The 70,100-nt window shown below is 39.0% G+C and overlaps 7 protein-coding genes across 9 annotated transcripts; 4 read left to right on the top strand and 3 right to left on the bottom strand.

The window, feature by feature from the left end:
- The first annotated feature begins 10,681 nt into the window (after positions 1-10,681).
- On the top strand, positions 10,682-11,948 carry LOC103721392 (phospholipase A2 homolog 3-like). Of its 2 annotated transcripts, XM_008811586.4 has the most exons (4): positions 10,690-11,011; positions 11,129-11,177; positions 11,290-11,415; positions 11,521-11,948. In XM_008811586.4, exons 1-4 carry the CDS (start codon positions 10,874-10,876, stop codon positions 11,694-11,696), a joined length of 489 nt encoding a protein of 162 aa, XP_008809808.2. In that variant the 5' UTR covers positions 10,690-10,873; the 3' UTR covers positions 11,697-11,948. The 2 variants fall into 2 exon arrangements, with proteins under 2 accessions (XP_038984743.1, XP_008809808.2); XM_039128815.1 differs by having other exon boundaries at positions 10,682-11,177.
- Positions 11,949-17,444: 5,496 nt separating this feature from the next.
- Positions 17,445-29,547, top strand: LOC103721393 (putative metallophosphoesterase At3g03305). Its single transcript, XM_008811588.4, has 4 exons — positions 17,445-17,821; positions 23,680-23,921; positions 27,416-28,966; positions 29,048-29,547. Exons 1-4 carry the CDS (start codon positions 17,542-17,544, stop codon positions 29,171-29,173), a joined length of 2,199 nt encoding a protein of 732 aa, XP_008809810.2. The 5' UTR covers positions 17,445-17,541; the 3' UTR covers positions 29,174-29,547.
- A 990-nt stretch (positions 29,548-30,537) lies between these two features.
- Positions 30,538-39,793, top strand: LOC103721394 (phytanoyl-CoA dioxygenase). The gene is made up of 9 exons (XM_008811589.4): positions 30,538-30,768; positions 30,873-30,994; positions 31,069-31,129; positions 33,898-33,966; positions 34,115-34,233; positions 36,216-36,363; positions 36,481-36,625; positions 36,719-36,805; positions 39,431-39,793. Exons 1-9 carry the CDS (start codon positions 30,714-30,716, stop codon positions 39,471-39,473), a joined length of 849 nt encoding a protein of 282 aa, XP_008809811.1. The 5' UTR covers positions 30,538-30,713; the 3' UTR covers positions 39,474-39,793.
- A 1,902-nt stretch (positions 39,794-41,695) lies between these two features.
- Positions 41,696-47,719, bottom strand: LOC103721395. Of its 2 annotated transcripts, none has more exons than XM_039128813.1 (9): positions 47,463-47,719; positions 47,315-47,384; positions 46,221-46,288; positions 44,968-45,029; positions 43,515-43,599; positions 43,188-43,421; positions 42,412-42,540; positions 42,255-42,316; positions 41,696-42,151 (listed from the first exon to the last, which is right to left on the bottom strand). In XM_039128813.1, exons 1-9 carry the CDS (start codon positions 47,511-47,513, stop codon positions 42,031-42,033), a joined length of 882 nt encoding a protein of 293 aa, XP_038984741.1. In that variant the 5' UTR covers positions 47,514-47,719; the 3' UTR covers positions 41,696-42,030. The 2 variants fall into 2 exon arrangements, with proteins under 2 accessions (XP_038984741.1, XP_026665949.1); XM_026810148.2 differs by having other exon boundaries at positions 43,515-43,596; positions 47,463-47,713.
- Positions 47,720-49,915: 2,196 nt separating this feature from the next.
- Positions 49,916-51,095, bottom strand: LOC103721396 (peptidyl-prolyl cis-trans isomerase FKBP17-2, chloroplastic). Its single transcript, XM_008811592.4, has 3 exons — positions 50,697-51,095; positions 50,571-50,615; positions 49,916-50,483 (listed from the first exon to the last, which is right to left on the bottom strand). The coding sequence occupies exons 1-3, from the start codon at positions 51,029-51,031 to the stop codon at positions 50,129-50,131; spliced, it is 735 nt and encodes a 244-aa protein (XP_008809814.2). The 5' UTR covers positions 51,032-51,095; the 3' UTR covers positions 49,916-50,128.
- Positions 51,096-51,371: 276 nt separating this feature from the next.
- LOC103721397 (pentatricopeptide repeat-containing protein At2g01510, mitochondrial) lies at positions 51,372-53,551 on the top strand. Its single transcript, XM_008811593.4, has one exon. It carries the CDS (start codon positions 51,390-51,392, stop codon positions 53,181-53,183), a length of 1,794 nt encoding a protein of 597 aa, XP_008809815.3. The 5' UTR covers positions 51,372-51,389; the 3' UTR covers positions 53,184-53,551.
- Positions 53,552-54,347: 796 nt separating this feature from the next.
- LOC103721398 (ribosome biogenesis protein BOP1 homolog) lies at positions 54,348-68,869 on the bottom strand. The gene is made up of 18 exons (XM_008811594.4): positions 68,748-68,869; positions 68,525-68,641; positions 68,356-68,442; positions 68,082-68,236; positions 65,575-65,692; positions 65,347-65,448; positions 62,840-62,999; positions 62,478-62,586; positions 62,286-62,388; positions 61,940-62,090; positions 61,685-61,817; positions 61,493-61,596; positions 61,348-61,418; positions 60,847-60,907; positions 58,515-58,742; positions 58,317-58,401; positions 56,809-56,987; positions 54,348-54,772 (listed from the first exon to the last, which is right to left on the bottom strand). The coding sequence occupies exons 1-18, from the start codon at positions 68,793-68,795 to the stop codon at positions 54,687-54,689; spliced, it is 2,097 nt and encodes a 698-aa protein (XP_008809816.2). The 5' UTR covers positions 68,796-68,869; the 3' UTR covers positions 54,348-54,686.
- Positions 68,870-70,100: the final 1,231 nt, after the last annotated feature.

Genomic DNA, 70,100 nt, shown 5'->3' with positions numbered 1-70,100 from the left:
CTTTCGGGCCGGGTCTTGTTTGCCGCTTTCGGACCCCTTATGGTTTCGGTGGTCGCGCACATGCACTTGATTTGGTCCCCCCCCCCCCCCCCCCCCCCCCCCGCCTGCCCTTTTTATCCCTTTCGCCTCTCCCCATTCAAGGATCCGAATGATGCCACCACCACAGGCGCAGCACCAACGCCCGCAAGGGAGGGAGAGAGAGAGAGAGAAAAGGGGAGGGGAAGAAGGGGTTGATGATGATGTCAGAGCCACGCTATAGTGACGTGGGCTGCTCGAGGCATTTATGCCTCCCACACTTTGCCTCCTCCCGTCCGTAAATCTCCCGTATCCTGGTCATCATGGAGACGGATTGAGCGCATGCAGTATAGCAGCCATCATTTTATGCATCGAATTAGTGCTGTTTCTGTTCTGTTTTCCAAGGTTATTCTTCCGCTGCGAATAGCATACCGAATCTTTCGTAATTCTAATTGCTTCATGGTGTCGATTCATTTCGTCCTTATTATCATGTTGGCCATTTCGCACAGGAAAGCATGCATGCAGCACGGTTCTAGCTCACATGGCGATTCATACTGCTTGGCTTCGTTTGGTACGTGAGATACTGTGCCTATTTGTGTGATGTACAGATGGACGTTGATCGGAAAACTGAACCTCTTTGATTCATGTATAAGCTAGAGAAGATTGCTGCGGATTAATCTTCCCTTATGCTCCATATATGGATGTGCAAACCGCCATGAACGCACCGAATACGTATCATGTTAGCACGAAGCAATGACAAGCTAGCCGATCTAAGCCCCTCATGAACCTCTTGCCAGGATTAAGATTCCAAATTCTCTTTGACGAGGCCTAAATCTGGCCTCCATCATGAGCTGTCACATAGCATCAAGGGAAAAAGAAATTCTTTTTGGGATGAAAGATCAAGAGTTTGTTCTTTACTTGAATTAGGACTCGAGTCCAACACTGACGAGACCAGGACTCCTCTTATACAAAAAGAACTTGATGCAATAGGTATGCGCCACATGTAATACAATACTCGATCTCTACTTTTTTTTATTCTATATCTTATTCTTCTCTACTGTTCCTCAAAGCTCTTTCACCGGCTTAAGCAATGAAGGGCCTCCAGTTGTATCAGCTTTGGCGGCCTCCTCTCTGTCTCCTTATTGTGTGCAGATCGCCGCTTCTTCCCTCAGGCAGATTGAGCGGCGTTTCTCAAACCTTCAGATTTTGGCGGTAACAAATTGGAGCGATATGTGGGAAATGATGAAAGATATGAAATTTTGATAAACTTATGGTTTGACGTTGTTTCGGTCGAGCACTCTCTTTTCTTTGTCCAATTCCGTCTGACCAACCCGCGAAGGGTTGTGAGGCTGGACCAGGTACGAAGAATGAATCTATGCCCTCTTCCATTCTCAGGCACGGAAGTTGCTGGCCAGCGCCCGCTCAACTCTTCGAGAGCCAGACAAGAAAGGAGTGGTGGTTGGTTCCGATTCGACAACGGGTAGAATGCCTGGTCGAAGGTCCAGTACAGTGGGTAGCAGGCGTGTTCGTTTTGGCTTCCGAGCGAGAACGAGAAAGAGGCGATGCACCATACTTGCTGCTTCGTACGTTGACCTTGACTTGACAGATGTACTGCCAATACGATCTGTAATACAAAAGTTTTTATCTTTGTAATCAATAAAGCTATATTTCAGCTCCTTTTCAAATGCCACGAAAGCATCCCTGCAAGACAAAAATCTTTAAAGTGAGACTTATGAAGTCGCCTTCCGAGGTATGGGAACCACAAGACTCATCTTAGGACCACCAACCTAAACACTAAGGCGACAGCCACGGGACTTATCCTAGAATCGCCGAGGTGAAAAATCCTAGCTCAAACTAGGATTGAATAGAAAGTGGCAAAGCTCAACCTGACCAGTCAAGTGCAAAGCCTACCAAGAAATTATAGCTTAGGCTAGGATCAGATCGAAAGTGGCAAAACCCAACCTGATTAGTCAAGTGTAAAGCTTACTAAGAAGATGAAGAAAATGAAGAAAAGAAAATGTACTAGGAGTTGTTGGTGATCGAGGTGTTATGGGCTCCTGAACTTCTCTTCTTTGCTCCTCCTCATCAAGGAATGGAAAGAAATCATACCTCTCCTTATCTTCATTACTCCAATCCCAAGAATCTTCTTCATCGAACTCCACATCTCTACTAATAGTCGCCTTGCCAACACTTGGATTGTAGAGCTTGTAGCCTTTGGAACGTTGATCATACCCGATGAAGATCTGCTTCTTGCTTTTATCATCAAGCTTGGACCTCTCTTGATCAGGTACATGAACATAGCCAATGCTCTCAAAAATTCTTAAATAGAAAACATTTGGCTTTCTTCCGCTCCATGCTTCTTGAGGAGTTTTGTTCCATAGGCTTCTAGTTGGACACCGGTTGGATAGATACACTGCACAGTCAACCGCTTCCGCCCAAAATTCTTTTGGCATCTTCTTTGTCTTCAACATGCTTCGAGCCATATTGAGAATGCTCCTATTCTTCCTTTCGACGACACCATTTTGTTGTGGAGATCTTGGAACAGTCAAGAACTGCCGAATGCCATTTGCTTCACAAAACTCATTAAACTTGTTAGAAGTAAACTCTCCCCCTCTATCCGTTCTCAAGGCTTTAATACAATAGCCACTTTGTTTTTCAACAAGTGCTTTAAATTTTCTAAAAGCACCAAATACTTCAGATTTTTCTTTCAAGAAATAAACCCAAGTTTTTCTACTACAATCAACAATAAAGAGAAGAAAATACCGATTGTTACCAAATGAAGAAGGCTTGATTGGTCCACAAACATCGGTATGAACAAGTTCAAGAGGCTCCCTTGCTCTTGAAGTAGTTTCTTTTGGAAAACTCTTTCGGAATTGTTTGCCAACAAGACACCCTTCACATAGTTGATCCGGTTGGTCAATAGTCGGCAAGCCCTTCAACATCTCTTTTTGTCCCAACAACTTCAAGTCTCCAAAATTCACATGCCCAAGCCTCAAATGCCGAAGCCAAGAAGAATCTTTCACACAAGTCTTGAGACATTTAGCAACATCAGTTTGGATGTCAAGCAAAAACATCCTATTTTTTGTCATGGGCACCTTAGCAATCACATTCTCCCTATCATCTTGAAGTAAGAGACTACGATTTTTCATATGAACCTCGTAGTTCTTCTCCAAAAGTTGTCCCAAACTCAAAATATTACTTTTCATACTTGGAATATAATAAACATTACTCATAAGTTGATGGCCACCATTTTTCCTACGAATTAAAATCGTAGCTTTGCCTTCAATTGGAACTTTAGAGTTATCTCCAAAAGTGACAAACCCGGTCACCGATTCGTCAATTTCCACAAATTTGCTTTTATCTCCACACATGTGATTGCTTGCGGCATTATCAAGATACCACAAATCTTTCTTGTTTCTTTCTTCTCCTTTGAAGGCTAGCAACAAAGTGGCCTCCGCTTCTTCATTTTCAACATGATGAGCCTTCTCTTCAACATTAAAAGGAGAACTCCAACACTCCCGAGCATAGTGCCCAATCTTTTGACAATTGTAACACCGAACTTTGGACTTATCATTTTGCCTTGTGTAGTTTCCTCTACCACGGCCTCTTGACAAATACCTCATTTCTTCATTGTTGGAGTATTGATTGCCTTGTCCACCTCTTCCTCTTCCTCTTCCTCCTCTCCCTCGACCTTGTCCACCTCCACGTCCTCTTCCTTGTTGACTTTTCCCAAACTCCCTTTCTTTCTTCTTCACCGAGAGCTTGGTGGCTAGAACTTGCTCGATCGGCTCCTCCTTCTTCTTGTTGATTCTCTCTTCATGGGCTTGTAACGAACCCATAAGTTGATCAACCGTCATAGTCTCCAAATCTTTGGACTCCTCGATGGCTACGACGATGTCATCGAACTTCGAATGCAACGAACGAAGAATTTTCTCAATGACTCGGACATCCTCCAATCTTTCTCCATACCTCTTCATTTGATTTACTATGGCCAACATCCTCAAAAAGAAATCCGCAATAGACTCGGATTCTTGCATTCGTATGCCTTCAAAATCTCCTCGTAGCATTTGAAGGCGTACTTTCTTCACTTTATCAACTCCTTGGTAGGAGTTTTGTAAGATCTCCCATGCTTGCTTGGTGGTGGTCGCATTCGCCACTCTCTCGAACATGGCTTCATCCAAACATTGATGGATGAGGGTGAGAGCTTGTTGGTCCTTCTTCCGCATTCTGGGTAGAGCCTCCCTTTGAGCAGGACTCATCAAAGCTTCTTCACGAGGCTCCTCATAGCCTCTATCCACGATCTCCCACACATCTTGCGATCCAAGCAAAGCCTTCATACGAATGCACCAATTCTCATAATTCTCTTTTGTAAGGCGAGGGAATTGAAATGGGAAGGTAGAATTGGCCATCTCCAGGATCAAGAAACTGGAGCTCTGATACCAGTTTGTTGGAAATATAGAAAGAGAGATTAGAGAGGAAAGGATAGAGAGGAAGAATATTTCAGATTTTTTCTATTCACTTTGGCTCTTACCTTGCTTGCAAAACTATAAGACTTACATGGTATTTATAGAACTTCTAGGTACATGAATAAACCTAAGTACATGAACCACTTAAATGCACATAGAAAACCCAAAAGACATAAACCACTTAAATGCACATAGAAAACCCAAAAGACATGAACTACTTAAATACATATACATGAATCACCATTCTCAAGGTGACCCTTCACATATTCATGAATCCTCCCAAAAGTCATTCATTAAATTAAGTTTACTTTTCAACAGATCGCCGCTTCTTCCCTCAGGCAGATTGAGCGGCGTTCCTCAAACCTTCAGATTTTGGCGGTAACAAATTGGAGCGATATGTGGGAAATGATGAAAGATATGAAATTTTGATAAACTTAAGATGTACTGCCAATACGATCTGTAATACAAAAGTTTTTATCTTTGTAATCAATAAAGCTATATTTCAGCTCCTTTTCAAATGCCACGAAAGCATCCCTGCAAGACAAAAATCTTTAAAGTGAGACTTATGAAGTCGCCTTCCGAGGTATGGGAACCACAAGACTCATCTTAGGACCACCAACCTAAACACTAAGGCGACAGCCACGGGACTTATCCTAGAATCGCCGAGGTGAAAAATCCTAGCTCAAACTAGGATTGAATAGAAAGTGGCAAAGCTCAACCTGACCAGTCAAGTGCAAAGCCTACCAAGAAATTATAGCTTAGGCTAGGATCAAATCGAAAGTGGCAAAACCCAACCTGATTAGTCAAGTGTAAAGCTTACTAAGATAAAAAATTCTAGCTCATGCTAGGCTTGGATCGAAAGTGGCAAATTTCGAATTGGTCAGTCACGTGCAAAGCCTGCAGAGGTAAAAAGTCCTAGCTCTAGTTACGCTCGGATGGGAATTGGCAAAGCCCTTCTTGATCAATCAAGTGCACACTATTGGGTAGCTCATCCAAACTCATCCCATCGGTAGAGGCAAAATTAAGCAAGCCGACCTCGCATGGCAACAGCTGCTAAGCTGAACTAAAGGAAGACCCAAAATGCCAAACTTTGATAACTCGGCCCGAGGGCTAGGAATGGGGGCCAAGATTCTATTAGATGATCTCATACAATAATGACTCCTGAAGCCAACCTAAAGGAGATGACCCAGAAAGCCAAACTCCAAGCTGGAAGCCACACTCATCTAGTGTGAGGCACTGGTTTATCAAAAAAAAAAAAAAAAAGAAATCTACAAGACGACCTCACATGATAATGACCTCCTGAAGTAGATCTCATATAATCACGACTCTTTGAAGCCAACCTATGGGAGGTAAGCTCCTAAAAACCGACCTTAGATGATAAACGGCTCTAGAAGCCGACCTTAGGCAATAATGGCTAGTACAAGCTGACCTAAATGAGATAGGATCCAAAAATTGACCTCCAAAATTATGGCCTCTAAAGCCTAAACAGGGGCAAGGGTCCAAAAGTCGAACTCGAAGGTTGAAGTTTATCTTCTTTATATAGAGCTTTCAACGACTCAGATCCGCGAGAGATCTATATGCTTGACCATCTTTCCAATCTGACAGATGCCGTGTGTCTGGACACACATCTCGTCATCAATAACTATAATCATTTCATCTCAAGTGGCCTATAATATGAAGAAATAGGCGAGATGAGGTGGATCATGTCTGACCTACTATTAACTAGCTTATCTATTTTTTTAGCCCGAATTGGAGGAATAGCTTGGGTGTAGAAGTTGAGGGCATGTGATATGGCCCAAGTCCGACCTCCAATCATAAGCTAACACAGGGCATCAAGGAAAAGAAATTTTTTTTTTTAGTTGAATGAGTCTTCCTCAGATTGGAGACTAAGAGTTTGTCCTTCGCTTGAATTAAGACCCAAGTGTCCAACATCGGCAAGACCAAAACTCCTCATCCCTAAAAAGGAGCTTGATGTGCCAAGTATACACCACATACAATATAATACTCTCCACTCTTTTTATTCCAGTCTTATTCTCCTCTTCTATTCCTTAAAGCCCTTTCAGTGACTTAAGCATTGGAGAGCTCCCGATCGAATCAGCACCATGACCTCCTCTTTGTCTTCTTCTTGTATGCAGATCAGTGCTTCTTCCCAGCGACGTTCCTCATACCTCCACATCGAATTTTGGCAGCAACACTCTTTCTATCACTTTTTCATCTTTCTCTCACTCTCTCAAAGTTGTTCCATGCAATCAGTTAGCAATAGTTTTCTTAATTTTATTTGATTGTTAACTCATGTTCTCTTACTTTATTTAGCTCGACAAGAAAGGAGGTATTTATATCATCCATGTACCTCCTTGCTTGCTTGTAGGGTAGTGGGGTTTTCATTGCTTGGGCAATCATACTTGACTGACAAGCATACTCATATATGGCCCATCCCACCCCCTCTTTGAACATTAATTGCCTTCAATAGATTTGTCATTATATCGTCTAGTGAATCTATCAGCAGAAATTTTTCATTTATATCTATCAATTCTACCAAGTACGTCAATATATTGTTTACAATCTTGAGTACTTCTTTTCAAAAAAGAAAATTTTTATGATATCAGAGGTCCTTGACTCTCTCTCTCTCTCATATGTGCGCGCGCACGCAGGCGTGTGTGTGCACACTCCCCATGCTTTGGGTTAAATCTTTGACAGATTTTAACAATAAAATTAAAATGCTAGATTTTAGTGCTCTCCAATCTATGCATTAAGTAGATAAAAAAATGAACGACATTGAATGCACTAATGTGGTAAAATATATGAGTAGAACATAATATCATTATTATTAGAATAATTTATTTTTTTCACCCGATGCATAGGTTAGAGACTATCAGCATAGATAAATTTTTATTTTTATTCTATTTTTTATAGTATAAATCATCTTTAGCAGTCTGGATTTTCAATTTGAATGGTGTAGTTTTGCATTGTTAATTTTTTTTTGCTAGAAATTTAAACTAAAAGGTGCCCTACTATATTTTATCTCTGATCATCTCTATTGGTTCAATAGTTTTCCATGTCATCATGTGAGGAAAGATAAGGATTAAGTGAGTAATCAGGAAGCTTCACAAGAAAAATTACCCCACTCTTATAATTATGGGAGAGTTCAAATAAAAGAATGTCTAAACTTAAATTTTTTTCAAAAAAAAAATAGTAGGAGAAACTTAAATGAGCTATGTATGTGGAGTGCATGTGCTAGATGCAAAAGGAATACTTAGTGCTTGTATCATATATAGAAAAGACTACATTAGGGCTCCAATATCTCAATAAACCAACTTACGTAAACTCTTATTTAATGATATGAAGTCCAAAATCCATCTTAACTATGAAACATGATCAATTCCATTGAAAATACTAGAAGCCTAGAATCATATATTTCGGTGGTCTCTAACCATAAAGCATGAGCAAATTTGTCTAGTGAAATGATATGGAATCATATTGCCATAATCTAATTATTAAAATTTGCCGATTCTCAATCTATTTATTTTCATTATTTGTAGATCATGATTAATAAAGTAGATTCTCAATTTAAAAACTTTACCATATATTTTAATATACTAATATAATGAGAATTGTCCATGTTGTATCTATATGATACATAGATTAGAAACTATCAAAAATTCATAGTACTTTATTTTAAACATCTTTTGCTATATAAATCATGGTCAATGGTGTGGATGTTCAATTTAGATATTTTATTAATAATTTTGAAGTTGAAAAGGCTAGACTCTGTCTACTTTTGAGAGGAGTAAATAGCATCTCCCTCTCTTTATATATAAATACACAATACATATATTTATTAGATGGATTTTGCTCCTCATAAGAGGAGAGAAAATCTACTCCTCTCAGCTCTAAAATTAATAATGGACATCTAAATTGAAGGTCGATACTGTTCACGATCCCTGCCATTAAGGTACCTAAAAACTAAAAGTTATGTATTTTAGTGGTCTCTAAACTATGCATCATAGATGGTTAAAATGATATTAGATCATATTTTTCTCTGACCTGAGCATCAAATTTGATTAATTTTCATTCTATATTTATTTTAATATATATTCATCATGATGAATAAGATAAGTTCTCAATTTAAATGCTTCACTATATATTTAGCATATTAGCATAATAAAAACCATCCATTTTTTTGTCTATGATCCATAGATTACAAACCATCATAATTTCTAAAAAAATTTACTCGTATAGATCATGATCAATTATATGAATCTTTGATTTGAATAAATGTATATATTTGTAAAGAGAGAAAAAAGGGGGGCCTACATATAAAATTTTTCCAAGGCCAATTTTTCGATGAAATAAATTTTGTAGATTGAGCTTGAAACCTCATGTATAAAGAGGGGATTAATCAGTACGTCATTGCGGTCACAACTTGAATTGTAGAACCCTTCATTTGGAATCCAAATCTCAAATAAATGCTTTTATAAACATCTCTGGGGTTTCAACTTTTGGTGGCGTAAGGCTCCAACGCATGTTAATTAATTGGCCTCCGTTGAGGGTGTCCAAAATTTTCGGTAGAGACCTTGGAAACCCAAGTGGACAATGTACAATGGCCCACAAGTGGCCCATCTGATCCCTATTGGTTGCCGGTTCGTAGCCAAATCCTTGCTCTTGTTTCAAGGTGGGTGGGTGGTGGGAAATAATATTAATTATTTGCCAAACCTTTTAAACATTTAAAGGCTCAAAATTAAAGGATAAGAGAAGTCATAGAATAGAACTTTACAACCCAGAAACAAATTAGGTCAAGAACACACAACTTCATTTCATCTCTCATTTCCATTTTTCGGTAGACCGGATATATTACACAGATCTTGCATTAAGTACATCCATGAGGGTTAACGTGCAAAATATTCAAAAATCGAGAAAAGAGACGAAGAAGCAAAGATTCATAAAATAGTTGTTATATGATTGACTACATAAGCAGCCAGGCAACTCTCTTTTTTAGGTCAAGGGAAAGGGCTATGACAACTCTTAAGTATAATTTCATTCATGTCATGGCTTTAACAAAGAAAAGCATAAATTGCTAACTCTATCTTCTTTTTTGCAACTCTAATTTATGAAACTAAAATTTATGTGCAAATGACCTATGATAACAAAATTATCTCAGTAGTTACTATTAAAGCTGATGCTATTGGTAACTTGAATTCAAGTTCCTCTAATTGAACCATAACCCCAAGTGATGAAGCTAAAACGAGCTTCGTAGTCTTTCTAATTTTTCTAAAATGATTGAGGTTAGAATCTAGCAGCTTCAGCCTCCAAGAAGCTGGCCCCTTTAGGGTCTTTGGGCTTGGGCCTAGCATTTCCAGTGCTAGGTTGACCGTCGTATCCACATCTCAATACTAGTGACTACTTTTGTGACATGCCCAACCTGAACGCCATGAAACCTTATCCGCTAGAAGCAATAATTTGTGAACACAAACTGCTGTTGCTTAATATATCTTTAGAAATAATTTAGTAACCAAGGTTGGTACAATCTCGGTCGATGTCAATTCCACGCATGTATCACTATCCACCTAGAGATATTCCCCCGCATGCTAGCTACATTTTTTTTCTTCCTAAGATGGATGTTTCACACCACTCTGATGCGAATACATCAAAAAAAGAAAGAAAGAAGAAAACAACATATTCAGAAAAGCCCTTGGCATCTCTACCACACTAGCCTAAAATACTTTATCGATATGATCAACCATACTTCATTCGTCTTCTAATAGATATTCCTCGCACCAAAGAGATACAACCTCCTATCAGATTTTAGATGTTTTGAAGCAGCTTAGGTGGTCTTTCAGACCAAGCATGTGTTCAGATAGATTAACGGGACCGCGGACTGAGTGATTTCGTATGTGGCTAGTCACTCCAGAAGTGTCCAATAGATTGGAGAGAATGAGTTGTCTAGGATACTTTGAAATTTATTATTTTTTGTTTTTATTGAACTTATCCAATACTAGGACTGTTTGAATCATATCTTCCAAAAAGTAAAAAAAAAGAGACAGATTCCACATAGGTGAGGCCAGCTTAGGCGGCCCTCAACTTCCGCCGTTTACTACAAATCTGAAGTCTAGATCTCATCACAAAATCTGCCGCATCATTCAAAACCGTTCGATTAGATAAAGAAGATTGTCTGATGGCAACCCGTGAGCTCGAACACAGCTTTCTCACGAGCCGGAAAGGACAACGGACCCCTGACAGTCCCTCAGTAGAGCCCTCCCTTCCCCGGCAACCACCCCGCAACCCAATCCTCCCCTTTTCCTGTACAAAATCAGAAAACCAAGCTCTAAACTTTCCGAGCATTCGGTCTCTTGCTTTCTTCTCTTTGTTGTTAGTGCGAGCAGTGGGTAGAGAAAATGGATGGAGGAAAAAGAAATCTGTCATCGAAGTTAGCCATCCTTATCTTCCATCTCCTTCTCGCTCTCCTAATCTCGACCACTCCTATCCATGCTCTCAACATCGGCGTCCAGTCCGTCAACTCCGGCATCACCGCAGTCAGCATTATACAAATATATAAAAAATTCTTCTTCCTCCTTCCTTTTTTTTCTTTTTTTTTTTTCAATTTTTATTACTTTACATTCATTTTTTTTTCCTGTTTGATTGTTCCACAGAGCAAGCAGCAGCAGTGCAGCAGAACCTGCGCGTCACAGCACTGCAATGGTAAACACTGATCTCCTCCTCCATCTCACAATGTAACTTTGGTCAAAGCATTCTTGATGGATCGCTGACATTGTTTCTTTCTTTCTTTTTGTGGATGAAATCGTCATTAAAGCTCCTCCATTTCTGAAATATGGAAAATACTGTGGGATTTTATACAGCGGCTGCCCGGGGGAGAAGCCATGCGATGCGCTCGACGCCTGCTGCATGACCCACGACAACTGCGTCGAATCCAAACACAGTTTGCGCTCTTTTTTCTTCTTCTTTTATTTCTTCCATTCATAACTCATGGTGCGTCTTCGGTGTCATTTATTTGTTTGTCTCCATGGGTGGTTGGTGGGTGCAGATGACTACTTGAATGTGGAGTGCAACGAGAACTTACTCAACTGCATCGCTAAGGTGAGAGCTTCCGGGAAGGGAACGTTCAAGGGGAACAAGTGCATGGTGGAGGAGGTGGTGGATGTGATCACTCTGGTGATGGAGGTTGCCTTGTTGGCTGGGAGGGCTCTTCACAAGCCATAGCAGATGGTATGGTATGGGATGATGCTCCGGGCTCCTCGTTTTCTGAGTGCATCACATGGCGTCCTTCAGTCTGTAATCTTATCCCAATTATTAATAAGGTGGTTCCTTGTCCTGGATAGACCCCTGTCTCTGAAATGCCTCTCTTTTCCCACAAGGGGCCTTTTTTAATGGGTTTTTGGAATTGTTGCTGTTATCTTTCCTGGCATACTCCTCAAAAAAAAAAAAAAAAAAAAAAAAAAAAATCTTTCTTGGCATGGCATAGCAACAGACTATGACATCTATAATATTGAATGAGCTGTTTGTGATTCTTTTATTGGTTAGAAAATCCAAGCACTGAAGCATTGCTTAATTATTCATATTTTAGTAGTTAATTCATGTATTATATATAACTAACTAGATAAATACTTGTAAGTCACAATTTAATCATGCTTTATTGCTGTAGCATGGTGGTGTTCAGCTCTTGTATGTTGTATTTGTTTCTTTCAGGAACATTCAAATTGGTTTCTTTTGCTTCTGCTTCTTTTGGCCATCCAAAACCGTTCGTGAACATTAAATCTATGAGTATACGCCCTCGAAGATCATTTAGATCGAACTACCCCACTGTTTTCGCTCGTAATAACCTCAAAGCAAGCAAAGATTCATAAACGGTTGCTCAGTTTAATAAACTGCTTAAAGAGAACTAGAGATCTGAGGGGAAAAAATATCTAGAGGAACGTACAAACCGGAGGTAATGCGAACACTTTACAAGGATTAGACTTTATTAGATAAACGTGGCAGAAGTCAAGAGTTAATTTGACCAACCTGCAACTTTCCAAGAATTTAGCACGACCACCTATATAATGAACCGGTGGAATCTTCAGAGTTGAGGAACATGTCAGCGAGGAAGGTACTCCTGTACTCTTGCTGATGGCCCATCTAGTGAGCGGCTTATATGTAAGATTTTATTTAAAATATGAGCTGTCATTGATTGTGTGTTTCATGTTATTTGCGAAAAACGAATTGAGAGGTGCATAAAATTTGACTGGTGAAGCCCAAATAAAATTGCGATCCATAAAATTTTAGGCTATGGTCCATCTCAGTGTTTTTCCTATATATATATATGGGAATGTGGTATGAAGGTGTATGGCTTGGTTCTTGGTTATTTAAGTATCTTAATGGAAGGGTCCAATAACTGTTTTATTTATTTTGGCCTAATCTCCTCTTCCATCCAAAACTCTACTCTGGCTCAATACTATATATATGAGTTAGAGGGTTGTCAACATAAACTAAAGGAGAGGGAGAGGGAGAGGGAGAGGGAGTGGGAGAGCCAGCCCTAGAGTTTCTCTTATACCTGAGAAGTGCTTTTGAAGAAAAACTGCATCAGAACGGTTCGACTAAATGGTATGTGATTAAATTTATTTTATTATGATGTTTTAATTCCTAGTATAATGATCCAGATATTCTAACATGATCAACTTCCACAATCATAGAATTTTTTTTTTCAAATTGACTATAAGTTGATAGAGACTTTAATCAAATTTGGACCATAGGATGAAAATTGTGGTAATGTGTCTAATTCCCCTCGAGGTTGGGTCGGGGAAGCTGCGAGTAGGGTTGTTAATGGGTTGGGGTTGGGCTTAGGTTTAAGTCAAGCTCGGTCAGGAGTTATCGGTTAGCATATGATGTTGTAGATCGCAATTTTGATGAGCGTGGTTGAACATGGTTTTAAAGCATACTTCGGCGAATGTGATCAATCCACAAAGCATAATCCTTGTAGCGCATTAGTTGTGGAATATATAAGTCCGTCGAAGCCTGTGGATGCTCAGTTACCCCAGTTGTTTGGCCATGCTATAGAAATAAATTTGGAAATACCAATTTTGTAGCTTGTATTAGCCTAATAATGCTCAATTATAAGATAAAAAGTGCTAAGTCTGCAATCAGTATTTGAGAAGAGAAGTTTGATATCATTTCATATCACATTACTAGAATCCAACATAATGTAGGAGTTATAAGATAATATAATGCATAGCTTCAATGCGCTCAAGGTCATCCTTTATATATATGTACTTTTGAATGCCGGGTCGAATAAGAGTTCACACACGCCTCCTTTTGCGGGCCAAGGTAGGGCTGACCGGCTGGAGGCAGCAGCAAGTTTGTCTGCCACATGTGTGTCCTCATGATATTGTTAGTACAAATTCTAGGGCTTATGCAAGAAGATAACTTGTCACAATTCACAGGCTTTTACTTATCATCTGTACTTCCAATACAGTCAATAACAGGGGAAGAACAGCAGGGAGACGTTTCCTCTTCCACTTCATTGGCTTTCACTGAGGGGAAGATAAGGCATTTTATTATCTTCTTTATCATACACTCAAATGTAGATATGCAAATAGAACGCAGGCCATTAGATAAGAGAAATTATATCATACATGGTGTGCACCACATTGCCGTGCACGCCGCTAATCATAATTGCTTGGCTTCATTCATCAAGCGCTTATCTCGGTACACTGCTATAGAAACGAGCGGTTGTGATTAGCGACGCGCAGGGCTATGCAGTGCACGTCGTATAGAATATAATTTCTCACTAGATATTCTCAATAAGGAGCAAGCCAAAAGCCATGATTCTTTGACAAAAGAAAAGAAGGAATGCACAGGCTAAAGATGGTACTCTCACTCAGTAAGCTATATGAAGGTTCATACCGCATTAATACCAAAAAAACCCCAGAGATCTGGATTTCCAAAGAGAACATTTCTTTGGAGATGATGAATGAGTGGAATATCCCTTGCCATTTTCTCAGGTATATGAGATGCCGAGCTCTTTCCTCCAATAACATCTGATGTAGTGCAAAACGCTCGTCCTTGCATCCAAACGAACAAGGGTTAAAAATAGTCACCGCTGCAAAGTCGAGTCTATGAAGATTATATATCTAGGATATATAAAATTCCACCAAGAACTACACCAAATGGACCTTTCAACCCAATTGCAACAATCTGAGGAAATAGATAGTGATATCATTTACTTATAAATGAGATGTAGGAGAAAGATTGCAATCCATGGAACGCAGGGAAGAAGTATTTTTCTTGCTGATAACTGGCTCCTATCACCCCACTCGCCAAATATAGCGACCACCTACAACATCAAATTTATTTTCAAACAGATAAGAAGGGGTCAAAGTAATGTAGAGGATATGGAACATTGTCTATACTCATGCCACAATTCAATTGCTTGCAGAATTTAGTAAGTATGACTTCTAATCGGAGGGTTATAGTATTGTACAAAGTTCTTCCTTGATACACTGCTTGGGCTATATGAACAGCTAGAAATAACCGTAATTTCCAAGCAAAGTTAAGCAACACACTAGATGTTTGTTCTTCCGCGCAAAGCGGTTCTCAAATGAATTTTTTCGGTCACCATCATCTACAATTGAAACCGAGAGAGCACGGAGCTGGGGCACGGCTGCAGGGCTTATGAAGTCTCATGACAGTTCGGTAGGAGAAGCAGAGCTTCATGCTGGTGTGGATTAATTGCTGGCTTGACGGTGATCCAATAACGGCCATTAATTGAATACGTAAGTTGTGAGAATATGTACGGACATATGTTTAGTCCCATATCGGTTACTTGCCGGGAAGATTTTGGGTACTTATACAGGATCAAGAAATCCAAATAATATATTCTGGCTAGCCATTTTTGGTGAAGTCCTAAGTTGTGACAAATGGTATCAGAGCGGATCCAGCTCATAACCTATGTGAACTAAGGGCTCGTTTGGTTCGTGGGAAGCATTTTCCCTCCTAGGAATATGATTCCTGAGAAACAAATTTCTAGAAATAGGATGCCTAAGAAAGTACTGTTGGCATGTTTGATTGACCATGGGAAAGTAACAAATTTCCAAAGTGCTTATGTTTGGTTGGCCTTCCACTTTCCTGGGAAAGTTATGTATAATTCTTATTATGCTCTTAATAAAAATTAGGTATTTAATGCATCTTTAATGCTAAAAGGCCTTTTTGGAAAAAAGTAAAAATAGAGTGATTTCCGCCTCAAGGAAAAATAACTTTCCCATGTTTCTTATGGGAAAGACTCTCCCATGAAATGTGGAAATCATATTCCCATGGGAATACAACTTTTCCGTCTCTCTCCTTTGAAAACTCCAACCAAACAAGAGGCATTTCATTACTTTTCCGTTGACCACACTTTCCCCCCTTCTTTTCCCGCGAACTAAACGAGCCCTAAGGGACGCTGTAGCACATTCCATTAGGGCTGACCATGGGCCGATTGTGGTGTTTGTGAATAGATTTGAATGTATTTAAATTCTTAGCTTGACGAGCACGTCAGGGCTTGAATGGGGGAATATATGAGAATCCGTGCGGGCGTGTGTTTAGTCCCACATCGGTTTTTTATTGGGTAAATTTTGGGTATTTATACAGGATCAAGGAACTCAAATAATACTTTCTGGCTAGCCATTTTGGATGAAGGTTGTGACACAAGTATACGAGGAGACCTCTTCTATGGTCCTTACGGCTCTTCACCCCATTCTTTAAGACGTTCTTCAATGTGCTGCATTCGTGGTTTTTTTTTTAGCAGATGGGTTAACAAGAATAGTTAGAGACGATGTTTTTTAATCTGCTTGGAATCTACCTCTGTAAATAAAAAATCTGGTTTTGGCTGACATGACCGAAGTTCAGTTTTCTCGCTTGTGATTCTGGCTTTGCTTCACTTCTGTTTTGTCGGGCTGCTCTATGTACCAAAAAAAAAGGAAAAGCAGATACAAGAGGGTTATGACTGATTTGCCACAACGGAATCAGGCATGCTTTGCTGAGGTCTCGTATAAATTATTCTAGAAACACTGTGTGAAAAACTTCGTGCTAGAAATGGTCTCTGATGTTTCTTAAAATCATCATTCCCCTCCAAAGAACAATTAGAGAGGTGATACGTGCAAAGAAACAAGATCTCAAGATAAGCGCAAAGTAGCACTTTCTTAACCATCTGCTACTAATAGTTCAGCAAGAAGGTTTAAATTTAGACGAGCCTCTAAATGAGATGATGAGATGCTTACAGAATTGAGGCAAGAGTTCCAAATCATTATCTAGATATATCAATCCTGAGGAAAGAATTCTTCGTGTTCAGAGTTTACATCACACCCCCAACCTACCATTCAAGTTGGGCATGCAACACGACAAAGACCATGCAAGATCAGAAGCAAGCTAGCTTAAACATATAATTAGACATAATTTCATTAACAGTGTAAATTCGAGTAGATTAGTGTGGAGTTCCTCTGGATTCAAGTTTCTTCTTCGGACTCCTGCAGTATATTACACATTATCCTCCAATAACTTTTCTTGCGCCGCCTAATAACCTGCATTTTCTAGTGCGAGCTAAGCCACATACTGGTACTTTTTGTTTTGCTGAAATGGATAATTCGTACATTTCCGGTATAGATATGTCTAATAAAATCAGAAAATAATAGATTCTAGAGCTTTCTAAACAGCTCTCCTTCTTCAACTCACAAGATACTTTCGGAGTGACTAGCCATATAGGAGATCATGCAGTCTGCGACTTCGTTTGCCCTTCTATAAAAATAATTGGCCTAAAAGGCCATCCTACCGCTCATCATGGTCTAAATAATCTAATTGCAGCCGGACAGGAGGTTCACCCTTTTCTTTCATCCAATAAATAATAATAAAAAAGCTGCCGCGGACCCAAACTTCAAAGACCAGCGATTGGAATCCAGGGAATAAATTTCAACCGTCGCGCTCGACTTTCCCATGACGCTAAGGGCGCATCAATTCCTAATTCGCCGGACCATTCCCAATTTCCCCTTCCCTAACGACGACCCCGCCCCGCTGTCCCGCTGCTCCCCTAGTCCGAAGAATGGCCTCCAAGTCTTTGCTCTGGTTCCTCCCCCTCCTCTTTCTCCTCTCCTCCGCCATCTCCTCGTCGATGGAAATCAATAGCGAGGCCGGAGGAGATAGAGATTACGTGACGAGGGAGTCGTTCCCCATGGACGGAGACGTGGCATGGGTCGTCCAGGTCTCCGACCTCCATCTCAGCGCCTTCCACCCCGAGCGCGCGGAGGACCTTGTGAGCCGCCTCGCCCCTGCCCTCCGCGTCATCCGGCCCTCTCTCCTCCTCATCACTGGGGATATCACTGGTATTCCTTCGATGGCCATTCTTTACATGTTTGATCTCGTTTTGTATTTCTACAAATTGGTTTGCATTTGAGGTCAGGAAGTCAAGGACTTGTGTCGAACGACTGTTGGACAATTTTAGCCTTTTTTTGGCCGCTAATAGTAGTATGTGAAGGCAAAGTGGGATTTTGTGTTTAGCAGCAATTTATGATGGACTTGGGATGCGTGGATAGATTGTAAGTTTTTGGATTATGGTTAGTGTTGGTGGAAAAATGGACCACCCCACAAATATAATTATAGCACCCAAATCCATCAGCAAGCTCGAGCTCACCCTAGGTGATCGGGCTCTTCCGCTCTCGAGCTCATCCTAAGTGATCGGGCTCTTCCGCTCTCGAGCTCATCCTAAGTGATCGAGCTCTTCCGCTCTCGAGCTCATCCTAAGTGATCGGGCTCTTCCGCTCTCAAGCTCATCCTAAGTGATCGGGCTCTTCCGCTCTCGAGCTCATAGACCAGAGAGCCGAGACCAGAAGGCCGAGACCAGAAGGCCGAGACCAGAGAGCCGAGACCAGAGAGCCGAGACTAGAGAGCCGAGACCAGAAGGCCGAGACCAGAAGGCCGAGACCAGCAGGCCGAGCCCATGCCTTAGCCAAATATCCAATTTCCACCTAACCCTCTAAGGGACCTGACAACTCCACTATAACCTGCCACTATCTCCAAGCCATCAAGGCATAAGATCTTCGCAGGTATTCGGCACGACCTGCCATTAATGCACGAGACTCTCTCAAGTCTCCGATGCACTCAGTCATTTAATGAACACGGCCCAAGACGATCTCCGGATCACTGAACCATCAGAACGTATGGCTCTCCCTGACCGCCGGTTCATTCGGTAATAAATGCACTTACCATCCACGGACCCCAGGCCCACCACAGCCGGCGGTTCAACCACTCCAACAGGTCCGATCGATCGTGACAACTCCCTGATTCCGGTCTGATCCGGTCCCGTTCTCCACTACGCCATAAATGGGCCAAATCGTGCCCAATTATTACAGACAGGGACAAATCCCCCGGTTACCTCCCAGGTAACGTAATTCCCTCCTATAAAAGGAAACCTGGGAGAACCAAAGGGGGGGAGGAGAACAAAAGCGGAAACAGATCCCCGGGACTGAACCCGCCGGGAAGCACAGACGCAATTGAGGACATCATCCTCTTCGTCTTCTTTATCTTATCCAAATGTTCTTGCTGTCTTCTCCATATACTCTCTTCCCTGCTCTCTCCACATACTTGGCCCCCTCTGACTTAAGCATCGGAGGGCCGGCGCCGGGGAGCCCGGCCACCGGCTTTTTGCAGGACTTACACCCCTCCAGGAGGACGTCACCGGCCGGCGCGCCGCCGTCCGCCCTTCCGGTAGCGGAGCTCCTCCTCCCCCTGTCTTGGCTTCGTGGCAGCCCCCGGGTCCAATTTCCAGCAACAGATGGCGCTAGAGGAAGGGCCCGAGTTCGCTGCCATGAAGCTAAGGAGCAAAGGGGCCTCCAACGCCTCTCGACGTCCTCCACCCAGTCCGGAGCGTTCCGTCCGAAACTCATCACCTCCGACCGAGTCAGTTCATCAAGTTCGGCCGGAGCAGTTCGATGCCCTGGTACAATAAGTGCAGGCCCTGGCTACCGCTGTCCAAAGCCTGCAACCCAGGGGCATCCCAATGGCACCGCCTCCTCCAGCTCCAGTTCAACCGGAGCCCCCTACAAGCGGGTTTCCCCTTCGAGTATCATGCTCCAAGTTCCAAACGCTCAGTCCAAAATTCACCATCAAGATCTCCGGTAGATCAAGTTCCACAAGTCCAACTCGAGCACTTCGATGCGCTTGTGCAGCAAGTCCAAGCGCTAGCTATTTGCAGCCCAAAGCCTGCAACAAGTGGAGGCCCCTCCTGTGCCGCCTCCACGGAATCATGTGAAGCAGAGGAAGAAACTTTCTCCTGACTCCCGAGCCATCTCGAATCAGGCATGGCTCCCGCTGCAACGACGTATGTGGGGGCAACCAGTGAGAAGTAGTAGTCCAAGTCTCACGTCAACGAGTTGGGGGGAAAGAGAAATAAAAGCTGAGGTCTGGAGAAGGAAAGTTATGGAGCTTTAAAATGGGATTGTAAGCCTCTGTGACAAAGGGTACAGCCCCATTAAATCCCATTATCCTTCCAAGTCTTCTGTCTTCCGGCAGCAAGCAAGAAACCAGCATGTACTCCCTCCTTACGGGCGTAAGTCCTTGGGACGGCGCCCGCGACATTGCTCCCCTTTCAGAGCGTCGCCATCACTGAAGCCCCCGTCGAGCTCATGCAGACCGAGCTCAGAAACCCGAGCGCAAAACACCTAAAAAATCAAGCCAAAGAAGGCCGGTGCCGAACCAAGTCCTGAGGGACCTCGAAGCTCGAGAGCTATCAAAATATCTCCAAAAGGTACAGGACGCCACTTTGGCTTCAAATAAATTCAATATTTTATCTATTTTCAGGTTAGCCAACGAGCTTGGCTCGTGCTCCTACCCTGACCACGGTCAGGATGCCCCGAGACGTCGGGATGCCTCGATCCGTCGGGATGACCCGAGACGTCGGGATGCCCCGGCTATAGGGACGCCCGAGATGTCGGGATATGAGTTAGCGGTCCTCTCTGACCGGACGAGCTCGGCTCGTGCTCCATCGGCTATGAGTTAGCGGTCCTCTCTGACCGGACGAGCTCGGCTCGTGCTCCATCGGCTTCCACCGTCGAGCTCGGCTCGTGCTCCCCGAATATGAGTTAGCGGTCCTCTCTGACCGGACGAGCTCGGCTCGTGCTCCATCGGCTATGAGTTAGCGGTCCTCTCTGACCGGACGAGCTCGGCTCGTGCTCCTACCCTGACCACGGTCAGGATGCCCCGAGACGTCGGGATGCCCCGATCCGTCGGGATGCCCCGGCTATAGGGAAGCTCGAGACGTCGAGATGAGTAGCGGTCCTCTCTGACCGGACGAGCTCGGCTCGTTCTCCATCGACTTCAACCAACGAGCTCGGTTCATTACCTATTCTTGGATTTCTCTGTCGACGCCCTCCAAAAACGGAGTCCGAGCAGAGAAGCGTCTTCAGTCGCCTCGGCGCCAGGACGCACACGGTACAAGGTACCCATGTATTTAATGTTTCTACATCATTTTATCTATTTCTCTGTCGACGCCCTCCAAGAACGGAGTCCGAGCAGAGAAGCGTCTTCAGTCGCCTCGGCGCAAGGACGCACACGGTACAAGGTACCCATTCATTTAATGTTTTTACATTCTTATTTATCTTTACTTGGATTCTTCTCTGCCGACGTCCCCAAAGAACGGACTCCGAGCAGAAAAAGCGTCTTCAGTCGCCTTGGTGTAAGAACGCTCACAGCACCAGGACGATCGATGACTGAACTACTTCCTTCGCCCGAGCCAAAAAGCAGCTCGGACTCGGAAGTCGGGGGGTAGTGTTGGTGGAAAAATGGACCACCCCACAAATATAATTATAGCACCCAAATCCATCAGCAAGCTCGAGCTCACCCTAGGTGATCGGGCTCTTCCGCTCTCGAGCTCATCCTAAGTGATTGGGCTCTTCCGCTCTCGAGCTCATCCTAAGTGATCGGGCTCTTCCGCTCTCGAGCTCATCCTAAGTGATCGGGCTCTTCCGCTCTCGAGCTCTTCCGCTCTCAAGCTCATCCTAAGTGATCGGGCTCTTCCGCTCTCGAGCTCATAGACCAAAGAGCCGAGACCAGAGAGCCGAGACCAGAAGGCCGAGACCAGAGAGCCGAGACCAGAGAGCCGAGACCAGAAGGCCGAGACTAGAGAGCCGAGACCAGAAGGCCGAGACCAGAAGGCCGAGCACAGCAGGCCGAGCCCATGTCTTAGCCAAATATCCAATTTCCACCTAACCCTCTAAGGGACCTGACAACTCCACTATAACCTGCCACTATCTCCAAGCCATCAAGGCATAAGATCTTCGCAGGTATTCGGCACGACCTGCCATTAATGCACGAGACTCTCTCAAGTCTCCGATGCACTCAGTCATTTAATGAACACGGCCCAAGACGATCTCCGGATCACTGAACCATCAGAACGTATGGCTCTCCCTGACCGCCGGTTCATTCGGTAATAAATGCACTTACCATCCACGGACTCCAGGCCCACCACAGCCGGCGGTTCAACCACTCCAACAGGTCCGATCGACCGTGACAACTCCCTGATTCCGGTCTGATCCGGTCCCGTTCTCCACTACGCCATAAATGGGCCAAATCGTGCCCAATTATTACAGACAGGGACAAATCCCCCGGTTACCTCCCAGGTAACGTAATCCCCTCCTATAAAAGGGAATCTGGGAGAACCAAAGGGGGGGAGGAGAACAAAAGCGGAAACAGATCCCCGGGACTGAACCCGCCGGGAAGCACAGACGCAATTGAGGACATCATCCTCTTCGTCTTCTTTATCTTATCCAAATGTTCTTGCTGTCTTCTCCATATACTCTCTTCCCTGCTCTCTCCACATACTTGGCCCCCTCTGACTTAAGCATCGGAGGGCCGGCGCCGGGGAGCCCGGCCACCGGCTTTTTGCAGGACTTACACCCCTCCAGGAGGACGTCACCGGCCGGCGCGCCGCCGTCCGCCCTTCCGGTAGCGGAGCTCCTCCTCCCCCTGTCCTGGCTTCGTGGCAGCCCCCGGGTCCAATTTCCAGCAACAGTTAGACGTGTGATTATATCATTTAGACGAATTCTTAGAATAAGTTTCATAAGAATTGATTGAAATCAGTATCGAGGTTTAAAAACTCGGTCTTGTATCCGGATCTTGTGAGCTTTTGTTTTGGTGTTTCTGCAGTTTCGGTTGAAAATTATTAAGAAATTAAGAATCGATTGAAGCCAATGAATAAAAAAGAAACCATCTGGAAAAATAAAAGCAGTCCAGAATGTTATATTAAATATCATCGTGAGCTATTATGCAGTTGAGGGCCCTCAGATCATTATTTCTGTAGTTTTGCACGGAACAACCAAATTTTATTTCTCTTTTTTTTTTTTTTTTTTTTGCAAAATGCAGTTGTCAAAAGATTCATATTTCGACTATAGTATGTTATTGGCAATCAAACAGATGTTAACAGAACTATCTACGAAATTTGAGCTCTATATTTGCAAGACTTATATGAAAAAGTTTATTCTTCCTCTAGATATGTCTGCATTCTGGAACCTAATGTGGTAGTGCTTCCAAATGTCCTCCAAACTTGCAAAATTCAATATTAGCCTAGAGGATTTTTTGTTTAATGTTAAAAAAAGAAGAAATGCAAATAATTAGGATTAACGACCTATATACATTAAGATTTCCTGTATTGGGTAACTTTTATTAAAACTCCTAAATCGATCCCTGCACTGGATCAGGATTGGACTGGTTTTCGATTTTTGAAAGAAACTTCAAACTGATCGAGAATGGTATCGGCATGTGCGCTCGAGTAGGTGTTAGATAGAGGATCGAATGGATTGGGATTAGAAGGTTATGAGGTAACAGAAGGGGGAAATACTTCAGATAACATATATTATATAAACGCTAAATAAGTGGAAGATGGAGTAATGAATTGTTGTTTCTAAATCAACAAAACGATGTTTTTCTGCTTGTTTGCACCATACAGGCACTTATCATGATTGCAAGATGTGTTCATGCACTTTGGTGTGAACCACCATGCTGTGCTTTTCACCCATGCTGGTTTTTTTATGGCATGGACTACAACAAGCCTGTAACAACCCCGTTTATATTTTTTGGCCATGATGATGGTGTAGGATCACAAAGTCCTTATAGCAGTAATTCCACGTGTCAATAACCTTTTAAATTATTGTTCCACCAAGTTATGGTTATCATCTTTCTATGAAAACAGATGCTAAAAACAAGAGACGGACAAGCACAAGGCAGGATGAGACAGAATGGATCCAATACAGAAACACCATGGATGCAATTGTTAGATTAAGTGGCATAGACAGGAGGACAATCTTTGACATAAGAGGCAATCATGACAAATATGGAGTTCCCTATGTTGGACACAAGTTGGACTTTTTCCCCACTTATAGTGTCAGTTCACAGCTAAATAGGACAGGCACCATTCAAAGTATCTCTCTTCTGGTAGGTATCCCAGTTCTTTTCTATTTGTTTTGACCGCTAAAACAATATATATGTGCATATATCTTTTTTTTTTCCATGATGTTGAAAGACTGAATAATCATAATGAGCACCTCTATACTATAATCTGAACTTCATATTTTTTTGAGCATTTGTAAATTTAGTTGTTGCTATTCGTGCTAGTCTATTCATTCAGTGTATCTTCTACTTTTAGCAATAATTAGTTGAATGAATTTTTACTTTAGCAAGCCTTGGATACTATTTAAGTATAATATGAACCCCTAGGCTACACTCGTGCATTGCATGCTAAGCAAGATATCCGGTATCATCCTTGCCTTCTTGATTTCTTGCATCTGTAGGAATGCTTGGTTTTCATTTAGGTTTTCCACATTTTCTTTGAGAGCAATCAGCCAGAGGACTGTTTGGCTGGCTTTGGTGCTGACCTTGCTTTTATCAAGCACTGGAAAGATGATTTTCCTTCTCATGTTAGGGGTTTATCTTTTGCTGGCACTGATGCGTAGGTTGCTCCTATCTTAGGTTGGCTTAATGCTCTTCTTGTCCACAAACAAACATGGGAGAAGAATCCAACGCAATGTTTTTTTTCCTTTCTCTTTTTTTTTCAAGATGAGCTTGATGGGATAGAGTATTTGTACTCTCTAAGTTGTTAAGAAGTTCTCAAAATACAAACTTTTCACATGTCAAGTGATTCTCTAAACTATACATGAATAAATAGAATGTTTCATAGTTTTCGATAGTTGACAAATTTTATGAATTGTTCATGAATTATTTAACTTTTTTTTATAGATATTCATTTATTACAGATTAACAAGTTACTTGTTTTTATGAAATGTTAAAATATAATTAAAATTGGAGGTCAATAATATAAGCTCTTACAAAGGTTTCATAAAATGAAAAGCTAAAAATAAGTCTTGAGATGTTTGAGAAAATGACGGTATTTGCCGCTTTAGTTGGTCTGGAATCATTAATATTCATTGGTTTGATGTTTTGTTTAACCTCTTAGTACTCTTCTTTTAAATAAATATCTGGCACTGAAGTATATTATTTTCTACATTAAAAACTCATATACAGAAAGTTTCTTAATATATGTAATCTATTTTAACTGATGATAAAAATAATTTTTGTATTGTAGAGAAAGGAAAAAGTTGATAGTGTATACCTATACCATATATAAAAATGGTTTGAAATCAGAGAACTATTTCTTGTTGATTCTGTCTGTCACTTTTTATATCGAGAATACCTTTTCTTTTTATCTTCAAAACATGTTAATTATCCCACTAAACTTTCTCTCTCTTGTTAATTGTGATATCTCTGACCCTTTCATAGAACTCCCAAACTGATTGGTTTCCATCTCTTTCTCTATTTTGTGCAAACAAATTGGACTCAATCTCTTTTTCTAATTCCCATATAGATTGAGACCTTTTGATTCGAATCAAAATAAATTGGGTTCTATGACTTTCTCCAGCATGCATTACACATGCTCAATTGCTAGTTTCGAATAATACTCTTGTAAACAATTGTTACATCATGAAAAAATTCGAGTATACATAATAATAATCCTAAGAGAAATTTAAATCCTCTAAAAAAACACTGCCTTAATTGTCTAATCTGATCAAATGCAATTGGAGCTTTGTTGATCATAGTTGGTATAGCAGTATATTTCATTCTTTATCCAAATAGTAAGATTAAAAGTCTAGATTGAACTGCGCGAGGCCACCCTCCTCGGGATTTCACTTAGCCTGGACTAGTTGAATTAGGTTGGTTGAGAGATGATTCAAGGCCATGACCTGCAAAATTTTTCTAGGATGGCTGCTGACTGTGGCCTCTGGCTAGAAGACACCTCTAATCTTTGACATCCAGGAATTTCTGGCAGCTAGTCTGGGGCAATGACAACTGATGGCTGACCTCTTAATCAGGTAGGGATAAACCTAAACTTATTAAGATCTTTTTTTGCTAATACAAATTTTCTCTTCTCTTTCCCATCACATCAGAGACTGGAGAAGAAAACAAAGAGAAAAAAATGGGACTTGTGGATCTATAGCAGAATCAGTCTTATTTTATCATATCTGCTTGCTGTGGTAGAGAGAAATGGATAGAGGAAGAAGGATTGGATAGTGTGATTTATGTTGGCTGGTCATTTTGGAGTAACGTAATAGATTTGACTAATGTATTTTAGATATACCCATATAAATCATTTTCTGTATAAACTCCCCAAAGCGCAAAAGCCAGTTATGAACCTTCAAAACTTACTTTTTCATATAGTTTAGATATGAGTATAGGTGTGCATGTTATGCATAAATATTGCATAAAGATCTTTTATACATGCAAAAAAATTGTATACATTGCTGAAAGAGTCAGAGATATATGAGAGTTAACATCAAAAGGACAATCCCAGTATATGACGATATATAATTATATACCTCTCTTTTATATCTATGCGAGAATGCCCAACCATGGATACTCCTGGTCTACTGCAAAAAGCCAAAACTTTTGAATCAGTTTTCTGTTTCTATGTACTTTATTTATGTATGCTTAAGCTCCCATCAATTTACTCCTACCTTTTTTGTGATCCTATTGTGTATAAATATAATTCTCGTTTCATGCTCATGTTCTCTTTTAATCTGTCATGCAGAAGTCTCACTATGTGCTAGGGGAATATCCCTGATGCACTTTTGATTCCTCTCTGTTTCTCTCTCATCCCCCTTCTCCCTGGTGCGAGGGGGAGGATTGAATTTGCTTAATGCTCAGTGACATGCAATGATTACAACGCAGCTCAGGAATCATATCTGAATATTATTCAGCTGGCTCTAGTTCTACTACGGCCATGCACATGCTTTGGATAAACATATGTGTATGCATCTTTCATTGGATAAACACGTGACCCTATACACATGTATAAATATGCATATAAGTTCATGAGAATATCTTTTCTCTAGTGAAAGGTTAATTTGAACCCAAATTAAGAATAGATTAATTTATAATCTTGTTCATAGTATTAAGGATCATATGATGCATATTGTATAAGTCGACATAACTGCTCCTTAAACTTCAAATAACATGCTCTGTTATAAAGCAGAAGAAAATTCATGCATGATATTGAACATCTGCTATTCTCGTTACCTCTTTCATTATGAAAAAATCTACGTTTGCCTCTGTAGGAATATTTCCTGATTAGGATAATAAATATGCTCGGACTTTAGTTATCTTCTTGTCTGAGTCTTCAAGTCAAGTTACATTTGTCATAGGTACAACCATTTTATGTTGTTGTATTTGTCATTAAATTGACAGCGCATCTGGTTTACTGTAATCAAGTTATGATTATTTAGTAAGACTTGCAGCATATTGTTTTTACCTTTGATACCTATAGATTATGCTGATAGCTCTTGATATTTTCTCCCGACATGTGTCTGGACAGAAATTGCAAAGTGCACTGCAAGTTCAAATTGTTTGGACTGACCTTTTCTTTGAAGGTTTTTTAGGGAAGAGAGAGAAAATACATCTTTATGGGTATAGATGATACAATCAGCACTGGGATACGTGGGCCATCAAATTTGTTTGGTCATCCAACCAACAAAAGAATGGATGCATTGGAATCAGAACTCCAGTATTGGGATAATTATCCTGGAAGCTTGGTAGCAAAAGTTGTCTTCGGGCATTTCCCAATGTCTTTTACTGCTTCATCCGAAGAGGGTAAACGCTATGAAAATATATTTGCAAACCACTATGTTTCTGCATACATTTGTGGCCACCTGCACGCAAAGTTTGGTAAGCAGCTCTGGAGGCTCCATACTGTTGAATTGACATCTAATGCCAAAGAGCCTAATATAGTTAAACAGTTCTGGGAATGGGAAGTAGGAGATTGGAAGGACTCCAGATTGATCAGAATTCTAGCTATAGATGCAGGGGAAGTTTCCTTCATTGATTTTGAATTTCTTGACAAACACAAACTGCTAGAGGATTTTGAAACTACCATCCTTATCACATATCCCACTGATTCAAGAAATATGAATCGAATTAAAACAGATAGCCTGCCATTTAGAAATGATATCAATGCTCTCGTCTTCTCTGCTCAACCAATCATCAATGTGACTGCTAAGGTTTTTGATTCATTTAGAGATTTTAAGATGGTGGAAGAAATACCACTGGAGGTTGCAACTAATTCTGGCGCTCAGAAGCCATTATTTCATGCCAAATGGAATGCTGAAAACTACAGAAGTGTATCTGCAACTCGTTATTGGCTGCAGGTTTTTGTGATAGACTCTCAGGGAAAGGAGATTGCAAGCCAACCAAGACCATTTTCAGTTGAAGGTAAACCCGGACATTATCAAAATACATGGTTGGCTCATTTAATTTTTGAAGTTCAGTGGGACAATCTATATTTGATTCTTTTGTGGAGCAATGTTGCGTTTCTAATCATATTTTTATTTCTTCCAAAACTTCTAAATTATTTCATGGAGAGAAATGCATCTTATCAGAAGTGGGTTATGTCAGTCTCTGTTTCCTCACATACCCAACAGAGGAAGAGCTATTTTTGGGTACTCTGGTTCTTGACAGAGGGCTCAAGGAGTGGGATGTTATGGTTTGCTATGATAATATATGTTTTATATCTGCTCAAATTGCCATGGTTCTGGGGTCATGCAACATCTGAGGATGGAGACATTGCAGGAATGTATTTATCTGGCTGGAGAATACAGGTTCCAAACAGTTCCATGATGATAGACAATCTAGGCATCCCCGACATATTTACCATCACCTTACCATTCATGTATTTGGTAGTAACTCCAATGATTATTCTCATTTACAGCTTGTTTGCCAAAAGGTCAGCAGTATATTTGTGCTCTAGAGGGAACATAAGGTGCTCAAATGGACCACTTTTGATGGAATCAGAGCAGGGGTCGCAAGATGTTTCAGGTGTTCCAACCAACTCCTCAGAGGACATTAATCATCCCTCAGTATATAAGACATGTGGAGGTTGGACAAGATGGGTCATCCTGTTGGCATGTTTGGTCATTATCTTGATACATTTTAAGGTAGAAAATATCAAGTTTTGCGGACTGTTTTATTATAGTTGGTTTTTGCTTTACTCATGTGTTACACTTGCATTTATGCAGCTATGTTGTGCTCTCATGTTGGCATATGGAGGTGGACCTATTGCCTTGTCACCTGCCTTGATGTGGGCGCCACCTTTATTTTTGGCTGCAGCTTTTTATTCAACAAGGACCATTGTGAATCAGTAGAACATATGATGGCTTCATATCTGCACGAATTTAGAGAACATTCATCATTATCCATTTGGATTATTCTGGTGTAGTGGTATTGGATTGAATAGCTCTTACGTTGGAACATTTCTATGTGGCCCACTGTACCAACTGAAGCCAAACTACACACATCTGGTAGTAGCAAAATTGTTGCATGACATTTTATAAAAATAAATGCACTTTCTCAAACAGAAACATATCAGTGTTGTCTGTTTGATGGTGGTGTTTCGATTGTTTTACCTTCTTACATGATCAAACTCGCCTGTTATTAGTTGTACGAATTTTAAGGGATAAGTTTGTAATGTTACTGAAACTGAGATTTTGAAAGAAGCAATATTGTGACTCTGTTTTTAGTCTTTGCAAATGGATGAACTCACTGCCAATAGAATTGTGGAAGCAAATGCTGATGCAGCTACAGATTTAGGTGCAAGTTTGGAGGTAAGAATTGACTGACAGCAAAGCATAACCGGCAATCTTCATCTATGGGGATTGCAGTAATTTATTCATACTTGTGCACAATGCCGTTACTATGGTGAAGATCCTTGAAGATTTCAGGCGGTGAACAGATGGAAATCCTTACCAAGTACAACATTGGCTGGATGTCGTTTTCTTCCATGAATCTTTATCTTGCCAGAAATCTTGTCAATCGATTGGGGTCTATTTGGTGCATCAGGGTTTCTGAAGAAGTGTCATTGTACAGCTCTTCTAAAATGCATCGAGAGGTATTTAAAGGCAATATTTTGGCTTCTGGTCAGCAACTATAGCAGGCCAATATTTTAAAAGTCATATAATCTTAGTTTGATAGAGTAAGGATTGCATTAAGAGTAGAGATATTTCTGAGGCCCTCCGATTTGGGACTCTTGTGTGCATAGATGTCAGCTCTTTGAACATGCTGGTCTGACCTATTGCAAGTAAAATATTATAGAATATTTTAGGCCGAAGGATATATATACGGTAGCCATCATACGGGTTATTATAGGTGGGGTGTTTTTAGGGAATCCGAAAGTTTTCACCCAAAATATTGGTATATTTTTATAGTTTTTAGGATACATACATACATACATACATACATACATACATAGGCACACACCACATCTAAGTATTTATATGCATTCCACATCTAATACACATCTTAATTTCCTGATGCTGCAACTATAAAGAGTCCTGTTCTTGGACATTACAACAGGTCAACTATGAGATGCTCTGTTGAGATTATTTCTGCCATAAATTCATCCTTCCTATTCTAAAATACTCGCTTCAAGCTTATCCATAAAAGACGCTTCATCTCGTCAACTTGTTTGGCTGATTTCGGCTCCTCATATGGTCATATGGGGGTCAGATTAAGGCTCGGGTCAATACTTCCGGCCGCTGCCTTGCCGGTCCTCTTCGAACCCGACCCGGAGAAATATCTTATGTCCTTATTCCTTGTTGCCGTGGGGAAAACCTCGATCCGCTCCAAGAATATCTCCCCCAAAATACTCGATACTCGATAGCGCGTATTCTTCACGGCGCAAGGGCGATGGGGATCATCGGGAATCTCAGCTCCGATCAACTCAACTTCTTCAATTCCAATGGTATTCTTTTACCAATCGTTCCCCTATTCTTTCAAGAATAAAAGCAAACAAGAGTCATGCGGTGATCTTCCATCATTCAACCTGAGAATGACATGGCATGGCAGGGTATCTGGTGCTCGAATCCTTCTCCAGCCCCGACGAGGTCAAAGAGATGAGGGATAGGATGACCGAGCTGCTCCAGGGGTTCGACGGCTCCGACACTTCGATCTTCTCCACGATCAACCAGGTATAGTATTTATTTTTACCGCATATTCCAGGCATATGAAAAGTAACTCCCTTCATCTTTGACCGTTGTTTCAGCAACAGTTGACGAATGATTACTTCTTCGAGAGTGCCGAGAAGATCTCCTTTTTCTTTGAAGGTGTGTTTTTGTTTAACTTTTCTGCTTTCACGCTTGACGTTTTCTTTCCCTCTTTATGATATGCCTTTTTCGAAGGTTTGTGTGATTTCAAAAATTTGCTTATCTTCTTTTTCTTTATTGTTATTATTATTAGTAGATTACGGATTACCTTCGTTTCTGCTATACTGCCTGATAATTTTACCCTGTCGGCAATTCTTGATAAAGACGATCTTGGACAGTATTATCCATATTGACGATATCCCATGATGATGTGTTATTTTCCGTGCCTGCACCGATACAATCGCAATGCAACGCAATACGCTTCACCGTGCCTTGGACCACATTGAGTTTTTACATGAAGCTCTTAAACAGAACTACTACTTTGGTTCCTTCAGAAGCAGCAATATATTCCACCGAAATTGCCTAATCATCAGTATGCTTGCTTCGTGCTGTGCTAACAAATGAATTCTTAGTTTTAGACTAAAGAATTTGAGTATGTTTTTTTTTTTTTTTTTCCGTTCTTGGATTTAATTAAAGCTATAATTTTCAAGAGATCGGAAGCACTTTATTTATATTGCACATTGTTGGGTCACCATGGCAAGAACTGTCTTACTTCTTTGACCCAAGTTATTGTGGGCTAGAAGTATAATGACGAGAGATGAGGAAAAAAATGTTGTTTTCCTGATTTCTTTAGTTATAAGTTTAGTTTGAGAGTTAAGAGGTTGAGTCAAGAATTCAGTTTAGATCTTGTTTTAGGTAACGGAGGCTTTTCCTATCATGTTAAACAAAATTAATAAAGTGTCATCTTTTCATCTAGTTTCTTTTTTTTTAATTCTCAAAGAATTTGGCGGATCTCCATGATTTGGTATTGTATTGGATTTTTGGGCGCGAGGATTCTTTGATCATGAAGTTAACTGAACATTTTAGTGTTTGCTCCTTAAGTTTTTATTCTTTGGTCTTGTCCATCCAAGAAATAAAATAAAATGAAAAGAAGAAACATTTTAATCTTTGCTCCTTACTCCTTGAACTTCTCGAACAGGTTGGACATTTGGTACATGAAGGAAACATGTCTAAACTATGAGTAATCAACGGAAATGCGAAATACTCAAAACCACTTAGTGCATCCACATTCTTTGGCGACAAACACCATTTTGTATAATCTCCAACAAACTAGTAACATGATTTGCTTTTTCAGTGAAGGAAATCTATTTGATTACCTTGTGAGCATCGGCATGCAAGTGAGGCTTCCATTCTAAGAAAATCAAGTGTACAGTTCGAAACTAAGCCGCTGATCTTCTCCGCATTAAAAGATCAGATCATTGTGCACATCCTTTCGTTTACAGCCATATAAACTGTATCAGAATCACCAGAAACATGACATACTGACAATATGATTATTATCACATTCAGTAGTAAGAATCATGAGAAATATGGCATACTAACTAAAAACATCATTATCATCAGAACTTCTCATCTGAAGTAGCTAAATGTAGACTTAGCAAACTTCTTTCTTTCAAGCAATCCACAAATTCAGAGAATATCCAAGTGCAAACTAATAGTGACAACTTACTTTAACAGTTCGACAAGAAAGGCCTGTCCACAGCTGCTAGTGTGATTGTAAGGTCCCCAACCACTAGAACTGCTGCATGCTTATTGAGACTTTGAGACAATGCGCAGAAAGACCTAACCATCATTTAGTTGTATGGTTTCCATGGACCCTTGTAATGCATCTACATTGGACATCGATGACCAGATATTTGACTAGTAACTGGGAAGATAATGTGGTGGCATGGCATGGTAAATTCCTTTTATGAGGCTTTTGCATGTCTATTGCATGAGTTATGGATGGTTGTGTTCCGATTAATCAAGTCTGTTTGACTCCTGATTTTTTTCCAAACTAACCAGCTAGGCTGTGATAAACATGCTTAAGTGCACATGATATACAAGTTCACTTGAGTTAACCTACCAAAGCCACAGCCCTACATATGATTAGGTGTGCTGCCACACTAGGCAGCAATACATCCTTGAACCTGCATCATGGCTTGTGTCCTTTTTGGCCCAATTCCATATCTCAATATTGGGGGTAAGATCAATCCAACTCGTGGACACCCTTGCACCTGACACCCTTACCTGAACTCATGTAACATGGGTTGGAAAGGGGGAGAAGTCCTACCAATGTATCTTCTACATTTATCAGGTTGAGTTATCCATGGACATTGTGATTTTAAGCATGAGTCGAAGCAGAAACTATACTTAGAGCAATAGTGTACTCTAAAGTAAAAGGAGTGTTAACCTCTTCTTTTGCAGTACACATGCACACATGCACTTATAGACATGACACATTCATACATACACACAGACATACACACATACTGACACACACACACACATATACTTGTAATGTGTATCTTATCTTTGTGTTAGACTGTCTTTATGCATGTACTCCTAGGTGCTGACATTCTAGTCACTTTCAGTTTACTTCCTAGTCCAGTAAGACTACCAGCTTAGTATGTTTGTTTAAATGGCTACTTTCAATAGTATAGAGGTGACCTAGAGCAACAGATTTGTAAAGCTGCTCTGACAAACCTAATTGTGTTTCTTTTTCTGTCTGATGTAATTTGATATTCTAAATCCAATAAGAAATTTGTTACGATCTTTGATTTTCTGAATCCAGTGTTTCTCTTCATGAGTGCTGTTTCAAGTACTCAGCTTCTATATATTGTAGCTTCCCTCATTCATTTCTTAATCAACGTAACCTTTCTGTTGATTTATAACTTCACTCATTGCAGAAAAGGCATTTGGAGACGATGGATGCTTGAAACAGCCAAAGGAATTATCTATTAATAAAGTCGGCCATGGTTTGTATTATTTATATTAATAATCAATGTACTTTACTGGGTAGGAAAGAGTTGGTTAATGTCTTAAAAAAGCATTATATTATATTATATAATATCTTTTCAAGCCTTTTTACTGCATTTATCTCACACTGTTTGTCTTTTACTGCAGCTCTCCATGAACTTGATCCTGTTTTCAAAAAAAATTCATCCTCAGAGAAAATTTCTAGTATGCTTTTTTCATTGGGTTACAAGAGACCTGTGGTTATTCAGTCGATGTACATATTTAAGGTAACTTGTTGAATATTCTGGTTTGAATCTGGATCTGATCTTAATCTGATGCAAATGATCCTGGTCTTTCCCATGTCTGCTATGCATCATATGTGAGCTGTAAAGATTTATATATTTTGAATACTGTTCTGGATATGTTTTGTTGTGCATTTGTTTCCTTTTACTATAGGACATTTAAAGCTAGATCTCTTACATGTTAGTGTGTTTTGAATCTGCACATCCCTCTTTTCTGAAGCAGATCTTAATTTATCAAAATTATAATTTATGAAAGGCTAATGGGGGAAGCTGATTGTCAAAACAAACTTCATAAATAAAGTGATCTCTTTCCTTTTATTAGTACATGAAAATTGTGACTGGCATTTTACTTGTCTGATTTTGATGTGAACTTGAGGAGCAATGAGTTGGAACATGTGCATGAATATTCATTTAAGGGTGTGGGTTTTTACCCAAGGCTGCATGTAGGATGATGCTGGATAAAATTGGAACAATACACCAAGTACAAATGGCATACATAAAATGGTATATGCTATATTGTTACTAAAGGTAGGTTATTGTACTATCTATCTACAAAGTTCTCCAACTTAGGGTGGATCTCCCCAAAAATAGATTATCATGCCCTAAACATGGAAACCTTTAATGGGAAAAATAGATTAACATGAAAAAACTGTAGTGACTGATGTGACTGGATGTCTATATAAGTTGTGGCTTATGCCCAAAGTTGTAGAATGAGCAAAGGGGACACTAAGGGAAGCACAACTGTGGAAACGAGGATGGTAGCACAATAAGTAAAAGCAAATGATAATTGAGCCAAATAATGCATGAGCACCAACAATCTTGATACTGGTGGTGTCTTCCCATTCCATTCTTTTATAGAAGGAAAGACGTATGCCTTAGATATAATTTAAAATAGAGGTATCTGATAGATAATTATCTATCTTGATCATATATTTCGATGTCTTTTGCTTATGAAAGAAAGGTAACAAACTATAGGTCCTACAATTCCTACATGTTCCATTAGGAGCATTCCTTCGCTATTTCCAAATAAAAGGTGTGTATTGTATTTGTGCTTGATGCTTCCCAGTTCTACTAGAAATTTTATAATATAGGAACTTGTGACTCTGGATTCAGTGGATTAGTTCATCAGTAGCCTTAAGTCAGAATCCTATATTCTTTTGACTTTGCACCATTAATTCCACTATGCTTATTGTTCAATAATTAATAATGAGATAATTCCTTTATAGAGATAGGATACATAATTTACATGGATATATATGTATATATATTGAGAGAGATAGAGAAAGAGCACTAAATATGGATTTTTCATCAATGTGTTAGTCTGGTTCCATGAGTGGAGAACTGGGATCATTTTCTGGTGGATGAATCTAATAAAATTCTTAATGATATCATTTTAGTTAGTTTCCACTATGCTAAATAATCAAACAATTACCAAGTTTTCTTCAACCTGACATTTGTACTTTTCTCAAAGGAGTTGATTGAAAGGATGACATCCTTGTATTCATGCTCTCAGTCTTTCATGTTCTCGATTTACCTCCAATGCTCACTGCCTTTTGACACAAAATAATTACATATCTATCTTTTTGACTTAAATTCAAGAAGAAAAATGGTGTATGCCAAAGTAATGACAGGATATCTTATTTGTCCTCCACCTAGAGTAGATACAGATGCATCATGATTACCCATTTTTCGCATTCTTAACCTGAGAATGTCATTCTTATTTGGAGAGCTATTGGAAGTTTGCAGCTTATCAATGTTGTGATTCAAATTGATCTTTTATAATGAAGCTGGAGATTGTTCAAGCTTTTCTCTTTTTTTTTGTTAGAATTCTTACTCGTGCATGACACACAAACAGCCAAACACGCACGTCCTGTTGTGCACACACACAAGTGTACACACTTTTTTGATTGCATGTTGGGTTACAAATTCAACAATTTTTGTATTACATAGACTACTTTGCAATGCAGCAACCAGGCATTGGTGGAGAAGTGGTACCTCACCAGGATAACTCATTTCTCTACACCGAACCTCGATCATGCACAGGGCTGTGGCTAGCACTGGAAGATGCTAACATTACTAATGGTTGCCTCTGGGCCATCCCTGGCTCCCATAAGGGTATTATTCATCCCCATTTTTATGGCTTCTTCGATTTCTTGATTTATTGTTACTAGCAGTATACCGTTTGCTATGTAAGTTAATTCCATATGCTTTTGTTCTCTATATTGGTTATAGATGGCTTAGTGAGGAGGTTTATTAGAGATGAAAATGGGGTTCACTTTGATCGTCCTTTGCCATCCTTTGATCGGAAGGAATTTGTTCCTATAGAAGTTAAAGCAGGCTCTTTGGTGGTTATACATGGTGACCTTATACATCAAAGGTTAGTTATGTAGAGGTATTTTCTTCATTACCGTAATCAAAAGGGCAGTTACTTGGGCATGTCCTTATACTAGTTTCTAACATTTTGTGACAGCTTCGAGAATAAGTCCTCCAGCTCAAGACACGCCTTAAGCTTGCATGTGGTGGATACTGATGGATTTATATGGGCCAAGGATAACTGGTTAGTATATCTTCTATCAAAGTGTCTAGATCTTGTTGTGGTGAGTGTTAGAATTGATCAAATATTTGGTTCCTCGTGTTCTCTTTATATAAAATGTGTTGCTTGTAATTAATTAAATGGCAGTAAAACTAAAAGGACAGTAGAATGCTCACTTCCAGTTTTTGTCTAATTGAGCTTGCAGTAAGATCAGCCATATTTAAAACTCCTTCAGGTAGACAATGATGGTTGTTCTATTTGACATTGTGCTTGCTTGGGATTAATAAAGCATTGTGTAGCATGGCCAAGCTATTCAAGGCAAGGTTCGTCGTTTGGGTATGGGACCTCATAGTGGTACCATCCTATTACAGTGTCGGTATGCGGTATGAGACGAGACGGTGAGGTTTACCAAGTGTTGGTATGGTGCGAGATTGCGTATCAATCTAGCACCGATATAGTATGGTACACCTGGTACGTTACAATACCGACCGATACGGCGAATCTTGATTCAAGAGTTGTCTTAGTATATATCATCATGTACCATGCCGACACTTGCATGCACTGGCGTGAAATATGCTAGTTCAGATAATATATTCATGACTGGCACACTTAGGTATGCCAATGTACTACGCTACTCATTTCTTATAATAGACTTCGATCAAATTTAAATGTTTTTGACTAATGTCTAGACATATTCTATCAAAGAAACCTGTTTTTAACTACTCTAGTCTTTTTGCAGATTATTGTGTAACATATGAATTACTTAGTTCCAAGCAACTTTTTGTCCAACCTAGACACATAAAATATATGTGTTATCACATTACTGACACTAATAGCTTTAAGGAACAATCATGCTCACAAGCTAGCAGCATATGGTTGGAAAATCATATTCTGGTAATATTGTGAAGGTGTCACATACTATGGCTTAGCTTGATTTCTAACCTTTGATCTGATGTAGAATAGCAATTTCTGATCACGTCTATTTTCTAGATTGCACCTTCAAATGTCAAAAGCAAAAGAATCCCCCCCCCTCCCCCCCGAAAAATGTAATAAACAAATGTCCCAAACTGTTTCTAATAGAAATATAGCTGTTTAGAGAACATAACCAGGGTCTGAGATATGGTGGGTGGTGCAAAGTTATGCACCATCATGCTGTACTGGGGTGCATCACTTCAATATGCACTGATGTAGGTTGATGCGCTTCAATGAGCTATGGTGAATGGTGCAAAGTTATGCACCTTTTATATCATGCTGATAACTTGCAAATATAATGCTAAAACTGTACGGTTATTTGTGAGAACTCTAATCCTTGCATGTAAGTACCCTTTTGTTGTTCAAATAATTTGCTGACATGGTACCTATTGTAAAAGGAGGATGGTATGCATGGGCACTTCAATCCTTGTCTTCATTTAAAATATTGCCAAAAACAATATGCTTCTCTCATCAGATGCAAAATGGTGCAGCCATGAGGTTATTGCTGATAATACACTGGAAAATTTGAAAATCTTGGTTGAGGCTGTTGTTTTGCTGTTCTCTTGTAGTCCTTTGGTCTATTATTTTCTTATCATCATTAATTTGTTTTAGTATGCCTTTTCATTGTTGATCTTGCTTTTGCGACTTTTTGCTGCCCCCCCCCCCCCCCCACCATGATCAATATAAAAGGTAAGGAAGCAAGTAATCAACACCTTGATTAGCATCACATTTTTTGATATAAATAAAAGGTTATGACAACAAATGCCATGGCCACATTTGGTTTAGAAAACTATAATTTATTTTTTCAAGAAATCTATAGATAATAAAAATAAAAGAAAATTGCAAAAGGAGAAACTAGATGACAAAATGAAAAATTCACAAAATATAAAAACAATTCCTACATAATTTTTCAAAAAATTGTCATTATATTCAAAGTGTCCAGAATTCAGGAAATGCATTGTGTTTGTGACAGTGTGGTAAGAATTAATTTTGGTTTTATGTTTGTGACCTGCAAGTAAAATGTTGAGCTTTGCAATTTTCATAAAACATCTCTGATGAAAAAGTTGAATGCGAAGAAATACAATCTCATAACCAAAAGCAGACCCTTATTTGCATTTTTAGTAAGGGTTTATCAACCTACTCATGCATTTTTTTATAAAAAATTCCATAATTGAACAATTATGCAACCATATGAAGTGCCAAGGAAGGATTAGGCACATTTTGGTTTCACTTGATGACAGGGTCTCCAAGTCTTTAACTGGGGAACCCAGAGTTTGAAGCTAAGGAGCAGGAAGAGAAACCTTTTTGTTGAACCAACTGCCTAATAATAATTTGTTTTTGTTCTCCCATGTTAATATTCTCTTTCCTGGTGTCAAATTTTGAATTGTTTCAATTGCGTTACTTGAACTAGAAAATAGAAATGGTTTCATTTCAAGTTGTCTCATTATTTTATCAGCACATTAGATAGGTTAGTTCAGTATCTGCTGCTACTAATATCTTGTTATAGTGGATGTTAGTAATATCGCACAGAAGACATGTCATAGAAGTTACAAGGTTTCCAATGAGCCTTTTCTACCTTTTTACCAATTAAAATTTTGGTTGTGAATTCAATAAAACAATTTTTTCCTTTTCACACATGTGGCTAACTTTTTTCTTTTTTTGTACTTCTCATATCAGGATAAGAAGAAATGTAGAACCAGAACCCCTTTATGTTTCTTGATTCAAGCACTGTGGCAGCAAAAATCCTGTACATGTTACTCCCCGTGGCTATTGTGGTACGTGATGGAACCATGTCCAGAAAAAGATGTTTCTGCTAGTCTTCACTCCAAGTGACATGTTGATCCATTTCTTTAACATGGAGACTGACTGGTGATGACTCTTCTAAAATGATTAAATCTTCTTATGCAAACAATTTTAAAAATAAGAAAAACAGGTGTAATATACTTGTTTGCTGGGCATGTATGTTGAGATGTCCTTGGTACAACATGTTTTGAACAAGAATACTCTTCTAAAGGTATACACATATTTCATGCTAGCTAACCCATGCATTTTGTCATGTTTTCTCCTTATTTATACTAAAAGTTGTGATTTCATTGTTTGTCACTTTGCTGAGTCGGAATACTAGTACTTATATTGTCACATTTGCCTAAACATCTACATCCACTAATATCCATGCAGTTCAGTTCCGAGCTTGGGATTCACAAGGGGGATGGTGAGTATTATTGGTAAAATCTTGATTATGCCTTGACGTTAAGTGGCGGTTCCGTTGTATTTCTATTGATTGTTATGAAACCAGTGCTGGCACATGCAGGTTGCTTTTGTTATATTCTTACCTGTAAATCAGTTGATGCGAGAACCGACAGCCAAATCTCATTTTGGTTTCCATCAGAAAGAAGGCTGGTCGTAGACAGCTTATGACTCTAGGTTGCTGAATGCTAGAACTGGGCATTAGATTAGTCATTATGATTGGGAGAGATTTGCTGTGTGAGAGCAGCAGATTATGAGCCTAGTCAATTCCGGTAACCTGGTTCAGTGGTTGGTCAAGTGCATCATTTGCTATTCCTAGTTTCTTAATGAACTACCTTTCCTCGTGCAATTCAACATTCAGGTTTCACTTGATCTAAAAAAGTTTGATGAGGAGTTTTGCTAAACTCCTTATCTGAGTTAAACAAGTATGCTCTAGGTGCGACAGGAAGGTTTTGATGTCTATAAATTAATCAAATAAACCTTTGTACTGCTCATTGTTTCATTCTTTTTTTTTCTCCATATTATACTCTGATTATACTGAATTGTATTGCAAATTGGCTTGAATTTTGTCAATCCCGAATTTGCTTGTTACTTACTGAATGGTATGCATACACTTAGGTCATTCAACATTGAATGGTATCAATCCACAATTTCCTTATTACTTTAGGGAAGACTACTTGCAAGTAGGAATGCTCTATTTGTTTCAATTTTCATATCCCTGAGAAGGCATAAAAAATGAGATTTTGGATAAGCGAAGTGGGTAGCATCATAGGGGACGGCAGGTATATCTGCACCATCCCGAGCACCGGGACTGGGTTTATGTTTGCAGCCTCCTGTGACGGTGGTGTTCTCAGTAATATTTTCATTCCTCGTATAATAACCACAGAGCCATTCCCTGCTTTGAGCCAAAACATACCTCAGTGGAGCCCCTTGGACGTTGTAAATGATATTAGTGAGCCATTTCATATTCTGCAAGGACTGCATTTTGTTCCCGGGGAACCTGGGTTTCTTCCGGGGTGATTCATTTCACCTAGGAGCCTCCACGTCTTGGTAACCGCAAAATTAACTTCGATGGCAATGTGCGGGACAGTGGCGTGTATGGACAAGCTGGGTATCCGTTTCGTAACCAGGGAGCCAGAGGAGTTTAGCTTTAGGATGTTACTGTTCCATCGGAGGTGAGAGAGGCTTGGGAAGGCTTGATATATGCAGTTATGATCTTAAAAGCCCCGAGTATCATACCGGAGGAGGACTCTTAAGGATTGCGATTAGGTGGTTGACCAGAGTGCTATCAGATCCAATTCTATTACCCCATTCTCGAGGATATGATGAGGGTTATCTCTACTTTCAAACATTTTGACTCTATCCACATCAAACAAGACAGCTGACTAATGGCCTCCTATACAGCAATCCACTCAAGGCAGCTGACTAATGGTCTCCTATGCGGCAAACCACTCAGGTTTGGCTGTGTGAAATTTTGCTCTGATAATTCCCTCCCAGCTTTGAGATGTTTTTCAGGCTCATTCTTTCGAGTTGTGTCTACTTAAGGGCCATCTAATTATGCAGCCTTAATCACAAAAACAAACAAGAAAAAATACTGCATTTTGTTTGCGTACGTCTAATGCCCTGAAAAAAGACATGCTCCATTTCACATGAGGGAATGCAAATGAAAAGGGTTTCTGTGTACACTTCCAGTTAGAGTCGAAACCTTCTCCTGTGGATACAATCATTAAGATATAAGTCATGGGGCAGCATAACTCTTGAATTGCAGAACCTAAAACACAAGATGGTCCGCATATCCATTTTTAAAGCAAGATTCAGTATAAATAAAAAGATTCAGCAGTTTGATGTGAATTCTACAGTGCCTCAGCTTATGCGGCGGCAGCCACCCATCAATTGGAGTAAATTGCAAGAACAGAACCTGAAAGACAGGGAATGATACCCTGTTCCTAGTAAAACTTTGTACAGTGTAGACAGGATGAGAAGTGTGTATCCATCACAGCAGTTGATTTCCGAAGAAAACTTTAGCACTATCAGCTTGACGAACCTTCATATGGAAGACCTCGACTGTATAGAGGGAACTCAAAAAGGAAAGCTACCTTGAACCATGCAGGCAGTTTTCCATATACAAAAGGCGGCAATGGAACAAGAGGGCTGGAATGGTAATAAACTGTTAGAACAAGCTGCTCTGCTTTCCCTGTCAGCAATTGTGATTTTGAAAAATTCAATCCAAGAAATTACAGAAAAGGAGGCTGACCTTGTTGTGTTTTTGTAGAAACGATACTCTGCTACAGAGCCAAAACGCTTATCTGCCGATTCCTATTTTCAGAAATGAAGCATGATGAGAATTATTATCTTCAATGGCCGGGAAAATTATTGTGTAAGTTAAGCCACTCAGAAGCCAAGTGCCAAACCTCAAGTAGAGGGATGCCACTAACAAAAAGAAGCAACAGAGTCAGGAATACAGGTCCAATAACTACCAGCCATTCTGCACCTTTTAGAACGGGAGTAGAAGCTGCAAATATTCCCCACCATAAGAGAATCTGTAAATGCAACAAGTATCAGTTATTTATAATTAGCTGATGAATGGGAATGCTATAAAGTACCAACAGAAATTTGATAAAAATGCATGAATACATACAAAATTTTGTGTTTCACAATGAGAGCTGTGTAAGCACATCGATAAAATCCATCACGAGCAAGAACTTAGGGGAAAATGCATAAATATATAAAAGGGAGAATGGAGATGTAGTAAATCTGACTGCAGAGCTTCCACTAGCACTGCAATTTTACTAGTAGACAAGCTACTACTACCAACTTATGGGAAAAGAAATGCAGCATCGAATAACTCTGGAAAAATAGAAATTTAAATTGAAACAAACATGCCAGTAAACGCCAACTAGTTGGGAAGAAACAGTAAACACTCGTATAATATGATGATGTCAATGGTATGGATCAACATGGAGAACATAGTATTCAGGAGTTTCTAATGGCCTTCCCAAATTTAGATCAGCTTTGGAGAACAGCACCTAAAAGCCAATATATGAAAATCTTAATCATAGAATGTTGAACCAAACATAATATGTTCCCTCCTTTTACGTTGGTTTTGGCAGCATATACAGTACATAGACAAAATGGCAAACAGAATAAGAACACCAAAAAAAGCAGATACATGATAAAACATACTAACCTCACCAAAGTAATTTGGATGACGGGAATATTTCCAAAGTCCTACATTGCACCATTTCCCCCTATTAGAAGGAGAATTCTTGAAAATCAATTTCTGCTGATCAGCAGTTGCTTCAACGGATAGGCCCACAGACCACATTATCCAACCAATGATGTCCTGAGGTTTGACAGATGGATTTCTGTCACTAGCATTCACAATTGTGAGAGGCAAGCTAACAGTCCACACCCAGACAGCCTGTCATTAACAAGGATTAATATTGACATCTTACTTGCCGTTCAGAAATTGCAAGATTTGAATGATTTATGTGAAACTAAATGTGACTAAAACCTGGAATGTCCAAAAAACTGCCAATTTCCCCAAATTACTACGCATTTCATCAAAACGGCGATCCTCCCCCCACTGCAGAATCCTACTTTTGACCAGAAAATATAAGAAGCGTAACTGACAATTTGCAGAAAGGGAAGTAAACATACCCAGAAAAACTGCATTAAAGTGAACAAGAAGTTAGTTGTATAACAAGCAATCCATCTGATATGATAAAGTCAGAAGGATCTTTGTTGCTATTCTTTATTTCATGGGTAATTTTATGTGATTTGAATTAATAATTTATTACTACTTTGTTAGTTATATCCTGCTTGTCGACAGAAAGGAGCGCACCATTCTATATAGTTGGATTAGATCTTAGACTCATATTATCTATCAAATCAGTATACAAATATAAGGCAACCACCTATCCTCTTCTTAAAAGAATGCTCCAGCCTTGATGATTTGTTATCTTTTAATTCATATGTTAGTATGATACTAATTTCAGAGGTTTGACAGTTATCCATATTTTGGCATAGCTCATTTACCCTATGTGTTTGTTGCTTGGCATGAAGGTTTATGGAATTGATTAAATTCCTGACAATAGACTTACCACCTAGATTTGAAAATTAGTTTAAAATTCATAATAACACACAAAGCCTTCATCTGACAAATTAAGACAACAACATTGATCAACTATATCCAGTAAAGGTCATTAAACATGTATGATTAATGTCTATTCATTTGGAAAGTAATGTAACAACCAAATTTTCCTCAAGGTTACAAGCATCCTGGTTACATGCCATGTAGCAAGTCAGGCAGTATCAATATCTACAAATCGACCAATGGCTTGCTTGATTTCTAAAATTTCAGATGAATTTGATACTATCATACTAAATTGATAGACTCATTATCGGATCGGCCCAGATTTTAGACACAGGAAGAATTATTGTATTTTTACTCATAAACCACATCTACAAGAAAGGTAAAGTGTGGGCAGTTCAGACCATGCAACCCATTCCTTTCTTTCTTGTTCTCTTTCTCAGTTCTTCTCTTCTCTCATCGACTTTTTTCCATTCTTTTATCACATAAACATTGTTTCTTGCAGCCATTTCCTTTAGTTCCATAAGTACAATTTGACCGTCCAGTACTTTCTTTAATGCAACCTTAAACATAACTGCATCTATAAAAATGAAGCTTCATTTAAAGTTTAATCATAAATGATAACTTTAAAGACATCTTACTTATTTACAAAGCTTCATCCTAGACAATCACATAACAATGAGTTTCCACTTTTGATTACAGTTCACTTCTTATAAGCATCATCAGAATCAACTGTGACATGAAACAACATCATGGGTATTTTTTTTAATACAATATCAAGCATGAAACTAATTCAAGCAAAGAGATCAACTTAAAGATATGCACTCTAAATAGAACAGAATGTACTAATATGTATGATCTTTAATAAGCATACCTCATCAATAAAAATAATCCCAAGCGAAGACCCCAAAGTACTACAAGCAATGTCAACACAATCTGCAACACAGAGCTGCATGTTTAGATAGATAAATTTATAAATCCAGAAAGGGAATTTTGTCATTAAATTATATCTAGAGTATATTAATCACATGACTCGTGCAGATAATATATATAGCTGAAGTAAGGCAGGTTAATGCAAATTAATTTGCTGACACAAACAGACCCTCTAAGAATTAAGATGTTTGCAAATTTAGAAAAGTATAACTGCATTCTCTATGATAAATTGTATTAAAAATTCTGTTAGTACACATATAATTGAAGAGTTACAGTAACGAACGATTCTATATATAAAACCAAGTTCTACGTTACTAATTGGTTTTAGTGTTTGCAGTGATGAACAAGGAAGATCTGTGTGCTGAACAAAGTTTGTCCTTTAGGTTTCAGGTTTTCATGATTAACATTTTCAGTAGTCAATTTCTTTCTTTTTTTTTGAAGGTAAAAATAAAATTTCCTTCCACCCTTCCTTACTGTCTTCAAGAATGCATACCAACTAACTAGGGAGCTTTTGGAACTCTACTTGCTGCATCATCTTCTAAATTTATTTGTAAAATTCTTGATCCCGTTTTTGCAAGAAAATCTTATAATGACAGATTGCTTGCCAAGGTAAAAATTTATGTACATGATATTACTAGTATATACTTGTTTATGGCAGAAATCTAAATTTACTTAACAAGTAAGAGCTCTTGCATTGACTAGCTATCTATGAAATGTTTTAATCTTTTTTTTTAGCATCTAAGTATGACTATTTAAAAGATACACCATAAAGTATTAACACAGTAACTGGACCACAGGATTTTAAACTTGTTGACATCCAGTTAATGACAAATTATCTGTCCATATTTTCTCATTCCCACCATTGGTTAATCTATTAAAAAAAAAATAAAGAAAGTAGAACTAATGCCTCATGGGTACAGTAAGAAAAGTTGTAAATTGCTAGACTATCCAAACAAGCAATCCATGAAAAGAAAAATTCTTGACAGCACATTGGAGGACTTCTGATAAAGATGATTAGAGCCCCAAAATGTCATCATAGAGCAAACAGAGGTTCTCTATTTAAGCAAGATGAGTAGATGCATGCATGTACTGGAATACAAGTGCATGCATTGTTGACTAAGTCATTCATTGTTGTTTCATTATTTGACAGTAAAACATTTTTAGGATACTTATAACAACAATGAGAAGTTGTACCTGTCGGAAATGCCATGTTCCTTTTAAAGCAAGAGTTAGTATTCCAAGTATAACAAAATTTGTGCCACCTGCATAAAGTATAATAACATGAAAGCACGAAGTAAAACAACATATTTAAATCCAGTTAACAAAAAAATATAAAATCCAACTATTGAGATTCAGTTCTTCAAATAAACATATTTTGCTGGTTGTTTGAAACAATATCGATCAATAGGACAAAAGGAACAATAACTCAATCAGGCTTTCCACTGATTCCTACCAACTATTTCATTTTCTATACTGTCATAGTTTTTCCATCACATTCTCTTTAATAGGAACAAGTGCGGTCACAGAATATCTCCCCGGCTCCTCCAAGTTTGGTTGCTGGTTTATCTATAATGACAGATTGCCTTCTCAATGCACTAACAATGAGCCTTCAGGCTCAACAAGCGTTTTGCTTGAGACTCTTAATAGTTCTACTGTACTCTGCCAACAGGTTTAGTGTGGTTTTTTGGCTGCCATTACCATGTTGTAGTTCCTTAAAGAATCTCCTTGTTTGCTTAGAATAAATAGTAAAAAGGAAAGGAAGAACACATGCCTACTTGTTCAAGCCAAAAGAACAGAAAATGGTGCTGTACTATGTCCACATGGCTCATGTGCATACTGCAAAATAATTCTATAAATCAATTTATATGCATGTTCATTTAGAGAGAACATAGATATGGCAAATATTGGCTGTCTCCAACATTCTCTGAAACATATATAAGTATATAGTTTCCATCAGCAATTATTTCAGAAAAAAAGAAAGAAGACAATAGTGAAACTCGATTTATCTCCGTTATCTCTTTTGAGCACTTGAATATGTGTTCTAGCATTCGAATAGTATCCGTATGTATATGTGTATCCATTACACCAACACCTGAGCATAATTAGATGAGGGTTTTCACAAGCAGACTTCTTACAGATATAAAACCAAAATATTACATTCCATAACAAAAAGAAATCAACATATGCCACAAGAAAGTAAGGAATTATATAGCACATAAGTACAAACGGCTGTCAAAAAAAAAAAAATCTAATGTGTAGAGAAAAGGAGAAGGGGGAGAATATATTACCGGCAAAGTCGGTGACCTTATCAAACCTAAGAAGCCCGGTGATGATGAAGAATATTAGCTGATATCCAACCTATCAATTATGAAAACATGACGACTAGAAGAAGATACCATGGATAGAGAGAGTGAGAGAGAGAGAGAGTGTGTATACTGTGACGAGGGCTGTGAGGGCCAAGAAATGGGAGTCGAGGACAGTCCCCATTCTCTGCTTTTCCGACGGCGAGCTCGAAGCGTAATTGTAGCTGTTACTGCTGTGCTAGGGATAACCGTTCACTTTTGCTCGCCCATTTCGGATTCATGTGGTCGGAATTTCTACACATCAATTCGTAAAAAGAACTAAAGAAAGGGAGAGAAAAAAAAATTGGGGGAAAAGAACCTCACCAGCAGCCTGCTCTACCAAAACTATGGCATTGAACCACAGAGGTGGTAGCACGGATGGAATAGAACTAAAATTTTATCGGAGTGGCTCAGATTCGAAACGCGCAGATAATGATTAAATGCGGAGACCGAATGCCCTCTACCTTGTTTATCCGGTGGAGTCGCTGTCTGATTTACCAGTACTTAGATGGTGCTAGTGTGACGTACTTACACGTGGAAGGAGCTACCACGTCGGTGGGCTTCTCCGCCGGTGGAAAGGATATGAGTAAAATTTATCTACTGAACATTCTCCAGTGGGAGGGGCCCAGTGAGAGCTGTCACAATGATGATGTAGTTTAAATAATATAGAATTTAAGGTACATTTTAGAAGAGATCATGAACGGAAAAAATTACAAACAAATTATCATGAAATAAATGTTTATAACGAATTTTCCATTCGTTTATCTTCTCATATTCGGAATTGCTTTTTGTAACCAAACCAGGGTTTTTGATACGGCCGCTAAAGGATAAAATGGCTATTAAAGCACACAAAACTCCCACTTTTGGCGCACAAAACACATGCTGGCATGGCTCCAAGTTCATGTTGGGGTCAACATTAAACAAACTACTGCCCTTTCATGAGACCAAACTCACATATACTTCAACAATTATCCTCTATTACCAAAGAAAATTATGCATAGAAGAGTAAATTTTGTGTGCAGGAAAGCAGGCTCCTTGGCCTCATGGGTCTTCATCCTCGATATGGATTGCCTAAATCCTAAATATGTTTCATCAAAAATTTGTCGTACTTATTATGATTATATTGATACCTAAAATAGTGAAATGATTGATATTTTGCTTAAAAATAGATTTAATAATCCTCTACGGTAGTGTAGCTAAGGTGCAATTGAGATGTTAATAGATTTATACAATTAAGGTTGATTGATGTTATGTACCAAAAAATTAAGTTTCTAGATGTTGGTCCCCAGTGATTGTTTCACACAAGATGCAAGTAAGGTTGCCCGCACATGCATTGAGTAATGTTGTTCATCAAATTTGGAAAAAGGTAAGCTCGCGATTGCATTATTGTCTTATGGTTTATAAAATATCCATACAAATTATTGAAGGGCCAAGATTTCTTTTATTTCATTGTGCCATTTTAATTTGGACCTAAGCTTTAGGGCTGTCTAATTACCTACATTTCCATCCATTCTTAGCCTCCTTCATATTTAGATCCTTTACCATAATTTTTACTTAGTAGAGATTCAGCTTACATATTAGAATCATTTTTTAACAATTTATCTCAATTTATTAATATTCAAATTCTATTATGAAGCTCCTAGACTAATACCGGCAATAAACTCTATCTTGGCTCTATATGTTCGTTATTTCCTTATCTATATTCATTAAAAAAGTTGACAATTGAATAGGGATAATGAGCATTAGGCTAGCTATTTTAATAATATAGCCTCATTTTTTATGAGAATAATGAATAATTCCTAGGGCTTCATATTACCATAATTTACCGGCCAAGGCTTTATATGTACCTATCAATATTAAAAAAATATTGCTTGTAATTTGAAAAATTTCAAAGCAAAACAAAAAACAAAATATAATGGAAAGGCAATCCAAATTGTCCAATAACAATTTTTATCTATCAAATTATTCATGTTAGTTCAAACCACATGGTAATAATATAAATGCAGGAGTGCCTCTAACTAGAAAGTGTACTTCTATGAGACAAGCAATCGATTATTAACATGAGATAAAGCAAACTATTGTTCACCGTATTTGTGCTTCTAAAAATGACTTTGGATCATATCTTGTTTGTGCCGAGAGTAGAGAGGGCCAATTCTCAAATTTGGGCAATCCAATTATATTTTCCATGGATATTAATAGCTGTAATGTACTTAATCATGAGCTATTTATGCAGGAGTCAGATAGCCGGTTTTATTAAAAGTCCCCTTCAATTCAAAAACAAATTTATTACCAGGCCTAGTTGCCAATATATAGGTTGATATAGGCGGACATGTTGTGAGTCTCGCACAAACTCGTAAGCATCTATCTCCCAGCTTTGTCTTAATTTATAACTAACAATCAATCTTTGTTTAGATGCATGGTACTGTCCTTGTTCTTCGAGAGTGGCTTGATCTGTCTGGGACCTGGGCTGGCTCATAGACGAAATGCGAGATGACTTCCATCATTTTGCTGAAAAAATTAATAAAAGAAAAGGCAATGCGCAGTTTCTTACTCAAAGGTGACGAGCTTTTCAGCTATATGATCTGATATATCAAAGCAAATTAACGACGAAGATGTAATCTTAGATGCATTGAATTTGTGCAATAATAATAAGGGAGAGAAATCAAAATAGCATTCGTAGAAGAAATCCAACAACTCCCATGACACATCCTAGCGTGCCAAAACTGAATGCATGAACACCAGTCTGGGGAGCTTCACGGCTCACGAAGGTGCGATGGAGACCCTGTCCACCTGCACGACATATTCAAGCCCAGCAGCAGGAGGTATCCGGACCCCCGGCCCCAAGTCCGCACCCTCATCTCCAAACCCCAAGCTGGGGGGCACCATCACCCTCCTCTTCCCCCCGGCCCTCATCGTCCTCAGCGCGTACTCCACCCCCTCGCACATCCCCTTGGTGTAAGGCCTCGACCCCATCACCAGCGCGAGTGGCCTCTTCCCCTTTTCAAACGTGTCCACGAACACCTCTCCGCTTCCTTCCACTCTCCCTTGGAGATCGATCACCACCAAGTCTCCCGTCCTCGGCACAGCCCCTCCTCCCACTCTCATCTCGTAGTATCTGAACCATATATATAAACAATAGAGGAAGTTAATGGTTCTTTGTTCTTAGCTTTAGTCCTTTGCAGCGATATCATCAAGTTTGTACCTGATGCCGTTTGGCAGAACAATCTCTTCCTCTTTCTCGACATCCCTGCACAAAAACATGGACCGTCTGAAGTAACTTAACGTGATATTGACTAGTCTGAAAGTTGGTGAATTTTACAAGGCTGACTTGGTGTTTGCTTCCTGTTGAGAGGCTTCGAAACGAGTCTTGATCTGCTCGGAGACGACCCCGACAGCGAGGAAGGCAGCCCAAGCGAGACCGGCGCCGAGGCCGAACCTTCTGGTTAGGGAGGAGGCGATCCAATCGGTGGATTCAGCAGCGAGCTTTGGCTTCTGCTGAGGCTTGGCGGCTGGCGGAGGAGGGGGTGGGGAAGAAGGCTGCGACGGAGATTGGATGGGTTGCTGTGCTTGAGGAGGTGGATTGCGCGGCGCTTGCGAGCACGAGAGCTGGGGCCTTGTGAGTGGGTTGGTGAGGAAGGTGGGGGATGTAAAGAAGGTAGCCATGGCCCTTCGAGGCTGAAGGACAGAAGAAGGAGCTGCTCTAGGTGAATATAACCAGCCACAAATCCGTATGTCTTATCTTTTATGAACCACATGACACAAACAAGTGAACAACCACCGGATAAGTGGAAAAAGCCGTGCCATGGGGCTGGGAACGGGCATCAACCGTACCGTGAGGGTCAGGGATGGGTCAGGCGCTCATCAGCCCGTTTGATGGTCAGGCTAACATCAAGCTGGGCTCTGGGCTACTCAGGCTTGCGCTTGATAATTGAAGAACTTGAGCCAAGCTTTTAACTCAAAGTGTTTTAGGTTGATTCAAAACCTCTAAACATTTAGTTCAATCAGAGGGAATGAAGGAGCGATGATAGCTAGAATAACCTCACCCGTCAATATCTGCACGCTCACACACCTTCGCTCCCTCCACGCCTCGCCGCCGCCGCCCACCGACAAAGCCGGCTTCGCTGCCCTCCTCCAGTCCGCCTCGCGCCGGGCCCATCTCAAGCAAATACATGCGCTCCTCCTCACCACGGGCCTCTCCCACAAGAACAGCCTTCTCACCCAGCTCCTCCTCTCCCTCATCTCCATCCCCGACATGGCCTACGCCCGCCGCCTGTTCGACGATATGCACAAACCCCGCGTCTTCCTCTGGAACACCCTCATCCGGGCCTACGCCAGGTCCAACCTCCCCGGCGACGCCATCGCTCTGTACCACGACATGCGCCGCCTCGGCGTCCGCCCCGATAACTTCACCTTCCCTTTCGTGCTCAAAGCCTGCGCCGACCTGCTCGACGTCTGGCTCGGGATGGCAGTCCATTCGCTTGTCATTAAGTTTAGGCTCGTATGTGATGCCATCGTCCGGACTGAGTTGATGATCATGTATGCGAAGCTCGGCGCTTGCGATTCGGCTGAGAATATATTCGAAAGCATGAGCAGCGGCAGCAAAGACTTGGTTGCATGGAATGCGTTGATCAGTTCTTTCACGCAGAGCGGTCATGCAGATAAGGCTCTCAGACTCTTTCACCGAATGGAGTCAGCTGGAGTGAAGCCTGATTCGATCACTCTGGTGAGCGCCATTTCATCTTGCGCTTATTTGGGGTGCTTGGAGCAGGGCAGGAGGCTCCACAGGCGCATCAAGGAGGAGATGCTTGGGAGCAATGTCTTCGTCGAGAATGCCCTCCTTGACATGTACGCCAAATGCGGCAGCATGGAAGAGGCCAGCAAGCTATTCCGCGAGATGCAGCAGAAAAGTGTCGTCTCCTGGAGCACCATGATCGGAGGGTATGCGGTTAACGGCGATAGCCACAGAGCATTGTCTCTCTTTTCTCGGATGCAGGATGACGGGGTGCAGCCGAACCACGTGACGTACCTCGCTGTTCTCTCCGCATGCAGCCATGCAGGTTTGGTTAGGGAAGGAAAGGAGTATTTCGGTCGCATGCTGGATCCGAAAGTCGAACATTATGCGACGATGGTCGATCTTCTCGGACGATCAGGACATCTGGAGGAGGCCTATAGCTTCATCAAGAGTATGTCCATCGAGCCGGACGCCGGTGTTTGGGGTGCTCTGCTAGGGGCTTGCACGATTCACCATGACTTGGAGCTTGGCCAGCTTGCTGCAGACGAGGTCCTCAGATTAGCTCCTGAGATACCTTCATATCGTGTGCTTCTTTCGAACATCTATGCGGCTTCTGGGAGGTGGGATGATGTTGAGAAGGTTAGGGAGAACATGAGAGGGAATCATGTGAGGAAAGCAGCAGCTTATAGCTCTGTGGAGTTGGATGGAGAGGTTTATTTATTCCGTGAAGGATCGCACGGTCCGTGGAGGGAGATATACAAGAAGTTGGATGAGCTAACTACGGTGCTACGAGGAATGGGTTATGAGCCGATTACTGGAGTCGTGCTGCATGATGTGGAGTCCGAGGAGAAAGAGGCTGCAGTCAGGACACACAGTGAGAAGCTTGCCATTGCATTTGGTCTCACCAGGATGAAGAGTGCTGGGACTCCAATAAGGATCATGAAGAACCTGAGGGTTTGCAATGACTGTCATACGTTCTCTAAGTATGTTTCCAAAGCACTTGGAAGGGATATTATAATGAGAGATAAGAACAGGTTCCACCATTTCAAAGATGGCGAGTGTTCCTGCCGGGACTTTTGGTGATCAGGAATTTAGGAAGACTTGAAGAGCAGTGTGGAAGAACCAGAGTGTTGGAGTGTGGTTGGGACTAGTAATTCGGTTCAATTGTGACCGTCTCTCCAATGGGTGCTTCAGCACTTGGTGTCAAAATACTGCTTGCTGAAGGTTATGGTTACCATTCTTACTTGGTGTCAAAATTCAGCATTATTCCTACCATTCTTACCTTCGTTGGCAGGATAGGAGGTTGATTTTTAAAGCAATAATTGGGAAAATCAGGTCGGCAGTGGTGAGAACCAATTCATTTTGTTTTCTTAAATCAATTTTTTCCTTTTTAATGGGACAACAGTAATTAAATTTGGTCACGGATGCTCCTAATTTGGTTTGACAAGATAGCCAACCTATTTCCTTGTTTATGTACGTAATATAAGTTGTCTCAAAGAATGGGCTCTCATCATCTCCTACCATCTTTTCTAGCTGTGGGATTGGTAGCTTCCAATTACTTTTCTGAACAAACCCTTAGCCTTTCAGCTCATATTAGAAATGCACATAAATTTTGCTGACAGTCAAATTAGCACAAATAGGCCGATGTAGGTGCACATGAATCCACGCATGCAACTATATTATTTTGATATGTATAACAGACAAATTAAATGCACCTCAAATCCCAAGGCTTGTTGGAGGGAAGAACTTTCATAAAAGCAAAGGGTTCTGAAACTCTTGCCATGGATCTCAATATAATGAACAGAAATATGTATACTCATTCTGAACCTCTAGCCCTTATAAATCCAAATGCTGCAGCTAACAAACAGCTCACCTTTGAGCTCACTTGACAACCTTAATCCATGTACATCACATAGCCATTCCTTTATAATCTCTATGGCCTCTATGGGCGTCCCATGTGCTGGAATTCAAAATCCTGAAGCATCTCACCATATTGACACCCAGGAGTTACATTTAGTAACCAAAATCCGACAGAATTCAACTCGCCTCACCTGTTTACAAGCCATGGTGGGGCCATCTTGCATGCAACGGGTGGAAATGCAATAATGGTTAACCATCATTGATCGTGAGGTTCGCTAAGGTGAAAGTAACCAGTATAAGTTCATCAACAATGCAATCCTGGTTTTGTACCCTTTCTCCCACCACAACAACCAAAAAAAAAAAAGCAATAATAGACTGTAGGAGTGGGAAAATTCCTTAAATAATATGTGAGCCCAATGTGGGGAAGATAGAAGCTTTATAACTTACATTACAGTTGCTGAGGATGCTGACTCTTACCGTCCAAAATAATACAAAAAAAGTAACTTTCAAACAGATGATCAGCCAAGAACTAGATGAAAACATGAAATAATATGATACATATGATAAGGAAGATCATGCCAATTAGTTTCCATGGACCTCAGTACTGCTCATCTTTCTCAAAGGAATTTCTAGTGTACCCCGCCAAAAGAACATTGATTTCTAATCAATTTCTTGCTTTTAAAGATACCCTACTGCACCTTTCTTCTAGGGCTTTGCATCGAGATCTTAATGACAATAAAGCTTGATCACTGAATCAGCACCAGCAGTGAACAACCATGGTTGTCTCGGATGGAACTTGCAATCCAATACACCTGCACATTTACAAGCTTATTTGAGTCATTAGTCAAAAAAAATGACGCATAAAGGAAAATTCTTTCAAATTACACAATGGAAATTTGACTCATGGATTGACTACCATTTTACTTCTAGTCCCTGTTGACTGAAAAATTTAACTCCAGCCCTTGGTTTCAGAGGCTACTTTTAAGTTTAATCCCTAGCCATGCTTAAGTGTGTGGAAAACAAGCAAACAGTGTGCAAGAGCAGATATAATTGTGTGCAAGGGATGGATTCTGTTAAGGACTGTCATGAAATAACAATCCAATGAAGGACCAAACTTTAAGTTCTCCAGTTGTATATGACTGCATTGATGGAGAAACCAGGCCAGATAGGAAGAATGACTTCTGAATGGGATTTTGCAGGTCATGAAAGCTTGACAGAGTGCCATGTTGTCTCTGACTCTATTACTAAACCACCTCATCATTTTCTAAACTAGAAAAATTCAATGCTAAGTTGCTAACCATAGCTGAAAGAACAAAAGACAACATCAGGAGAGACAGAGAGGAGAAAAATATGCTCAAAGTGACAGTTCCAACTTAAATGATATTAACTAGTGAACATCTTCTTTGGTGTAAGAGAAAATTTAGCATAAAGGCAGTACATGACATTAAGATATATGCGGCCAGGCAAACAACTAAAAAGAGTAGAAGTTTCATATTTCCAGGTGTGCCCTTATAATTACTATCTACAGAGCACCAGTAATTCACCTAAGCTTAAAATATATTCACACAGTAGTACACGTTAAGAACCAACCTAAGACAAAATATGTTGTAATTTCTTTTTTTTGGCATAAAAAGATGTTGTAAATTTCAGCGTAAGACCCGCCTCAAGCAGGTTGGGGCCATCAGACTCGCAGGCTAGCTGAAGACAGGTAACCTCCGTTATAAGAAGAACTGCATCCATCTCCAAAAATCCATGTTGGATATAGTATCCAGATTGGATACATGTCATATATTCAGATACTTCTTTGGTTACAGCTTTCAGAGATTGGTGTAAAGTTGGACTCTTCCAACAATGAGTTTGACTCAGTTTTAATGCTAGAACTGAGAATTTGCTCATTCTAGAGTTTGATTAAGAACATAGGTATTGAAATAACTTTACAAAATGTTTTTTTTTATTTGAGTTAATTTGAAATTTGATAAAAAATATATATATATTGAAAGGCCTTAACAAACAATATTTTTTTTAATATTTTCTTTTTTATATTTGCACAAACAAATATTTAAACACAATAAATAATTTACTTACAATTATATCCTATCCTATGTAACCCTTGTATCTCCTTTTTCCCTTCCTCTTTCTGAGTCAACCACTTGCATACTTGTCTGACTCCAATTATCACTCGTGTCCATGCAACACTACAGGTGATACCCAAAGATGAGGCAGGATTCATAATACCGGACGTATGTAGCCAACATGACACTCATTTGTTAAGGTATTAACCACTCTATTACTATTGGTTTGCAGGTACACATTAGGTTCGCTTATCTAATGCACAAGAAAATCTCGCTTTATAAATTAACATAGTTCATCTGATTCTTCTCCAGTAACACAGGTTTGTAACAATGAAAACAACTGCAAATGATTGAACCAAGTAAGCTTTTGTACTACCCAGTGATCTCCGATTTTCAAGTAGAGCATCGCAGATGACTACTATTACTGCCCAAATGATAAAATGGTGATTGAATGGGAACAAAAGGCGACCCAAAGTCCGTGCCCAAAGCACACTTCAAGTTGCAGAAACACTGTTCCATCAAGAATCATATGTAACTATATGCAACCCATGTTTTACCAGTGAAACTGTCTGCCTCATAAATCTCTATTAAACTATAAAGACTAACCAGATATATGGACATCCACTGAAGAAAACTCTATGCAGAGAGCTTAATAGTACTAATTCCCATACTATTTCAAAAAGAGATTGTTGATGCACCTAAATCTTAGCAGAGATTTATTCATCATATAGATACCAACTACCAAGTGAATGAAGAAATTGCAACATAACACTAACCTCTACCATTTGAGCTTGTATGGCCATGGAGAATTTCCAATGGAACAATAAGAGGATTCTGGTTAAGATCTGAATACACCATGCCATGAAACACATACGCCGTGCAATCATCAGAACATGAGGCAAAAAGAGGGTATGAGCGATGAAAAGCAACATTTGTTATATCCTTAGGGTGAGCCCTGCAGATTTTTGAACCAAGAGATGCATAAGTTGTAACAGAAATTGACATAATACCATGCAATCAGAAGAAAAAAACACAAATATTTAGGCAAAAAAAAGGGTTAAACATAAACATGTCACATGTTTGGATCAGAAATAACATAGCTAGTTGAAAATGCTAAATCTTGGGAAATAATTGCATACCAATTCATGCAAAAACAAGCATGCAGGGGACAACCACAAAGAATAACACCAGAACCAACAACTTATCACACCATTAACATGTAGTCAAGGATTTAAAATTCAGAAATACTGTCCCATACTGGCCTGTACGACACTGACCAAGGCTGGTATACCCGGTTTAGCTGAACTAGGCCCAAAGCATCCAGATCACACTGGATTGCGGCAGATTGGACTTGAACCTGTACCAATCAGCCTTTTAAGACCTCTTTTCATGTTTTCCATCCTTTGAATGTAGGAACAAACAAGCAGGAAGATTATTAGCAGACAGACCATTAAATAACAACTAATTTACATGAATACCATTTAAATAAATGTTCATTTAAATAAATGACCATTTTTGTGGAGTAATTCACAGAATGAGCTAAAAGTGTCAGGACCCGTGTAGGCGTATTTAGTCCCACATCGGTTATTTACTGAGTAGATCTTGGATACTTATACAGATCAAGAAACCCAAATAATATCTTCCGGCTAGCCATTTTGGATGAGGTCGTGGGTTGTTACAAATGGTATCAGAGCGGACCTATGTGAACTAGGAGACACTACAGCACGGATCCATTGGGGCTGACCACGGGCCAATCATGGTCTTTATAATTAGATTTGAATGGATTTGAACCCTTAGCCTGACGCGGACGTCAGGGCTTGAACAGGAAAAGTATGTCAGGATCCGTGCGAGCATGTGTTTAGTCCCACATCGATTTTTGCTGGACAGATCTTGGATACTTATATAGAAATAAGAAATCCAAATAATAGGTTTGTTACAAAAAGAAACTAACAAAAGTATAATGAGAATGAGTTGTTTCAATATCTTGGCATTAAAGCTATGTCCCTAGGTGCATGTGCTACCCTTTTGCCACTTGGTTCAAATTCCTTACAAACCTCACCAAGTTGTACTAATAAATTGAGAGGCACAAACACTTGCCTGTATCCACCTCTGAAAATAAGGAACTAAAAACTTTATGCCAGTGATATTTGCAGAAAGCGGTACCATAAAAAAAAGGCAAATGCAAAGATCAGCATTTTCAAATGAATGACTTCAGTTAGTTAAAGGACAAGGAGAGAATGAAAATAACTAGAGATTTATTTGCAACTAAAAGTTTGTGACGTACGGCAATCTTTTGTATGGTTGAGATGATAGGTCCATATCAAACCAGCACATTTTTCCTTCTTTGCTCCCCACAATTACATTATCACCTGCGAATGCACAAGTATTTAATGGTTACTCATGTCATAAGCATACAAGCAACTGGACTAATCAATTTTATTTTATCAGGAAGACATATATCAAACAAATAATTATTAGTTACCTCCGGGATGGATAGCAATCGAAGAAACCTCACGAAGACCTGGCTCAAGCTTCTTAATTAGTTTATTTTTAGAAAGATCATAAACACGAACATTTTTCTTTGTTGAGATAAAGAAAAAGGGACGTGTTGGATGGAAAACTGCTGAAACTGCAGGCGCACGCAACTTCTTGATGGGATTTGCTGTATGTTTCTTGGATAGTTGGTGTATCAATACTGCTCTTGAATCACGTGCATAATTGGTCAAGGAGTACTATTTACAAAGAGGAAAAAGGCATGTGATATATACTACAAACTACCAAGCATAATCTCATAGCTTCTCCACATTTCATATAAGACTTCAAGTGCACATGACACAGCTATTTTATGGGGAGAAGGGATTAAACCATGGAAATCTGTGAATATCATGGTTCCTCCCTATGCAACTAGATGACTATTTTCCATATTTTGCTAAGAAAACTATGTATATCATGTGCCAAGGGCCTTCAAACGTATCCATGCCATTCATAGTTTGACAACATTACAACGCGAGGATGAAAGGAATCTAAAGCTTTTTCTCCCTGCCATTATACTACAAATTCTCTGTCATTAAATGATATAATTGAAGATACTAACTTGTCCTTGCATTTAACCTTCTTGCACTTCTTCTAACTCTGTACTTTCTAGCATTACTACACTGCCATCTCAATATGCTTTCTGTAAGTATGCTCATTTTATATATAAGATTGCAGTACCCAAGATTTTAATTCATACATAAAGTTAGACTTAACAAATTCCTCTGAAGTTCTGATTTCACTTTAATAGCTAATCAAGCATATCATAACATTGTAAGGTTCATCTCCATTTATCTACAAAATCAATCTTATTTAAGATAATTTCATCAATTCCTCTATCCTTTCATATGTTAAAGATTGTAAAAACATGTTTACCAGATAAAGATATTTAGGGATCCTAGATTACATCAAGATGATATATGCACATAAACAAGCCAGTAGGAAAATTTACACAATTACATCTGTATACAAGAAATTACGCAGCGCCTCTATCCAGTTTGAAATATACTTGTCAGTGTTTATTATATAATTAAGCTAAGGTGGTGAAAATCAAGAAGACTATAAATAAAACTTGAGGACATGAAAAGTTCTGAGGCCTATCTCCACTTGATCCATCTTGTTTCTATGATATTTCCATTAACTACTCTATCTCCTTTTATGTCTGAAACCAAAATCATGAAAAACATACTAACCAAAAAAACATCTTGAAAATATCTACAGTAGAGAGGGAGTGGACGAGCGCATATGCATAGAGAGAGAAAGAGAATACTTGGAATCAACTACTAATATAAATTAATGATAGGCCTTCAGAAAACAAAACAAAAAAAGATTTGCACTAATTATCGTGACTTGCAATGTCTAAATTGCCTAGAAGCCAAAAATCAAGTATCTCTTACCATGCATCAAGTGGGCACAAGATGGACAGTTGCAATATACTTAGGGAGCTTAATCACATCATAAGACATATAATTCAAGAAACTGAATAATTGTCTTGACTGATGCATCTTAAAACCAAAATTTATTACAGTAATTACCATGATTTGCAATGTCTAAATTGCCTAGAAGCCAAAAATCAAGTATTTTAAAGGTCTCTTACCCATGCATAAAGTGGGCACAAGATGGACAGTTGCATTATCGTTAGTGAGCTCAATTACATCATAAAACATATAATTCAAGAAACTAAACACATCTTGAGACCAAAATTTAATTGGCTTGGATTCTTCTAAAATAAAAATCAAATCAAAGCATCTTGGCATACTATTAAAGTTCTCCTCTAATTTATATTTACTGATGCATAGGTAAGAGACATCCAAAACACATGATACTTTGATTCTAGCCAAATTAAACATTGTAGATAATGATCAAGAATATATCTACATAAATTTCCTATACCACCTTAAACTTATGCAAATTTCCTATATTGAATTTCTCCTATTTTTTAAGTCCAAGTCAAACTGGATGTCTCCAGCTTTGGTTGACCCAATAGGCAAACTTTTTTAAAAAGATGTAACTAGCCAGCTTGATCAGCAATTAAGTTGGGTTGGAACCAAATTCTAGGCCTGAGTCCAAGCCCAGTAAGATCTAGTTCATGTTCCAGATTTTGGCTTGGCCTGTTAGCCAATAAAGCTACAAGATCAAAGATGTGAAAAGCAAGCGTTACAGCACTTCAAAAAATTCCAGACCAAGGATGTAATGCCTACATCACAAAACAAAGAGTGAGACATTAATTCAAAAGAGGTCAGAAATAGAGATGAACAAACAAATATCTATGATAAGGATATCACTCGGCATAACTGTAGTGAAATAGTCGCCTTTACGATGCCATTCAACTGTTGACACAGTCTGCAAAGCAAAAGAAAACAATGCAAGCAGCAGCATCAATTATGTGTTGACCTGGGCTCTAATAATGAGACAGTTAATTAGATAAATCGATGCTTAAGAGACTATAGGCAGCAAACAGCTAGCAGAGGAATGCCTAGTGCCTGCACACTAGGTGGGTATGCAGGCAGGGACCCAGAGGTCTAAGGCAGTCCAACGCAAAATAATAATAATAAATAAATAAATAAGGAGATTTGAATAAAAATAACTGTACTCTAAAAAATTAAACATAAAAAGTGCCAACTTGACAACATTCATAGTAACTCATAAATTGATCTGATCTTTTAAATTTATAGATTTATGTTAAATGCAGGCATACAGGCAGGTGTCTAGGCATATTTGTTTTTTGATCGTTACATAAAATGCAAGTTTGCAAGGACTGGATAAAAGATATAACAAATTACCTTAAGATGCTTCAGCGTGATGCCATCGTGCTTTTCATGTTGAACCCAACTCACAGCAGATGCGCTATTTCCTGAAGCATTTAACACTATTGTGAATAAACATATATAAGAAGCAGAAGATGATGTAGGTAACAAATTAACTAACCGGCATCATCAGTTAACACTTCCTCAACATGGAGGAGCTCTTTAATATGCATCTTTTCTTCTGCATCTCCTAGTCCTGTGTTCAATAGATGCACCTCATGCCCCCTACAATGAAGGTACTACTACAATTAGAAGTGACAAAAAGAGACCGCATACAATGTAACATACAGCTTAAAGATGGAATCTGACTTACGCAGAAACTGCCAATATTGGAAGCTCAGGCAAAGGATTCCATGCAATGTGCTGCACAGCTTCACCAATATCCCACACTCGAAGGCAACGACCAGTTTCAACCTCCCAAATACGTACCATTCCATCAGTTGAACCTTCAGATGAATGCCAAAATTGCAATTCAGACAGGTACAAAAAGGGAATGAAAAGGTATCTTAATAAAATAATAGCACAGAACATGAAAAATTGAAGAAAAAAAAGGCAATTAACCACAAACCAGATGCTATCCACTGCCCTGATACTTCAATTGAAATTGAATTGACAGGACCACTGTGGCCTCTATACTCAAGATAACATGTCAAGGGATAAGGCTTCAAATCTTTCTTACTAGGTAGCTTGGGTCTTAGAGACTCAGGATCAATGTTAATCTGTGAAATTAAAGCCAATTCGTTTGTATAAAGATCAGAAAAATATCAATAAAAAGTAAATGCTTCTGAAAGCAACAGCGGGAGTGAAAAACTTTTGGCAGAAATATTTCAATGTGATTGAAAGAGAGAGAGAGAGAGAGAGAGAGAGAGAGAGGAGATAACTTTATTCTTTATATATCAAATATGACAACTTACACGTTTTTTGCGAGTTCTAGGGCACAAATACAGGTCCAAACATCTATCAAATCCTTCTTTAAGAGCATTCTCATAAGCAGGTACACTCCTAAGGGACTCATACCTGTTACATATTCATCACTTCGATCAACATGTCTTGACCTAATTGAATAATACTGGATAAATATGAAACTACCAAAAACCCCAAAGCACCTTCTTGGAATAAATTTAGGACGGTCTTCTTCAAACATGAGCTGGTACGAATTGATCTCCTCTTGAGTAGGGATGTATTCTATAGAAGGGTTGTATGACTCTTCATGACCTGATAGTGGAAAGTACCTTAGCAATTTCAAATATCAAGCCCCATTATGGGTAATCTGAAGTAGTAAATAGAAACACCGCATAAACCAAATATTCCATAACCATGTTCAGAGGATAATATTTACAAAATAAAGTATCAAGATTAAGTGATTAACTAAAATTAAAAATCTAAACAGAGACAGCCAACTTTTAGCAACAAAGCTTCGGCTGCCTCCAGTTAACCTTACAATTTATAAAAGTGAAAAATACAATACCAGCCAGTTTTGGTTTTGGTGCAGGAATATAACTCAAACCATGCCGTTTGTTCTCTGCCACACTAGAATCATCTCCCCACAATAAATAAAAAGGAGGCTCTTCCTTTGGTTTGTCAAACTTAATCAGGCCCTTGCGAATGGCTCTGACATATTGAACAACCTAAGCCAGAACCAAAAAAACACCATGAAAATGGTCAATGGAGTTCACTATCATGGCTGAGAAAAAATTGGTAAACTAAATCTTTTCAAAAGGTTTCATGCAACTAATATTTTTAATAAAATGTCCAACAGTTAATGGTTAAACCAACTATTGAAGAACAAAATTACTGGTGCTGGAAAAGGTTGAAAGTTACAACAGTGTCTTTTCATCAATGGTAAATCAGGAATTCAAATCCTATAGGTTCCAAATCACCAATGAATTTGGTAAAAAAAATAAAAAAAATAGATTACTTTTCAATCATTAAACTAACAGGAAACAAGATGAGAAGGCCTGGAATGAAGAAAGTAGACAAGATCAACATATAGATTCTCTTAGTGATAAAAAGTAATGACAAATAGGATATGCAGAGCAAGCTATATCGCATCTAATACTTGCAATATTTTGGTTATGATTACTTTGAATTTTAACAGTCAGTACGAAGTCGGAATTTAATATTTGGCATCTCTCCCTTTCTCTCATATACTCTGCTTTAAAGCAGCAAAAATTTGTTCTATAGTAAATATCAAGATAACCAAAAAGCCTTTTCCCATCTATTTGCAGATGTCATATGGAATTCTTCTTCTGTTCTTCATCGTTTACCCTGGTAAAAGGATATATACTTAGTCCTTTTAAAGATCTTTCTCGACAGCCATTTCCATTAAAATTTTCTTTGCTCTTCCATTATTGTTTCAACCTTCCTCACAATCTTAAATCTGTTTCATAGAAGGCCTCTTCACCATTTACCCTAGTAACTTAGTCCTTTTAAAGATCTTCCTCGACAACCATTTCCATTAAACTTTTCTTTGCTCTTCCATTATTGTTTCAACCTTCCTCACAATCTTAAACCTGTTTCATAGAAGGCCACCTCAAGACTTCATTGCACATTGTATACTATCTCAACCAATTTTCTGTTTGATCACTTTAGCCTCTATCAGCAGAATTTTAAGTTGCCAAAATTAAAAACAGTCTTAACTTCATTCTTCCCGATCAAACACAATCAACTCAGTATTCTCAAGCAAGGTTTGCCGTCTCGATACCGGACCTTATACCGGTACCATCCTATTATAGTGTCGGTACATGGTACAGTACGAGATGTTGAGGCCGAGTGTCGGTACACTACGAGACAGCATACCATGTGGTACCAATATGGTACCGACCAATATGGCAAATCTTGCTCTCAAGCTTATAATACTCATATTGTGTAGCAACCCTCTTAATTGCCCAACATTTCTATCCACAGAATATTATCCACAGACTGCTCATCCCTGAATTCAGATTATATTGTAATTATATTCCCCTATGATCCGAATCTTTTAGCTAATAGATTTTAAGAAATAAAATTAATTACTCTGGCATGATGCAGCCAGTAATTCTATTTGTCATCCACCCCCATTATGTCACAGCATAATGCTACATTAATTATAAACACCTGGCATTATTAAAAGATTTCAGGGTGACAAACATATTTCGCTAGGGGGAAAAAAGCAGCATACTTTCCAAAACTACAAGTCCATTGCTTTCACATGATATCCATTAATGTTGTTTCCTCCTTTATTAAAATCTCTTTTAAACATGCTTGAATGCATGTATTGTAGAGGATTGAGAAAAATGGTTAGTTTACTCATATCTGGTTTTATATGAATGATTACCGCATCCACAGAAGAAAAAAAAGATGCTGATACTTGGTCGTATTAATTAATTGAACTACTACATAGAAGTAACAAAAAATTTCTGAAGTAACTGAGCGAGAAACATAAGTACATAACTGTTATAAATAATGATCTTATATTTTTAGGCCATCAATAAAATTTATCAGAAAATGTGGGTTATCAATAACGATGATGGTTACAATGATCCTTGACTTTAAAAATGTGTTGTTCTATCAAAAGATATTTCTAGACCATACTGACAAAAGTATTAATCTACTGATAATTATTTCAAGGGCATCACATTAAATCAAAATCACATGTTATATTCATTATGGTTATTGATGTTTATGACATTATAACATTGGCTGGTGATTAAATTGCTTGGATGACTACTACAAAGGCTGATTCCCAATGATAATAGCAATAAATAAAGAAACAGCATGGGCCATATTAGTTTGAAAAGGAAAAAAGTGCAAACGCTGCGTAATGATAAGTTGCTTCGGCCTCTACCTACCAAAGGTAATACCCTTAATCAATGCTTACAAAGCAGACAATGCTAGCTGATAGCTGACATTCTTCAAAACATAAAATAATTAAAGTTCCACCAAGACCAATCCCTTTTTTCTATAAGATTAAACATTTGTAGCAATGACTTGTACCTTTTTCTGTTCCCATTTGGAAGGAATGAATCGTCTCTTTGGCTCCGGTGCATTTGAGAGAGGATGTCCTTTATCCTCCCAGTCAAACCAATCAACATAGGGCTGAATGAGTAATATAGATGATACAACAATGCATTCATGTTAATACAGTTCGTACATAAATTTAAAAGATGAACCATTTGCAAGATTACAAACTTAGTATAGTATATGGCAGGGCAGACTACAAACCGCATATGGATCAACTTCTGCATGCGGAGTCCTTCCCTTCAGCAATCTACGGATAATTCTAATCTCCTCCCTTGTCAATTCCACCTCTTCATCATTGTACTCATCATAAATCTTTCTCCTAAATTTGGCAAACAAAACATGCAAAACAAAGCAGGAAAAAGAAATTCTGGTCAGCAGGATAGAGTTGTAATGCATTTCGAAACACAATCCATATGCACCTTCAACTGGATATCGTAAAATAGTTTAGCAACCAAGGATTAACAAATTAAATAAGGCATCAAGTACTTATAGAAATTTATATCAGCTATAGGTCTGTAAGAAGAAGACACAAAATAACAATGGAGATAGACCCTCTAATAACAATGTGCAGCATTTTTAATCAGTCCACATATTTGAGAAGAAAGGTGATGAGCCAATATGAAATAACTAGAGAATTCAAAAACTCGTATTGGAAAATTTTACCTCTTGGAACCTATGATGTAGTTAGCATGGACATGCTACCACATAAATGGCATTGGGTTTCCAAAATAATAAGTTCTAAACATAAAAGCAAGGGACTATTCACTTATTTTTTTCTTGAAAAATAAAAAAATAAGCTAATTGAAATCCAGAAACTCCAACATAAATTGGCATAGAATATTACATAAAGAACAATGAAGCCAAAAGAAACGGAAACAAAAATAATGTATAACCAATGAAAATACTGACAAAAGATTTAAGAATAATCAGGTAGACAAGGTAAAGGACAATGGATCATACTGCTCTCTCCTCTACTCATCCATGCTATCCTACTTCATATGATAGAAAATGAAGTTACACTTTAACCTGTCTGCAAAGCATCTAATGCTGATCTAAAAAGCAGTAATCTCAGTTCCATTAATCTCCAAGGACACGTATGAATGATATTCATAACAAGGTGAAATACTGACAACTTGGGTATAGAAAGTCCTTGCCATAGGCTTGCTTGCAAGGGCTACCACTGAACTTTCGGATGAATAGGTAGGCTTGACCCTTAAGATGGCAGTCTGTAGCTGGTCCAGCTCCACGTCGTGATAGACAGTTCCATTTTTGTGTATATATAAACATGTTAAGCTGTGAGTATCATCAGCCTACCAAGAAAACTAATAGGAATTTATGAAAAAGCTCCATTGTTTCCAAACTAAATTGCCTTTTCATGTTAAAACAGGAACTTAAAACCAAATAAGTTCCACATGTGGGAAAATATAATAAGTTCCACATGTGGGAAAAACCGATTACCTACAAGTTTAACTTCTCATGTGGGAAAATATACTAAGTTCCACATAAGTTTCATGGTCAGCATTGATCATCACTCATTGGCAGAGACAGTGGACCTATTTTTGTGGACATTTCCCCTAAATTGTTGCAGTGGGAAGTCATGCTGGTGGCACCTGTCTTGCTATACCAATATGGATAGAGGTGTCTGAGATGCATTCTAGAAAATGTGTGACGATAACTGTTATTTATGGGCCAGTTTATGCGTAAATGCACAACTGCTGAAAGTAATTATATGCATGTTTATGTAGTTGGGAGCATGCTGAATTCCATATAGTTATCATGATCAGCATTGGATATCATTCACAAGTTGGAACACTGGACCTAATTTCAAGAAATGTTCCTCCTAAAGTATTAGATACTCAACAATTTGGTGGTTAAATTTATGGGGCACATGTCTCTACAACAATATAAAGGAAGGTGTGTGACATGAGACAACTATTGATCATGGGCTTTTTGTGCTTAAAAGTTAAATTAGAGCATGACATTCATTACAAGGTATTTAGGTCTTAAAGATGATAACCAGCTAAGGAGTTGGGTTTCTTAATTTTTCTATGAGAGTAACCCTTTTTCACTTTAGTAATCCAAACAGAATTCATGCTAGTAATTGCAGGGGCCGGTCACATTATAACAAAAGGAATTACATTCATCTGACATTTTTTTTGCCTGTTTTTGTTTCAATTATTGATGATTGCAATAACAGATTTAATAACTTTGTGATCATATATTTTTTCTCTTAAAATCCATCAATCTTTTAACCTCAGATTAGACCAAAGTCCTATTTCTGTCAAATCCCAGACATAAAACCCTTTATTTTCAAGCCTGAATCCTTCCTCTTTTCCATTCTTTTATCTGAGAGAACCCAAAAGACTTGTAAATTGCATGTAAACCACTTGCTAAGTGTACAAATCTTAGTACATCAAGTAGCAAGTTACCCTCGATCCAAGGAACCCTAAAATCCTTAAATTCTTATTAAGCTATTAAACGTTAAGGTTCAGGTTCATAGAGATGCTGGATTTTAAGCAGCAACTAGCAGCAACAAGCAGCAACTACTACTTCTCCCAAAAAACCAAACATCACACCTATTCACGCCCACTAATGATACAGTTGAAAAGAACATGGTATAGAAATTTTTAGTAAGAACCTATCAACCCGCATCACTTCTTTAAACTAAACATGACTTGGATGAGAATAACAACAAGACCTTTACTCACCAATTTTTCGAATCATCTACCCCGGCTAGAAAAGAGTCAATTTTGTCCTTCCTAGCGTGCTTCCTGATCTTCTTCCCCGTGATGTCATATCCAATGTGCTCCTCATCCTTATACCACTCCAATGGAACTTCCCCAATCGTATTCCTGGGAGCCACCTACATTTCATTTAACACGAAAAAAAAAAATCCAAACGTTTAAACAATGGCTCGAAAGAAGTATTTATAAGATCAACCGCTAAATTGTATCAGCTACTCAACCGGACGACAAGAAATACCTCATCTTCAGATGAATCACTCTCCTCCGACGACTGATGAATTTTTCCATCGTCTTTCCCATCTTTCTCACCTTCTCCAGAGGATCTCTACAGCGAATATAGAACAAAAGTTATCAAAAAAACGAGCTTTTGAAGGATTACAATTCAAGAACGGAGGATGGACACCAACCTCGTCTTCCGATGAACCCACCGCATCACTACGCTCGGATTCCTCTTCTTGATCACCGTATTCCCTCACAAAACCGTTTTCCGATGGCTCCTCTGGCTCTTCTTGCTCGACGCGATCCTGCTCTCCAATCAACAGGTCAACAAAAAAAGCAGGTTGAGGAATTTTAGACTAAGAAATGCAAGAATAGGGAGATTAAGAAAATAAAAACATGAGAAGGTAATACAGCTTTTTTCTTGGAGGCCGCCAGCGACTTCGCCATGGCCGCGGGCATGTGGAGACGAGGGGTTTGAGGCTCGGAGAATTGTCGAAAGAAGAGCACGGGGGCAGGATTTAGGGTTTTAGAGAAAGAAAAATGGACCGGGTCGAGCTTGATCTGGTTTAGGTCCGATCTTTTTTAAGGTGGACCCGAACCCGGTCGGAATTCTACCGATCCGGCCCCGCCAAGACGCCTTCGGTGCTCTCGTCTCCTCGCCGGAGCCGACTCTCGAATCCCGACCCGCCCATCTAAGTGAAAGGAATTCAGAATTCTATCGATCCAACAGCTCAGAATCAACCAATTAGCGGTCCGTATTTTCCCAGCAAGATGTCACGGCGTCGATTTGATTTTTTTCCACGTCTAAAATTCACGCACAATATTATCACCAATTGCAAAAATTATTATCTATTTTTTTTCCCGCCGCTCGTGGCCAAACTTCCGCAATTTTCCATTATAAATAGTATATGATTGGATAATGAGCATCATTCAACACGATAATGGCCAACATTTGAGCTAATCATCATTTATTTGATTTTTTAGATAAATTCATTAAATTAATTAATATAAGTTTTGAAAAATTAAATCTTCATTCCACCTTATAAAAATATTTCATTTAAAGACAATGACATCTATTATTTATTCTAATTCAATTTTCTAAAAGAATGTGTTTGGTATGGAGTGATCATCCCAAGATCAAGAGTGATGTGGGTGCAGACGACAAAATCGTTGTATTTGGTTCCACCATAATAATCCTATGTGGCAATAATTCCAAATTATCTCCATTTGTCAAATTATTGTTCAACTGAGTGATGGAAAACTTATCCTAGAAGATGGATATCCAAGATCACTTAGGGACAAAAATATCTCTTCAGTGAAAAAAAACAGTATATCAATATACTATTAATATATTATATCAATATTATATATTATATTGTATTGATGTTACATATATAGAATCTATGATATATATTATATTATAGTATAATCATATCATTGTCATACTATTATTTGATTTTATTTTTAAATTATAATAGAAATATATTAATATACTTTATATTTATATTATAAAATTATTCAATTTATAGCTTTTTATTTGCCTTATTTCTTAATTAAAATAATAATAGTATTAAATAATAATTTTTTAAGTATAAATAGGAATGTTAATTTTATAATAATAATTAATATTTTTTTATAGAATTATTAATTTATAGGATTAATACATATATTTTTTATAGAATATAATAGGAGTAGTTGGGAACATACCAAACATAGTAATTTTAAATTATTGGAGATCAACTTATCCCACGATAAGGATCATCA

The sequence above is a fragment of the Phoenix dactylifera genome, chromosome 8, assembly GCF_009389715.1.
Source record: "Phoenix dactylifera cultivar Barhee BC4 chromosome 8, palm_55x_up_171113_PBpolish2nd_filt_p, whole genome shotgun sequence".
Classification (NCBI taxonomy): domain Eukaryota; kingdom Viridiplantae; phylum Streptophyta; class Magnoliopsida; order Arecales; family Arecaceae; genus Phoenix; species Phoenix dactylifera.
The sequence above is the reverse complement of the archived record's forward strand: the minus strand, read 5'-3'. Positions and strand labels throughout refer to the sequence as shown.

Excerpts from the sequence above, each read along its gene's own strand:
- LOC103721393 (XM_008811588.4), top strand. The coding sequence starts at position 17,542 with ATGGCCTCCAAGTCTTTGCTCTGGTTCCTCCCCCTCCTCTTTCTCCTC. Across the intron at positions 17,822-23,679 it reads CATCACTGGGGATATCACTG|ATGCTAAAAACAAGAGACGG; the intron begins GTATTCCTTCGA and ends CTATGAAAACAG. Across the intron at positions 28,967-29,047 it reads TTATCTTGATACATTTTAAG|CTATGTTGTGCTCTCATGTT; the intron begins GTAGAAAATATC and ends GCATTTATGCAG.
- LOC103721392 (XM_039128815.1), top strand. The coding sequence starts at position 10,874 with ATGGATGGAGGAAAAAGAAATCTGTCATCGAAGTTAGCCATCCTTATC. Across the intron at positions 11,178-11,289 it reads CGCGTCACAGCACTGCAATG|CTCCTCCATTTCTGAAATAT; the intron begins GTAAACACTGAT and ends TCGTCATTAAAG. Across the intron at positions 11,416-11,520 it reads CTGCGTCGAATCCAAACACA|ATGACTACTTGAATGTGGAG; the intron begins GTTTGCGCTCTT and ends TGGTGGGTGCAG.
- LOC103721395 (XM_039128813.1), bottom strand. The coding sequence starts at position 47,513 with ATGGGGACTGTCCTCGACTCCCATTTCTTGGCCCTCACAGCCCTCGTC. Across the intron at positions 43,600-44,967 it reads GGATTATTTTTATTGATGAG|TAGGATTCTGCAGTGGGGGG; the intron begins GTATGCTTATTA and ends TCTGGTCAAAAG. Across the intron at positions 42,317-42,411 it reads GTGGCATCCCTCTACTTGAG|GAATCGGCAGATAAGCGTTT; the intron begins GTTTGGCACTTG and ends TTCTGAAAATAG.
- LOC103721394 (XM_008811589.4), top strand. The coding sequence starts at position 30,714 with ATGGGGATCATCGGGAATCTCAGCTCCGATCAACTCAACTTCTTCAAT. Across the intron at positions 34,234-36,215 it reads AGTCGATGTACATATTTAAG|CAACCAGGCATTGGTGGAGA; the intron begins GTAACTTGTTGA and ends TTTGCAATGCAG. Across the intron at positions 36,364-36,480 it reads CATCCCTGGCTCCCATAAGG|ATGGCTTAGTGAGGAGGTTT; the intron begins GTATTATTCATC and ends TATTGGTTATAG.
- LOC103721396 (XM_008811592.4), bottom strand. The coding sequence starts at position 51,031 with ATGGCTACCTTCTTTACATCCCCCACCTTCCTCACCAACCCACTCACA. Across the intron at positions 50,616-50,696 it reads CAACAGGAAGCAAACACCAA|GGATGTCGAGAAAGAGGAAG; the intron begins GTCAGCCTTGTA and ends GTTTTTGTGCAG. Across the intron at positions 50,484-50,570 it reads GTTCTGCCAAACGGCATCAG|ATACTACGAGATGAGAGTGG; the intron begins GTACAAACTTGA and ends TATATGGTTCAG.
- LOC103721397 (XM_008811593.4), top strand. The coding sequence starts at position 51,390 with ATGATAGCTAGAATAACCTCACCCGTCAATATCTGCACGCTCACACAC.
- LOC103721398 (XM_008811594.4), bottom strand. The coding sequence starts at position 68,795 with ATGCCCGCGGCCATGGCGAAGTCGCTGGCGGCCTCCAAGAAAAAAGCT. Across the intron at positions 68,642-68,747 it reads CGGCCTCCAAGAAAAAAGCT|GATCGCGTCGAGCAAGAAGA; the intron begins GTATTACCTTCT and ends ATTGGAGAGCAG. Across the intron at positions 63,000-65,346 it reads CCAAATGGGAACAGAAAAAG|GTTGTTCAATATGTCAGAGC; the intron begins GTACAAGTCATT and ends GTTCTGGCTTAG.